Raw genomic sequence first — 60,948 nt, 5'->3', positions numbered from 1 at the left:
TTCTGTCAACATTTAAAACTTTAAATGCTTATAAAAAAAATTGTGCCCTTGTGTCTTTAATATTTCCCAATATTTCCAACTTACGAGGAACCTTTTATTAAATTTTCAAGCTTTTTTATCAAACAAAAAAAATATTATTCAAACTTATAGATTACATTTTGTATATTGACCAAGCCACCCAGCCGTTTACAGTTATTTCATATTATATTTAACTTTGTTAACGAAGAAACAGCTTAAACAAATATCTGAAAAGAGGAAAAACACATGCACCACAACTCTACTCTTAACGAAGAAATTAAAATTAAAATGTATAAACACTAGTTAGCACTAGTTAGAAAAAAATGATTCCGATGAGAATAACTGGTTCATACTGAATACAGTCTCGCTATTATAAATTATTATACTAGAACGATGAATACTGATTAAATATTTCGAATAAAACTAGTTATGCCTATAGGAGGTGGAAAATATTATTGCGTTGTACTGTTAGTTACTTAGTTGATAATCGGCGTGCGTGTATCTATACTAATAATTTATTGTAATTAAAATAATATTTTTTTTAAATACCTTCACAAGGAATACAATATAAGACTAATAAATATTAGATTCACATGATTATTCACTAAGTTTTCATCAGAAATCATAATACGAATTACAAAACCGTACTATATACATTATGTACAGGTAAGAAATGTATACAAATATTACATCTATATCAACTAATAAGTAATAAGTAATAACCACTTCAATTTCTTTTAATTTATTATTTTTATTTAAGAGAAATACCGAAAGCAGATCGTAAAGTAGAACGTCCTTGCAACCCGAGATGTAATGCAAATATTTTTGAAATTATCACATACCGGTAAATAAATTAAAATAATATATTTACTTGTACTTATATAAGTAGTTAAAATATACTTGTATATTAAAAATAAGTAAATTATTGCAGATACCAATAGACTGGAATTTAAAAAGTAATAATAAATATTTGTGATAGTGTTTCACTCATATTTATGTGGTTTCGATCATACAAAATTAGATATTGCTAAATTATATTATATCTGATACGAGTACAAATAGGTAGTAATATTGTTCACGCCCTTTCTCGTAAATTGTCCAACCCCGAAACAACCTTTACACAGACAATTACACATTTACAAAATATATTTAAAATTCACATATTTCTTCTCTATCACTTTATTTTACTACCAAACATATATTTTGTTTTAACAAAAACTATTTGACCTCTCAGGTAACGGGTTTTATATATCTAGTTTCATAATACCCACCCCCCTCACCACTACTACATTAAGATACTATCATATGCATTAATACACGATAGCGAGAAAGATCTAAAATCAATCTAAAATCAATTTAAATATATAATATTTTAAATGCTCTTTAAAATGTCCCCTTAAACTTGCTATTTATAATTTATAAGTGGAATCTGCTAAGAGAGGAAGTACAGGTGGTCTTATTAAATGTTGTCAAGAGATTAGTACTTATTAGCTTATTTACTAGGTTAGTATGAAAAATATTTAACTTTTACAAATTAATAATATATGTAAAGAATTGCAATTGCTGTGCAGCAGGTGTCGAGTATACCAAATTATAGAGTTTATCACTGTAATCTATGTGTTATATTTTAATTCAATAATAAATCATTACTCATTAGGTGCATACGAAAACGATTCTGAATAGTGAGCGAAGACGGTCTGTCAGTCTATATTAACAAGTATTAATTCATGATAGGTATATTTTTTGATATTGCTCTTAATTATTTTTTATTATTTCGATAATTATTATAATTATAATAATTATTATTTTTTTTTTCAAATAGAGCAATCTTAAAATAATAGAACACCTTAAATCTGGAATATTGAAGCCTTACTAATCAGCTTAATGTACCAATATTGAATATCAAATGTCTATAATTAGCTAAAAAAATTCGTTATTTCTACACTATCCTTATAAAATGGTATTAGCTCATATAAACAGTTTGAAAAATTCCAAGTGTGTAGGTACGGTTATTTGTTTTTGAATTTATTACTAATTTTTTATTTTTATTGATCTTAAGCATCAGAAACTATGGCAATTAGCATTTTTTAGGTGGGTTACGGTTGATTGAGGAACGCGTGAATGTAGGGAGGATTCGTCATTAAAAACCCGAGTGGTCATCTATTCGGGAACTATCGTCGCCGGCAAATTCTTGACCTCAGAACACGTTAGTGACTGAGGCTAACCACCAAGCTACATCAACTCCTAAAGGAATTGTTTGATCATAAATCGTTATTTTAAGCGTGAATATCTCCAATTTCATCAATTAATATTAAACTTCAAAGTTGAGACCTTCATATAAAAATATTTGTAGTATAACGCTAAATACATTATTATTTAATTCCAGTGTAACATAAACTAATGAGTTCCATTATATTTTAAAATCTTAGATATAAATATTAAAAAGCGGGTATGTGAGTATCATTCTGCTGTTCAGTAAGTTACAAGTGGGTTACTTAAACTGCCCTTGTAACAATATATCAAGAGCCTAATATTGCATTTTTACGCTTTTTAACCCAACTATAATTACATTTTATTGACATTTATAGAAAAAAAAAACTAAAATAATGTCCGTAAACAGTTCAAAACGAGTGAAATTATTATAAATACCAGTTCTTTTTACTTTGGTTTCTTGATAATTGGTGTTTGAGTAAATGTTTGTACATGATACGACTCATTACTAAACGTTTCAATTGAAATGTCGTAATACCGATATAACAAAATCAGACACAGTAACATGTAAATTATATTACTCATACGTTACGACGACATTGACTTATATATTATGTTCATTACTATCATAGGAATTTCATTATTTTACATAATTTTCTCAAATGTAAACTACCAATTTCAAAATTATATTATAATTTTAAGCTATTATTACCAATAGGCAATAAGGTCTTTATTCATATATAATATATATAATGTGATGCAATTAACTAGCTATCTTTATTTTCTAAATCAATAATTGTGGATTTTAAAAACATGTTTTTGTATAATTTGAATTATTTGTATATTACTAAGTAAACACATAATTATAAAAAAAAAATTAATTTATGATCATACTGATTTTTAGTTATTATATGATTTATTTAGTTGGATGTCAAACCTATTTAAAATAGGACGGCACAGGGATTTAATTGAAACAGATTTGTATACGACATTAGACGATCACACATCATCATCATTAGGCGACCAATTAGAAAAGTAAATCAACTATAATGTATAATACTATAGTATTTCTTATTAATACTTTGAAGTAAATTGGCATTTCTTTCGGCACATATTTAGGACATGGAGATCGGAGTTGGCCAATGCATATTTAGCGAATCGAAAGCCGAAATTTTTAAGAGTTTTGATCCGAATGTTTGGTGCCAAATATATGTTTCTCGGATTTATACTTTGCATACTTAACACTATATTCAAGTAAGATTTTTTTTTTAAATTTATTTTGTGGTTAGTGAGTGGTGATCGTGTGACTCGATCGCCACTGGACGTCAATGTTTAATAAGTGTTTATTATAATATAAAGTTCGTTTATTTGTGTATTTCTGTAATCGTCGTATACGACACATGATATTAGCATGGTGTATTTATCATAAATGAATAAATGATAAGTGATGAATACACCTTGGGTAGTGGGTACTAGTTATTTATATAGAGGGACTACGACAATAGAACAAAAGATGTTATAAAGAAATCAAAAGACAAAAATTAGGATTAAACATATAAAAAAAAATGTTATCGCAGGTAGATTGCTTACCTGTCAATATACTGCTTGCATAATCACAAGCTAATCTCACGGAAAACGCAGGTCGAGATGACTATATATTAAAATAATATAATATAATTTATACTTAAAAAGACATTGCTTCCACAACGTATAACCCAAAAGGATCAATCGGAATTTTTTTTCCTGGCTACGCCGAGTAATTCAGCTAGTTTCTTTATAAACTTTAAAAAAAAAAAAGTTTGTATGTTTGAGTCCAAATTTTTGTCTGCTTATTTTTATAACATCTTGAAATAATCTATAATCATTTGGTGTTGGTGACAAAAGCGCTAAAATTAGTTTTTTTTTATTTATCTTCATTTAATAAACTCCATAACTGAGAACATTTTTAAAAAATTAACTAACTTAATTTACACTATTATTACAGAATATCTGAACCTATATTAATTGGTGAACTATTGGAATATTTTAATCCTGATAATTCCAAAAACTCTGATATAAGATATGCATACATATGCACATCTGGTTTAGTAATCAGCTTATTTATAACAACAATCATAGAATATTTAACGTATCAGGAAGTCTTCAATGAATCGATGAAGGTGCGAGTTGCGTGCTCGTCTCTAATTTATAGAAAGGTAAACCTACAAAATATTCTTACAGATAATATTATTCTGCTATTACACAGTGGTTGCTAGCCATCGAACCATGGATAGTGTTTAGTGGATACATTTTTGCTGTATAATATTTAAAATTATTTTGATATTTTTGAACAAAAAAACACGCGTTATTCGACATACAGATAATTATTTTCGCATGCAATTTGAAAACGCTGGTTATAAATTATAACTTACAAGTGATGTATTGCATATTATACTTCATACTTTATGCTGCCGACTTAAGAGAATACTATATTCAATATTTATAAAATAGGTACCTAAATATTATAAAACATAAACTATCCTTAGAAAGTCTAAAATAGTTGCTAATCGGGTGGATCCAAGGCTTCACTCAGAATCAAGTTCATATGTGTATACGACCATTTATCATTAAATTTAATACAGTGCCTTACTTAGTTATAACTTATAAGGTACAATCAAAACGTACCTACTATAACTCTGAGACTTTTTCCCGATTTTTTTTATTTCAAATATTGAATAAATTGAAGCAAAACTTTCACACTCATATACATAAACATAATAGTAATATACGTGGTGGCTGGTGGAGAACTTATAAGTTTAAAAGTTTAAAAAAATTCAGATGGAGGTAAAAAATAGTTTTAAATACTTTAATTCGACATTACAGATCAATATAATAGCCAGTAGATAACCAGTAACTTGTTAGTCTAGTGTCTCATTTAAAAAAATACATAGACTTTTATTTAGGAGTTCAGGATGACTGCGTACATTGTGCTTTGTGTTATATTATGAATCACAAATATGTATTATCTAATAACTAACCATTAATTGTGTATAATATACCTAGTGGAAATTATGTAATTTTTACAATTTATTCGTTTCTATGGTGAATAAACCAAGAGTTAGAGACCAACATCGGTTAGAGAATAAAAATATCTGTACCCAGTCTGAAAACATATTTATATTAAAATAAAGTTGAGCATTCTAATTAATACAGTAGAATTTTTAGTTATTACTTTAATTAATTATACCTATTAATTATTGATTATTTATTTTATACAATGTTGGATGGTGTGGGTGAGGATCAGCTGACCTTAATAGCTATTTTAGTATGAAATTGTTGTTGTTGGGGTTTAAGCCCCATCACCAAACAATAAAATCATCTTGTTAGGCCTATGCAAATATATTAATAATAAATGTACATAATACATATAGGTAAACATTACACATACGAATATAAATAATAATTCTCAACTTTATTCGCAGCCGACGCGACGATAAAACAACATACCAATAAATTTGTCAAACGTTGTTCAACAAGATAGACCGGATTTATCGTCGACACTCGTATTATTATTTATTTCCATATTACATTATTACATAAAAGATCGTACATGAGCGTCAGGCAACGAATTTTATTTCGTCTTTTCAATTCTCCAAGTTGCATTCATGTTCATTTGTATTACGTTCAAAACCATATTAATAAAAAAAAACGTATTTCTAATCCCTAAACGTAATAGTTATATACTTAGGTGTATACAATATAAATATAATATAAAATATCCTAGGCTAACAAACAGTTTCTGCTCAGAATCGTTTTCCGTAAATAATGTAATATATCATTGAATTTGAATTTAATACCATCCATTACAGTGGTCCACTAGTAACCAACTGTACAGCAGAGCGACATCCACTTACCCGCTTTTTGTTTATCTTTATTTTACGATTAAAAAATAGTTTTATATAATTATATAACCGTTTTTACTTAGACATTATTTCTGAGCAATAAAGCTCTTGGTGAAACAACAGTTGGCCAAATGATAAATTTGATATCGAATGATGTAAATCATATCGACATTTCATTACAAAAATTACATAATTTATGGATTGGACCTTTGCAAACAATAGTGGTTACATATTTATTGTGGCAGGAAATTGGCGTGTCCTCGTTAATTGGAATATCAACCTTTTTTTTCTTTATCCCGTTACAAGGTTGGTTGACCATAAATTATTTGAAATCGGTGATATGAAATAATTTATTTGAAATCATTTCATTTAGCATGCTTAAATCGTGTATAACTTGTTTAATTTATTATCAGGTTGGATGGGGAAAAAAATGTCTGAAATCCATTTAAAAACGACAAAGAAGACCGATGAGAGAATACGTCTTATGAATGAAATCATTTTGGGAATACAGGTGATCAAAATGTACACTTGGGAAAAACCTTTTAGTAAACTTATAGAATATGTGAGAAAGTATGTTTTTTACAATTGTATAATAAGTAAAATATTTATATATAATAAATAATAAGTATTTAGTATTATATTGGTGTCATTATAAACTATAGAATGGAAGTTGAACAGATTAAAGGATCGACATTTATTGGATTCATTTCTATTTCGTTCAAAGTATTTCAAACAAGATTTCAATTATTCGTCAGTATTGTATTGTACATCTTACTAGGAAATCACATATCTGTGCACAAAGTAAATAATAAAGTATATAAAGTTAAGAAGAAAATGTACCCGCCGCATGTGTTGTCTCGTGTTCAGCACAACCAATATTGTGTTCTTAGTTTTTATTTATTTATTTATTATTAGAAAACAAGAATATTATACAATCTGTAATAAATGTATACAATAGATAATATGGGAGGGTTACAAGTATACAGGACTAGACAGCGTGATAGAAGGGGGGGTCCAATAATTTGTTTTAAATGTCAAGTAGGTCCCTGGGCCAATTTTGTTTAAGACGGTGGGAGTTTTTATTTCTTAGAATTTAATTATTGACCTATATACTTGAAATCTAATTACTGTAGTTAGTAACATCATTATTACTTTTTATGTAACTGATGAGTAGATTTTAGTTAATATGAATGATTGTTTTATCACTAATTATTGTAAAATCAAAATATAGTATGTGCTGTGTTATCAGAAATTTTTACTTCGCTCCACCACCCCCTCATCACTGGTTTATATTTCTGCGGCCTAATCTTTTAATATTTAAGATTTATTAGAGATTGAAACAATCTTATGTTCAAATTTAAAACTTACAATTGAAAACTAGTCCTGTTCAATACAAATTTGGTACGTTTAAAATATGGAGACAACACACGGGACTTATTAACAACTTACTGTAAATCGCTAGTGTTTAGGAATATGCTGACACTTGGGCGCAGGACAATAGGGCACGGAAAATTGGGTGCGGGACTTTTAGGCGCAATGAAAATTGGGAGCAAATAATATATATAATATAATAAATTCTAGATTTTATTGCAGTATATGTATACGTTTATAATACACGTTGATGTATATAGGACATAGGTTACTTTGTTATGCAGTAGATTATTATATTATTTAATACTACGTATTAAACGGACTAAGGTTTGAAAAATGATGATATTTTAATCTGGTTAGGTTCACAGTTGTTCAATACAATAAAACTTATCATTAGACCTTTTTTTTGCACATCCGGTTGATTGGCGTTCGGATAACCAGCGTACTTATCAATATTTCTTTCTATCGCCCAAATCCCCTATTATAATACATATAACATGGATAAGAATTTATAATCTACCAAGACAAAAACTTAACTATGCTTACAGTTTTTAATTTATGTAACAGCTTTAATATATCTAATCAAATATTTGTGTTAATTAAAAAAAATATATATTGATTATAAATTAAATTATTAAAAATTGTGTAGATTTAATATTCTTAAGAAGATATTGCATAATAGTATTATTATAATTTTAATTAATAAATAAATGTTCTTGCACTCAAATGTACGGCGCCCCATTGTCAAGCAACTCGACACTGCTTACTATACTATTTTAATTTTAATTATAATAAAATAATCTATATTTATTATTAACTTTAAGGTTTATGTTCTTACATCAATATACTCAGTGTTGCATGTGTCAATGGTAGTACTGTTTTCTTCTACTTTGTTGAAAATTGGTGAATTTATTGTATCCATTAAACGCATCGAGGTATATCCTAATATTTGTATATTTATTTATTTCAAAATATAAGTGATAAAACAATATACCATGTATCATAAGTAATTAACATGTAAAAAAGAAAATCTAAGTATACGTTTTTTGTTTAGAACTTCTTATTACTCGAGGAAAAGAATCAAATATCAAAATGTTGTTTGAAATCTGACACATCAGTGGAATATGATGTTATTAAATCACAAAATGCTGATGAGAAGATTAAAAATGACTATAAGGATTTTGAAAAAGAAACTGAACTTAATGATGATAATGGTATAGTCATTATAAATGCTACTGCAAAATGGACGGACGATCAAAATAGTAACACATTAGAAAAAATTAATTTAACCGTAAGACCTGGACGATTGCTTGCAGTTATTGGATCAGTAGGAGCTGGAAAGGTGAATATACTACATTATTAATATTTAATACCATATATATCAGAGGCTATCTCACTGTCGTTATCATAGGATATTTTAATCAAAATACAGATTTATTAAAATAATTATATTGGTTTATATATTTGAAAATGTTGATTTACAACGTTACTATTCAGCATTATTTACACATAATAACATGTGAAATATGAATCATAAAAACATCTAAATAAACTTATAGCATGACGGATGGAGGTTGCAGTCTGATCTCATTTATAAACCTAAAAAGTTACTATCAATATTGAGTTCAATAATGAATTAGAGCAGGAAAGCAAGTCAAAGTTTAAAAATGTTTCCAAAAATTCAACTACCTAGTTAAATTAATAAAAATGAATTGAAGGTGAACATGGGTACACACAGGAAATAATAAAAAAATATTTCTTTTAAGTAAAACATAACTTATGAGTATCATATTCTATACGCAGAGTTCATTAATACAAGCAATTTTACGGGAATTGCCAATTTCTGAAGGCAGAATTTCAGTGCATGGAGTAGTGTCTTATGCACCACAGGAACCGTGGATATTTTCTGGGTCTGTTCAACAAAATATCCTATTTGGATCACCGATGGATAAAGAACGATTCAAACAAGTATGAATTTATAAGTATGGTATTCCTAACGCTAATTTGTTTACTGTTGTCTCGGGAATCTACACATGTACATCATAAACACCGTGGCATTCAACGTGTTAAAACAACATTCGTAATTACATATGTCACAAGTCGCAGGGTTTGCAGACTGCATTAAATCACAGGTGGATAAATGGATTACCTGCATAAAAATATAGGTACTGCTCGCATATCACGAGCGTGTTAACGGTTAACGCCGGACAGGATGGCTATAATATAATATTATAATCAAACGTGTCCTGACTGACTCTCTGACTGACCAATGTAGAGCCTAAACAATGATAGCTTGATGCTTGCAATTATCACGCTACCTTCGTACTATACGATGTAAGTGTACACTAAGAAAGCATTTTCCAAAATTCGTGTTTTAAATTGGTGCTTGCAAAAATATTTTGAGATTCAAGATGATCGATGAACATTTTTAAAGTTTTGAAAACCATTACACCGAATTAAAAAAAAAATCACGAATTAAATACAGTTTGAATCATACAGAGTTGACATTTTTATTGGGCAACGGAATCGTGTGGATCAACTAGTTATTTACTATTATATACTTTAAATTTAGAATACAGTTAATTGAAATGATTTTTAAATAGGTTGTTGATGTATGCGCACTAAAAAGCGATTTTGAACAATTTCCACTTGGCGATGAGACGATAGTGGGAGAAAGAGGAATAACCTTAAGTGGAGGACAAAGAGCTAGAATTAATTTAGCGAGGCAAATATTAACTAGAAAACTAACCATGATTTACCATTTAATAATTCTAAAATATTTATTTCAGAGCGGTTTACAAACAAGCAGATATTTACTTACTGGATGATCCTCTTTCAGCTGTTGATGTTAAAGTTGGCAAGCATTTATTTGAAAAATGCATTTTAGGTACATATAAGAATTTTTAAATTGTGTAAACACATATATATATATATATATATATCTTATTGTTTTTGATTAATAGACTACCTAAAAGCAAAAACATGTGTTCTTATTACGCACCAAGTACAATATTTATCAGACATTGATCAAATTGTTCTAATGGATAATGTTAGTATAAGTCTATAATCTTTGGGCTACTGAATTATATATAGTTGTTCTAACCTTAAAGCTATATAGTTTATTATTATTTTCAGGGAAATATAGTAAGTGAAGGATCTTATCAAGACCTAAAAGCTTCCAGTTTTGACGTTGCAAAATTACTTGAATCTTCAGAGGATACTAATATTGAAAACGAAAATGAAACAACTAATATCAAAATCAATAGTGCCAAATCACGCTTGGTTTCTTCTCTGCATCATGGATCCAACAAGAGCATTATATCGTCTAAATATGAAAATCAAATTACTGATGACAAATATTCAAACCCCAATGCCATATCACCTCCCCAGTCATATGAATATAATTCCAAAAATATATTTATATCATACATTTTGGCTGGTGGAAGCACAATTAACATTTGGTTTTGTATTTTTATGTGCATTTTAACTCAAGTTCTAATTACCAGTGGAGATTTTTGGCTTAGTTTTTGGTACTTTTTCTACAGCTACTATATTATAATTTATAACTATTAAAATATAGAAATATAAATGTATTTTGTATATCCAATTTTCAGGGTTAATCAGGAAGTTTATGAATTTCATAAACTTTTAAATACATCTCACGATACTAATACATCAGTGTCTCGTGATTCATATAATAGTGCATCAGCGTCATTGTTGTTGTCAAATTTCCAGCAACATTTTGTTATTATTTATGTTTTATTAATTGTTTCCCTGATAATATCAGGTATCATCAGGTCTGCTATATTTGTTAAAATTACTACAAAAGCTTCAATAAATTTACACAATCAAATGTACGATTCCATTATAAGAACCAGTATGTTTTTTTTCAATACAAATTCATCAGGTAGGTAATTATTATTTTTAAATTCTGTGATTTACATAATAATATTATTATACATTTTGTATGCTATCATAAACAGGACAGATATTGAACCGTTTTTCTAAAGACATGGGAGAGATGGATAAAACTTTACCAAATATTTTTTTGGATTCTATTCAAGTAATAAATTAACTAAATGTTAATTATTTACTTTACTTTAATATTTGTTTTTGTATTTAAATAAAATGCTTTGGAATTATTTATTTATTTGTATTAGACTATTTTGTTTATTCTGGGAACTGTATTTATTGTTGCATCAACTAATATTCATCTTATTATACCAACAATTATCGTGGGAATTATAATTTACAAACTAAGATATTTGTGTTTTAATACATCTCAATGTGTCAAAAAATTAGAAGGAACTAGTAAGTATCATATTTAAATTGTAAATATATGTGTACTTACCTATTGTATGTATTTTATTTTCAATTAAAAACAATTGTTTATTTATAACTTTAAATAGCACGAAGTCCAGTATTAGCTCATATGAATGCATCATTACAAGGTTTAACAACAATAAGAGCATTTAAAGTAGAAGATATTTTATCTAGAGAATTTGATAAACATCAAGTAATTTAAAATTATTATTATAAAAGGATAAACCCACAATTATTTGAGTGGTTTTATATATTATTTGTATCGCAGTAATATAATAGATATTTGTTTTATATACATTTAGGATTTACATACCTGTGCTTCACATTTGTGTATCTGTTTAAATCAAGGATTTGGGTTTTGGTTGGATATAATCTGTATTATTTATATCAGTATTGTAATATCCAGCTTTTTACTAATCGACAACAGTAAGTCAAGAACTAAAATACATCAGATTCAATTATTAAAATGTTATTCAAATATATTTAATTTAATTTCAGATATGTATGGAGGAAGTGTTGGTCTAGCCCTTACACAAGTGATGGCATTACTCGGTAGGATTCAATGGGGGATAAAACAATCCACATCTTTAGAAATCCATATGGTACCAGTTGAAAGAATATTCGAATACACACATTTGCCATTAGAAGATACTCTTCAATCTACTACTAGTAACATTTAATAATTGTTATTTTAATAATTTATTCATGTCCAATAAATATTTAATATTAAAATGATTATTTTTTTTCTAGAAAAAACACGACCAAAAGGGTGGCCTTATGCTGGTAAAATTGTTTTCAAAGATTTTAATTTACGTTACAGTTCAGATTCACCATATGTATTAAAAAATCTAAATATTCAAATTCAGACAATGGAAAAAGTAGTTGATTGAGTGTCATTTTAAATGTTAAATAATTATAGTTTTACGTTTTTTTAGGTGGGTATTGTTGGTAGGACCGGCGCAGGTAAATCGTCCTTTATCGGAGCATTGTTTAGATTAACTCTGAATGAAGGCAAAATCATCATTGACGGTATAGATATACACGAATTAGAACTGAATGACCTCAGATCTAAGTTGTCCATTATTCCTCAAGAACCAGTATTATTTTCTGGGACAATGCGAACAAACATAGATCCATTTGACGAATACCCGGATCATGCTCTTTGGAATGCACTAGATGAAGTATATTTTTTAATTAATTTCACCTAACAACAAAAAATAATTTCTTTTCTTAATTGACTGAAAATATTTTTAATAATTAAAAAGGTAGAACTCAAAGAGTTCGTAGAAGATTTGCCCGACGGTCTAAACTCGAAAATTTCCGCGAGTGGATCAAATTTCAGTGTTGGTCAAAGGCAATTAGTTTGTTTGGCTAGAGCAATAGTACAAAAAAATAAAATCCTGATATTGGATGAGGCCACCGCCAATGTCGATCCAATGTAATAAAAGTGTTGATAACTGCTTTATTGTAATCCAATATTATTTAATCACATACATACTAATTTTTTTTACAGGACTGATAAGTTGATTCAAAATACAATTAGAAATAAATTTAGGTTTTGCACAGTACTAACAATTGCTCACCGTCTAAATACTATTATGGACTCCGATAAAGTACTAGTTATGGATTCTGGAAAAATAATTGAATTTGACCATCCATATACTTTGTTGAAAAACACTGATGGATTTTTCTACAAAATGGTAGAACAGGCAGGAAAGGATACTGCTTGTTTTTTACATGCTGTGGCATCTGAGGTACTTATCAAGAAATCCATATTTTCTCATTACATCAATATAAAATATGTGATCTTTTATAATATGAATCTTTTTACCATAATTTTTTTTAGAATTTTACAAAAGTCCGGTCTCCAGTTGATGAAAAAATCTGAGCAATCAAATTTTTGAATAAGTTTTTTTAAATAGAGTCTTCGTTTGTCAATCACAAATGTATCGTTATAGTCTATAGAATAATTACATTTTTGTTCCCTTCCTTGTATGTTTCTCAGCTATCTCTATTTCAACTAAAAAATAAATAAATAATTGTAATTATTTTTTGAAGTACCTATAAGCATGGTATATTATGGTAGTAATATATAATCTAATAGTATACAGTAAATATTTGATATTTTAGATTCTGAGCGGAGTGATAAATGCATTTATTTTACAATTATGTGTTTTTTAAAATTTTTTTTTATGTGCCTGACATCACCTCTTGTCATCTGAGGACAGTAAAAGTGCTCAGATTTTCTTCAACATTATCTTTTCTGATAGGAAAGTGAATCTTGTTGGTACTAACCTTTGGGGGGTCTTTAAATTGATTTCCAGTAATTTTCAAAAGCGCCGTGAAAAACAAAAGAAAAATTAATGAAAACGGGAATTTTTACGCAAAAATTTGGTTTTGGTTTTTGGTGTAACTCTAAAACAAATAACCGTAGATACCTTAAATTTTTTCTGAATGTTTATATAAGCATTTTCTATACACCATAACATTTTCAAAATATTTTGTCTTATTTTGAACTGTTTACGGGCATTTTAAGTTTCCGGTTTTTTTTATTTTTAGATTCTGGAACGATGAATGTATTGATTATACATTGATGTGTGTGTTTTTTTTTTATTTTTATTTATTTTTTTTTCTTTGCCGTAAAAGTGCTTGGTTTTTCTTCAACAGTATCTTTTTTGATAGGAAAGTGAATCTAGTTGGTACTTTGGGGGCTCAAAATTATTTGATTTTAAAATTTGTTTACATTTCTTGATAGATTCTGCATCGTTTTCATCAAGCATATCAATTACGCGTTCAATTATTTTAAAATGATTGCAATAGTATGAAGCCGCATCTATCCATGTACCCCACCTGGTCAAAATAGGCTGCGGAGGTAATAGAATATCAGGTGCAACAGATTTTAATATTTGAATACGTGACGGCGCCTTAAGAAATGATTTTTTTACATTGGATACGAGTTGATCGACGTTTTTATACTGGTTTCTTATTTCTTCAGCAACACGGTGAAGCCCGTGTGCTAGACAAGTAACATATATTACTTTAGTATACAAATTTTGAATTGCTTTACCGGTCTTCATCATGTAAGGCGCGGCGTTACTTACAAATAAAATCACTTCATCGTATTTTACACCCCGTGGCCAGAGCATGTTCAATGATTGGTCAAAAAGCTTAAAAATTGTGGAATGGTTTGCTTTTTGTATTTGGTATCATTATCGGGAATCACGCGTGTGGTGTACCGATAAGTAATAATACATTTATAATTTATAGTAATCGCCGATCGACTTATACTCCTCTTATAAATAATTGTCAAATATGCACTTATAAAATGAAAAATGGTCAAATATGGTCATTACTAATGACTAATGAATTATGATGTTTCTTTAGTGACGATATACCTATTATTACCATAGTCCATATATCCATAAGGTTATAGGTCTATGATTATTACTGTGTGCGTGCGTTAATTGGTTGCTCACAGTTCAGTCACTTAATCACGCCCTCTCAATGTAAGAGTGTAGGCTTACACTGTAAGTAACATAGGTAAGGCTGGTCAATAAGTATAATGTCTATAAGTATTATACAATCGATACTAAATGCTGTTGGAGATAGGACGTTTGTATACGATATTAACAATAATACATCATAGGTATTATCAATTTATATAATATACTACAGTTCGAGTTTTAATAACTGACAAACCTTTTTTTTTATTTATCCTCTAATATTCCTATACACTGAATGTTGAACATTTAAAATCGCTGTTTACGGCGAACATATCGTGTTTCGAAAACGCAGATGATACTATAAAAAATACAGAATCGAATTTTTAGGTTGGTAATCATGATGGTTCTTTAGTAGTTTAGTGACAATATATTTTTACTAGGGATCAACATTTCCGAAAAAAGACCCAGGTTTTGACGAAAAGAACTATGATTTACCGGAAAAATTGAAAAATTTTTAGAAAAAACATTTTTTTTCTTAAGAATTGAAAAAGTAATGTAAAGTGGAAACAATCCAATAAATAATGATACCTAGTCGATAATCATAAAACATACATTAATATACTATGAACTTACAATAACAGTTGAAAAATATTAAGAATTCAAAAGCACATATTTTATTTATGAGTATTTAAACTTCGAATTTTGACAAAATGTATCAAATTTAAAATTAAAAAATGATTTTTTAGTTAAAAATATATATAATGTTCAACTTTTATAGCTAAGAATTGAAGGTTTAAAACAAAGTTCCGCGTAGATTGATAAATAAATTACTTTATTCACAATAATATAATAAAATATATTTTTTAGTCAGATAGACTGGCCGTCTTCGCTCAGAATCGTTTCTCGTATACAATGATATTATATGTACATTGTACACCATTAATAATTTCATGAAATTGGGTTTTAAACCATAAATATAATATAATTTGATAAACAATTAAATTATACAATTTAGAAATATACAATTATACAATACCACTAATATTGCTCGTTTTATTATCTTAATACTTATTTATATCATAGTAAATATTTTATACTCATATATAGCTTCGAATTGCCTATACAGGGCGCCGCGTCATCATTATAGACGTGCTACGCATGAATACATATAAAATATAATATGATTTGATATTTTAAATTGAAAACGAATAGGCAGCATATAACTAAAAAGTGAATTTTCTAAAAAATAATAACTTTACAAATTCATATCATAATGACCTACACAATTTAAAATCAAATCAACAGATTTGTATTTATACAACAAAAGCCAAAAAACTACCTATATTATGTATAATATTATGTTGAGCACAATAATTGCGCATATTTGATGAAATTTAATAATTAATCCATAACATTTTCCATTTAATACATTTTATTTAATACTATCTGGTCTCGTGCAATTCGTTGTCCCGTTAAAAGTGCGAACTCTATATTATTCAAACTTTGTTAAATTCGTTATTTAATATTCGGTGTAATGGATAATGGTGTTCAAAACTTAAACATTTTCAACAATCATCTTGAACCTGAAAATGCTTGTGCGCCATTTTAAAATGCAAATTTTGGAAAATGCTTTCATAGTGCACACTTACATGGAATACGAAGGTACCATGAAAATTACAATCCTCATGCTATCATTGCTTAAGCTTTACGTTGATCAGTTAGTGAATCAGTCAAGAAACGTTCGATTATATTATAATTTATAATATAGTCATCCCGCACGGCTTGTGATATGCAAGCAGTATATTATCACTATGTAGACAATAGGGATATATAGATAGCATAGCCCATAAGTATATATACCCCGCTATGTGCGTACGTAAGTGTATATTATATATATATATATATATAATACAGAAGATAGCAGAAAGATTTATTTCGTACAAACCTTGTCCTAACAATTACGAAGAAAATTCAGACAAATCGGTCAAGCCTTCTTTTAGTTTTAGCCAGACTAACAAACAGCTTTTGATTTTTATTAATATAAGAGATAATAATTTGCTTTTAGAAATACTTGTACATTGATAAGAACTAAGACAATGTAACTGAAATATTGATTATGAAGAATTGTATTGGTAGGTAGAGATAATTTTGACATAGATGCTATTGAACCTATCTGAAATTTGAATTTTAACAAACTACTTTTTCCTATAATGTATAATAAATTATACACACGCTCATACAAGTAGCACTCATACAATTCCTGAAAGTTCTATTTTATGAGGAACATCTAGGAACACTCAAGACCCTCCCTCTCCACTCCATCCCCTTCATCAAACGTGAAGATGTCCCATTTTAATGTATGAAATGTGTTTAAAGAAACCATCTTTTACACCAAAAACCCATAAGTTGTTCACGTAATATAATGTCATCTGTGGGAGGGGGTGACTGCTGACCAAGAGCTTTTTGTTGTGATTTGCTTTTATATTTTCATATTTTCGTGCCTGATCATTACCTTACGTGTATTCCTATTAACCTTTAACAACGCTACTGCTGATAACACGTCTATGTGTTAGCCTGCCGTAGCTTTTCACTGCTCGCATGAGCACCTGCCAACAGTGGCGCAACTAGGGGGGTGCAAAAAGGTCTTTAGCACCCCCAAGTTAAAATTTAGCACCCCTTGTTTTTTATATCTAACTTTTATTATTTTATTGAAATACCATGAATGTTATGTTTTTAAATATTATGATAAATTTCCTGAAAAAATATTTAATTATTTGGTCGTAAGTCTTATAATATAATTCAATATAATTCATTCCATACACGGATATTCCCATAATATTGTTAGACAATTAACGATAAGGACGTTGCGGAGAAATATATTGCTTACGTGCTATTTTTAGCCAATAGGTCGTATCAAAAAGCACTATATCTCAATAGTATAATATTAAACTATATATTATAATATATATCATGTACACTGCGGTGGACTGCAATTATACTGGTAAACCCGCATGAGTTCTATTATAACGTTTTATTGGGTAAATCTTTATTAAACAATCTTTAATCTTACATTAATGATTAATATTCAGTCTTGTTTACCGTCAACTTTGAAGACGTGAAGTACTTATTCGAGTGTCTGTTGTGTTATTGCGTTAAGAAATTTACGATTTACTTGTTGGTTGTTAATATTTATTAAGATACTTTAAAATGTTCAGTTTATTTAAAAAACATACAAATGTAAACTTGCATGACCCAAGTGTGTCTTGTTCGTCGGGTACATCAAAAAATGACATAGGTGTTAATGATTTGGGAACTCTAAGTACTGGTCCTCGTCGTCCAGTTCTAGCAGTAAGTATCGCATAAATCTTAACCTAACTGTCCTAACTAAGTCGAAACACTAAATTCTAAACATATTATATTTATGTGCTATTTAGTCATATAAAAAAAGTCAATTTGGAAAACAATTAAGATCATTTCGTAGCCAATGGTTTAATGACTATGAGTGGTTAGAATATAGCATTGAGCGAAATGCTGCATTTTGTTATGTATGTCGGATTTTTAGTACAGGAAACTGTACCCAGGATGTATGGACTCATTCCGGATTTGATAATTGGCAAAAAGTAATATTATAAATAATTTACCAATGCAACTATTATTATTAAGATTAGCTTGGTCTATTTTAAATATTTAATATAATTTTTTTCAGTTTGGTACAAAAGTAAATGGTCATTTCTCTTCTAAAAACCATCTGACAAATGTAGAAAAAATGAATTCATATAAAAAAACAAAAGAAACGGGATCTGTAATAACTCAAATATCATCTTTCCATAAAGAAGAAGTGGCAAAAAATAGAAAATATATGTCTTACTTAATTGAAATTGTATTGTATTTAGCCAAGCAAGGTATTTCATACAGGGGACATGATGAAAAATGTGATTCTTTAAATCAAGGTAAAATTGTATAAAAAATTAAAAAATAATGATTTGTTCTGTGTGATTGATAACAATTAACTATGTATATTGTCTTAGGTAATTTTAAAGAATTATGCAATATTGTGTTTTCAAAATTTATACCAGATTTTGAAAATTTTTATAATAAAAAAAATAGTCAAACAAGTTGGAAAGTACAGGAAGAAATTATAGGAATCTGTGCAGATCTTGTTAGAGAGACAATTATTGACAATATTGTTAAGACTGGACATTTTGCTTTAATGGTGGATGAAGCCAGGTACAATAGTTTTTAATTTACTCATCTAAACAATCAGTATCATAATAAATATTTTATTTGTGTTCCGTATGTTAGTAGTTATTTTTGTTGTAATTGGTACTATATTTTTAACTTTATAGAAGCCATAAACAAGAGCAGTTATCTGTGTGTATTCGGTATGCAGTCGGTCTTGAATCTCATGAAAGGTTTTTACAGTTTGTTGATGTTTCCAGTGGACAAGACGCCAATAGTATTGTTGCTGCTATTTATCAATGTTTTGAAAATTTGAATATTAGTATGAACTCATTGCATATAGTAGCACAATCATATGATGGTGCTAGTGTGATGTCGGGTTGTCTCGGAGGTGTACAGGCCAAAATAAAAGAAAAATATCCAAATGCAATTTACACACATTGTATGGCACACAGGCTTAATTTAGTTGTAGTAGATATGTGTAAAGGAGTTAAGGTATAGAATGTTATAGAATGTTCAATTTTTAATAAATACTAATTATAACAATTATAACAAATTTAAATTATTTTAGTGTGCCCGAAATATATTTAATACACTGGAGATGCTGTATGTTCATTTTTCACGACCATCGAACTGTTCTAAGCTAATTTCAATACAGTCTAAATTAGAGTTAAGAAAAGGCAATGTACTTAGAATATGTGACACACGATGGGTATGCCGATTCAAAAATTGTGATGCAATGATTAAAAATTACCCTGCAATATTGAAGTTTTTAATAAATGAAGTTGAGGAACAAAATGATAAAGATGCAGTTGAGGCTATAGGTGAATTAATTACGATTAATTAATTAATTTAATTAAAAAATAATTCTATAAATTCATGTGTTGATAAATATAATATTATTGTTAATTCATATTTAAAATTGCTTACTATAGGTATTCATTTATATATTAAATATATATATTTTTTTTTTGCAGGTATTCTTAGCCAAATAAATAATTGTAACTTTTTGATTGGGGTAACATTATTGAAAGATGTTCTTTGTATAATTAACATGCTTAGTACTACACTGCAGTCAAAATCCGCTACTTTAGGAAAAGCAAAAGAAACCATTAATGGTGTTATAAAATCTTTTGAACAATTAAGATGTGAAGATGAGTTTTATAAATTTTGGAAAAAAATTGAATTGATGGCTGAAGAGTTTAATATAACTTTACAAATTAATCGATTAGGTATAGTTATTAGTTATAGTTATAATTTGTAAATAATTAGTAATTTATTTATTTATTGTTTTCATATATTTAAATGCTTCTAATTTATGCAAAAATAAAATTGATTTAGGATCAAAACGTAAAAGAACTCAACCTAAATATTTGAATAATTATCACCTACAAACTGTAACTGCAGATGAAGAAGTTGAACAAAATTTCTCATCAGTAAGCGATTTTTGGAAAATAACTGTATATTTTCCAATAATTGATACTGTGATTGCAAATCTAAAGTACAGATTTTCAGAAAAAAACTTATCAATGGCTTGTTCAGTTGATAACTTTATGAGTTTAAACTATGATGGGAGTCAAGAGTTCATCAATCATTATAAGGTAAGGTTAATATAAATTCAAAAGTAAATTTTAATCATTACTAAACACTAATTTATAATAATTGTATAGGATATTTTATGTGTAAAGATTGAAGTATTAAAAGCTGAAATGATGGTTATTAATAATTGCCTACCACCAAACTTTACACTAGAAGATTTGAAAGATAAAGTAAAAAAAGATTCCTTTCCAAATTTGTACAAACTTTTGCAAATTGCAATCACAATTCCAGTAAGCTCTGCTACTTGTGAGCGAAGTTTTTCGACAATGCGGCGGACAAAAAACTGGTTAAGATCAAGTATGCTTCAGCAAAGGTTTACCAATTTATCTTTGCTGAATATTGAAAAAGATTTATTAAATCAGCTTAACACTGAAACTATTTTAAATAAATATTGTATGAAACCTAGAAAAATTATGCTAATTTAAAATGTATTATATATATATATAAGTTATTTACTAACAAAATTATGAAATTATAATGTATCCTTATATTACTGAAATTTTAGTAAAAAAAAGTATTATAAATTTATTTTCTTTTATTTATGTGAAGTGTGTTAATATATGTTTTAAAATGTTGAGTTATCAAGCATTGCAGGCTTATGTGTAGGGGGTGTGGGGGGCGAAGCCCCCCACGGCTCTGTGGTGCATTCACATATTTAGCACCCCCTGTTTTAGAGGTCTAGTTGCGCCTATGCCTGCCAATGGTCATATACTCATATCTGACCAGATACCACACCAGCATTTATCGGATATACTACTTTAAAATTTAGAATGCAATTCACTGATAGGATTTTTAGATAGGTTATTGATGTATGTGCACTAAAAAGTGATCTTGAACAATTTCCACGAGGCGATTTGACGATAGTGGGAGAAAGAGGAATAACCTTAAGTGGAGGACAAAAAGCTAGAATTAATTTAGCGAGGCAAATATAAACTATAAGAAAGCTAACCATAATAATCTATTTAATAATTCTAAAAGATTTATTTCAGAGCTGTGTACAAACAAGCAGATATTTACTTACTTGATGATCCCCTTTCCGCTGTTGATGTTAAAGTTGGCAAGCATTTATTTAGTAAGTGCATTTTAGGTACCTACACTTAAGATTTTTCTAATTGTTTAAAGTTTAAACACATATAAGAATATTTTTTTTATTAATAGATTACCTTAAATCAAAAATATGTATTCTTATTACACACTACGTACAATATTAATCTGACGTTGATAAAATTGTTCTAATGGATAATGTATAATCTTTGGATAATTGGATAATATAATAACAACAATAGCGTATTAACATTAAATCTATATTGTTTATATTTATTTTTAGGGTAGTATAGAAACTGAAAGATCTTATCTTATCTTATCTTATCTAAAAATCTCCAATTATGACATTGCAAAATTACTTGGATTTTCAGAGGATACTAATATTGAAACAACTATATAATATACAAAATAATTAACACTATATATAGAATAAATGCATGCTAGGTATTATAATGACGACCTGGCGCCTTACATAAGCAATTTGAAAATTTAAAATATTATATACTTTAAAGAATATTATAGTTTATTATAATTTTATTTTATAAAAGAGTTATGATATAAATACTTATTAAGAGCATTTATTATACATTTTATACTTAAATAATTACCTAAAGGATGTTGTTCAAATTTTAAATGTAAAAATTTAATAAACATCATAATAACTGTTGTTTCTTGTACTACATTTCACATAAAAACGAATTTTAAATCATACATACATGATACATATTTATTTTATTATTTTAGTAGGTATACATTTGATGAAATTTTGATTATAACATTTTACTTATATATGTGATTAATCGTCGTTATTCATTAATATCATAATAATTTTCGAATAAAAAACATTGAGTTGTACAGTACCTATTGAATATATAGGAATATTCAAGGTTTGAGGTTAAGTTGCAGGTTATCGATTTATCGTACTGAAGTCTTTTTTTTCTTTAGAAGCACCCTGGCAATGATGGTTATATACTATTATATAGCACAGACGTATGACTATACTAAAAACCATGAGCATCATTCGCACCACGTTCAGTGTAAATAATTGTCCGTCTGTGTATTACAAATGTCGGGCGTGAATAAATTGACCAGTATCAATCGCATAACTGTATTTTGTGTCACATTTTCATGTTATATTATGTGATAAAAGTTTAGTTTGTGAATACTGCTCTGTTTATAGATTTATAGTTCTTATGTGTATGAATAAATATTATGATTTATAATCTCGTTTATAGAGCAAATGGGAATTTAGTTTAATATCAACTACCGTCCTACACACCTCTTATTTTTTGACCTGAATACCTGATAACGACTATTAAACAATATAATAATATAATATGTACGAAAAACATGTTACATTTAAAATATACAAAAATATATAAAAATGTATAAAATACGGTGAATATATTATAGGTGTATGTCGTTTTTAGTGTACCTGACTTTATGAACTAATTCGACTGAGATGAGCAATCAGCCTGTGGCACTTTGTACATTTTCGAACGTGGTTATAACTACTCTGTACACTTACCCGGTAGAACAATCTCTGAAATTTTAGTCTAAATCGGTTGAGCAATTTTTGACAATAATATTGTATAAGCTACAAACGTCAAACATGCATACATTTGTATTTAATACTATAGATTAATATTATAGGATGTACGCTTCACGTACCCTAGTCCCCTATATGTATACTATATTCTATATAATATACACGTTACAATATCGTATACGACGTTCGATCAAATTTGATCGAACTTTAATTACAAGTACCTAATACAGAAATTCTGGTTAGTCTTTATGACTATAGGACGTTCTATGATCATAGTAGGTATAGGTTATAATAATATATTATATAAATACTTTTTGCTTACAGCACATGATTATGATATTATATGCAGGAATGTGGAGTTGTTTAAATTATTAATTTTATTCAATGTCTATTAAATAAATACAATTTATACCTAGTATGTAAAATACATATAATTGTTAAACATATTTATAAAGACCTTTGGGTCGTTTAAATAATAAAGCCCCAGGGCATTTAAAAAAAAATGTCTATTTGAAGAATTACAATTTTTAAATCTGTTAATTAAAATGCATACAATTCGTATAAAAAAAGGTGGGAATGTGATTACCGCTCTGCTGTAAATTTAAGTGTCGTGTGGGTAACTGTAATAGATATTGTATTGAATTTGAACAATGATATAAAATAGAAGGAATCGTTTCCTAGTAAAACTGACGTATTTTAATTTTTTTTTTTTAAATGTTTATTTACGATTCTAAATTAGTTTTTAAATTCACTCGGAAATCCTTCCGCCGCAAACTTCAATTAAAGTAAAATATGTAATAAAAAAGCTTTCAATAAGTGTCGCCAGCACAAAAGTTCGAAAAAAGTAACATTTTCCTAATTTTTTTTACTAATGTAACAAATATCTAAGTAACAATAAAATCTAAATAAAAGCTGGCCCACATCGATTTAGCACCCCCTTCCTCACCCCACACTCACAAACCACCACTGAATGGGTACTTGCACTTAGTTCAGTAAATAATAAGCTTTGTACTGTATAACACGGTAAAAATTTCATATTTTCATTAGGCTATTAGTTATTACTAAATATTATAATTATTGTTGCTATTACCTATACTAATATAAGTAGTATAAGTCATAAACCCACAATGTTTTTAATTATAAAAGCAGTAAAAACAAATTTTTGAAAACGAAGTAAGGTAATAGATAGGTATAAATAATACATATTATTATTATAAAATATGTTATAAATGTGTAATGTGTATGCCTAATTTATGAGTCATATATCATACTATTATACTTCGAGCCCGATAGCGTAGCGTGGCGCGGTCTACGTGACGGTAAAGATTTTTCTAAACTGTTATCGCCGCGTGTATAAATTGTTACAGTGCAAACACAGACGAGGCGGGTCGTCTTAATAGAGTGACCTCTACCTCCACTATATTATATAGGACATAGGTTGTAGGTACATATTATTATATTAATATTATATACATCCTCAAATAATACGTTGTTCGACGGCGGCGGTCTAATCTACAGTGTAATAATAATTGAATACCTATAATAATATTATATAGGTACACAACAATTAATATATTATTTTATCGCGTTCGCGTTTTATCGGTTTTCACTTTTCAGTCGGCTGCCGAGTTCCGACGAGATTGAACGTTGTGGTTGTTCCTGCTGCAGTGGCGATAATAATAATAATAATTCACGTCTTTCGCCAAGCCGAATTCAGATCGCATAGTCAGATCATCCTATATTTTTATTATTAATATTATATAATATTGTATACAGCTTGTTCGCTTAAACGATACGTGTTTTTAATACCTTATAAATAGTTTCGTCTCTGGTCACGATGCGTTTAGTGGCGGCGATGTTAGCGTCACCGGTGCTGGCCGCGGTCCTCTGCTTGTTCGTCTGTAGTCGGACAATCGTGGCGGTGGCACCTGGTGGTGGCAGTAGCGATGGGGCTCTATACTTGACGCCCCTGATACAGGCAGGCCGGATCAAGGAGGCGCGGGCCGCGTGCAATGTGAAACCCCCGAAGGCGGCTGTCGAGAGCTACTCCGGTTACCTGACTGTGGACGAGAAGCACGGTTCCAACATGTTCTTCTGGTTCTTCCCGGCAATGAGCGGCGCCCCGGACGCACCCGTCATGCTGTGGCTGCAAGGCGGCCCGGGTGCGTCCAGCCTCTACGCCGTGTTCAACGAGCACGGCCCGTTCTCGGTGGCCAAGACCCATGGTCTCAAGCTGCGCAACCACACGTGGGTAGCCACACACTCAGTGATATACCTGGACAACCCGGTGGGCACAGGGTACAGCTTCACCGCCGATGACGAAGGTTACAGCGTCAACCAGGCATCCGTCGGTCGCAACGTGTACATTGCCTTGGTGCAGTTCTTCACGCTGTTCCACGAGTACCAGAACAATGATTTCTACGTGACCGGCGAGTCGTACGCGGGCAAGTACGTGCCAGCCGTGTCGTACTCCATCCACCTCAACAACCCCGGGGCCAAGGTCAAAATCAACCTCAAGGGGCTGGCCATCGGCAACGGTTTGGTTGACCCCATCAACCAGTTGATGTACAGCGAATACCTGTATCAGCACGGGTTCGTCGACGGTAACTATGTATATAACATATAGCCATTAGCCATATAGATAAGTCATTATTAGGGCTGAGAATTCGATGCACTGTAGAAAACTTTAAAAAATGCATTTAAGATGTTAAAGATATAAATCAAACTTTTAAAAATATAAAAAGTATCGAGGCTATTTGTAAAAGAAAAGGTGAGAAACCATATAACATATAATATGTTTTAATTAAAAACAAAAAATTTATATTTGTATTTATTTATAGGCAGAAACTTCTAAATAAATTTTTAAAAAACACAGCTATACGCCAATACAGACTGTAAAATATTAAATAATTTGTAAAATGTGGGAAAAAAAGGTTATTATTTTTAAAATGTTAAAAAAAAATAATGTAAAATGCGATAAAAAGAAAAAAATTCCCTTAATTATGTAAATAATTAAAGATTCATTAACATTAAGTTCATTGTTACATAATTCATACTTTGCGCTAGGAAAACTATGCCAATATATAAGGCATAAGTTTAAAAAAAACGTCTACAAATTCACAGCCCTACTCATTATCGTGACGTGACTATATGACGATAAGCATGGCGTTACTTGTAGTATAATATTATTTTATAATATGTTGTCGTAGAGTACGGTAAACAAGAGTTGGAAGAACTGGAGAGCACGGCCCGCGTCCAAATCCTCCGCAATGACTTCGAAGGCGCTTTCCGGTCTTTCGACAAACTACTGAACGGCGACATCTATCCATATCCGTCACTGTTCCAGAACCTGACTGGAATGCAGTACTACTTCAACATGCTGTGGGACCGGGACCCGACGCCGTACGGTGACTGGGAGAAGTACGTGCAAGAGCCGTTCATGCGGGAAGCACTGCACGTGGGCCAGCGACCGCTAAATAACGGCACACTGGTCGAACGCCACCTGTCCAATGACATGATGCAGTCGGTGGGCTCGTGGTTGGCCACCCTGCTGGACGCCGGCCAGTACCGAGTTCTGTTGTACTCCGGACAGCTGGACATCATCGTGCCTTACCGGGGCACGATGAACATGGCACAGTCACTGAAGTGGTCGGGCGCGGAGAGGTTCCATAACGCGACGCGAACCATTTGGCGGGTGGGCCACGAAAACGCGACCGTCGTGGCTGGTTACGCGACCACGGCCGGTCCGCTGACCGTGTTGCTGGTCAGGGACGCCGGTCACATGGTACCGGCAGACCAGCCAATCTGGGGCCTAGACCTGATCAACCGATTCACGACTGGCAAACCGTTTTGACCAAACAACAAGTTCGACGAGTTCATGACAATAATAATATTATAATATTTTATGTTGTTTCATGTTCCCACAATAATAATTATTGTTATGCATTTAACCGTCGAGGCTAGAATATTTTTATACCTATTTAAATTTTAATTGGCATTAGCTGCCGATAAATATATGTTATAATTTGTAACCTTCGGCGTCGGATTCATTAATTATAATAGTATTGTACGTATTTGTATTCGATCTATATATAATTATATAGTATAAACCTATCTAATGATATAATAATAATAATAAATTAATAACAATATTTTATACAGCTGTGTTTACGCCTGTTATTTAATTGAAAATTAATCGGTTTTTGTGTCGAATGGTATTCAATCCAAGTCATTGTACCATTATTATAGGTAAGTACATTGGTCCATAGTTATGTTCCCCGACCACTGCAATACCGTAATACGCCATTATTTGAGCCTCGGTCAAAAGTCAAAAGTTCATCACTGCAGTATAACATACTATGTTGATAATGATATGAGAACTATTGACTGTATTGACTATTTGACTCTATTCGTACAGTGCCTATTCTATTGTGGCGACTATTATAAATTATAATTTATACTATTATAAATTATAATAGTCGACACAATGATGATAATATGCAATGAGACAATATAATATAATATCTAACACGAGTAAACATCATAGTAATATAATATAATATGAGAACACCACACTCCCATATTCGCATGGGTTTTCTCCGACTTAAACGTACGCCATGACGGCATGACAAAATTGTGTTTAGCCATTCTAATTTTGTGTAGTAAATTATTATTACTACTATAGAGTGAATTTAACTATTAAGTAATAATAGTATATAACTTAGAGCTATTTAATCTGTCTCTTCGGTTTTTTACGATATTTTAGTTTTTATCGAGTTATGGAAATTTTTTAATTTTTATATTTTACATACTCATAAGTCATAATACTTGTTTAAAATTTTTAATATAGTAAAAAACTCATGAGTCAACACAACATGTCGGTACGTCGTCACTCTTGGAATTATGGTGAACACGTCGTATATATATTTTAGATATTGGATGTATAATGTAGGTATTCAATGAATTAAGAAGCTTGTTAGATGTTTACCTAGTCGTGCCAAAAGTGTTGTGCCTATATTTATTGATCATGGCTCATTAAATAAAAATCTCACCAAGACCAATGTCACGCATAATTAAAGACATTGGTGTTTATCGGAGAAGGAAGATAAGAGGACGATATATGACTATATGAGGACGTTACTCAACTGCATATTATCTGATAGCAGGGAGTGAAAGCACGTGCGTTTAATTACTAAAATGATATTTTAAAAAAGGTAATGGTATCTTGTTTGTAGGAAAGCACTCGATTCATTTCAGCAATATATTCAATGCCTGCACCGCTGCACATAAAGCAAAAACAATACAACAAATATTAATTCAACCTACCTATACTGTATTACTATTAGTAAAATATGTTACTTTAATAGCACTATAAATATTTCATAACATAACATATTAAGTAAAATAATAGCTAACATACCGACTTCACTCAGAATCGTTTTTCGTATGCCATTATATTATAATGTAATTAAATACAAATTTAACCAATTTCACGTTACAGTGAGCCCACACGTCACCTAATGTACCTAAAGCAGAGCGGTGAAGGTACCCACTAACCACTAACCCACCTTTTTTACTTTTGACACAAGGCCAAAAGTACCAACTATATTCACTTTCCAACCAGAAAAAAATATTGAAGTTGAAAATTTAAGCAGTTTCAGTGCTTCGAATTCCAAAAGGTGATGACAGACTCAAAATTTGGACGAACTTAGATAACTATTTCAACGTAAAAATTGATGTTTACTATTTTTTTGTAATTTAAAAATCTTTTTCGTCGTGTTCTAGGGTACTTGAACATTTTAACGTTTAGCTACCATTATATTTTATACACACAATGATATTTTCAAATGTTTTAGGTAAAAATAATTAATTTTTACCGATTTTAACCTTCCGTATTACTAATAGTAAAATAAATTACTTCGATAGCAATATAAATATATCATAATAATGATATCAGTATTCAGTAATAGGTAGGTACATATTTATATAGTTTAATACAACTTTGATCACATATTCATGTCTGAATGTCTAATAGGTAACTAATAAGTAATAAGTAGGTACCTCATAGGCAATAGCAAACGAACGACACGCCTTCATTCGTCGGTACGTTAGACATGAATTTATACGTATATTCATGGTTAAGACTTGGTACTGTGAAAAAATTAAATAATAATTATTATTATGTTCGTACATTTTTCAAAACTCATATAACATGAATTTTTCCAGAGATGAGACCTTGACCAATGATTTCGTTTTTCAAAAAAACCCCAGAAATTCTGACTAAATCGGTGGGGACACGAACGCGGCATTTACAATTATTGCTCTGTAGTCTGTACTAATAGCATTTTAATACCTACTTCATAAAAGTACAAATATTTCTTAAAAAAAATTGCTCTCATGTTTATAATATATTTAAAACCTTTTATTTTACTAGCCCTCCATATGAGCACTTCCGTAGAAATAATAATTCCTGATTGCCCCTGTTTATAAATCGTAATGAATAAATTAACTATTGTCATATAAAACAGTTGTGTTTTGATTATGATTTCAAATAATTTTGCCGCCGAAAAAATTTTTTTATACACAAGCGGTACCCCCGCCCCACATACTAACGCTTACACAATCACTGATTCAACGTCGAAACATAAAAGGAATATTATTATATTATAATCTATCAAGAAATTAAAAAACAAACACAACTCATATAATAATAATGATATTAATATGTTATATAAATATAATTAGCGATAGCTAAAAAAGTATTATTTATTTCATCTCCGCTTGAAAACAAATTATTTAAATTGTTTGTTTCCGTCCAAAAACGTCGCGTCACCGCCACTGACGGTTACGACTTACGAAATACGAACTTACGTGGGCATTATATTATAATAACTGCGACTGCGCCGGTGCGGCGGTGCCCGGCTATCGGTCGCCCACAATGCTGTACCATAGAGTTGACTCTATGCGCAGCTTATCACCCGTCATGAAAACAACTGAGCAACCTATCGGTCACCGGACTAAACATTGTCTAGTCACCGCGATCTGCGGTAGATTTAAATGGGCATAGCGCCATAGCGTCGCGGTCGGTGATTATCAGCTGCTGGTGTCCGGGTACCGTGGTGGTGGTAACCACGTAACGAGTAACGACACACCGGACCGGCGGTACAAGGTGTTACCAATCCACACGCGGGCCCACTGACTGCCGCGACTCGCGGGCGGGCCCGTCGGCCACTCGTCGTGGAATACCTTGGCCGCGGGGCCAGGGCCGGGGCGCGAAAACGACGACGACGACGACCGGCCGATTTCATGGCAGAAACGGCGGTCGGTCACATGACGCCGGCGGACCAATGGTGGGCGCGGGCCAGGAACAATCGTGCTCTATACGTGGCACGCATGTAGAAACCGCAGGAGCGGCGAGAGAGAGAAAAAGTAAATAAATGAAATACAAAAAAAAAGTAAAATAATAGAGAGAAATACCGAGTCGTCAAGAGAGGAACCCGTACGCCGCCGCCATCTTATCCTATAATCGGTTAAATATATATATATAATTATAATACATGTAATATATTATATATAACATATATATATATATATATATATAAAAGTGTGTATGTAGATACGCATACGTTTATATAGATAATTATTGTATTCGTTACTCGCGTCGTGATAATATTATTATATCGTTTTTCGATTTGATCCGGCCGTGTCAGTCTGTGTCGTCTTGCGTTTTTATCAAACTCTTTTACCGTCGACGCGCCCCGTTCCATACACACGCACATCTCGACCTGCCGTTCGTCGTCTTCGTCCATTCTCGTTCAACCGCTTTGACCTACGTCCGACATCGAGTAAGTACCTACCACACCGACACCGACAACGACCCACCAACACCCGTGTAACGAAAACGATATGCGGCTTGACCGTGTCTCGGAGTTTGCAGCCGGATTTTTCGGCTCGCCTGTAATGTCGCCGTGGCCGGCTGCCGTGTGCGTGCTCGACCGCGGCCGGCTGCTGCCTACGTGTGCGGTTTCCCGTCCGCCCTGACGCCCGAACCGTAAGTCGGACGGTGGTGTTTCGTGGGTTTTGACGGATATGACGTGTCGTCCTACACGACTCATTTTCTCCGGGTGTCTCACCGACACCCGTCTTCGAGTTCCCAAGTCGGCGATATAGTTTTGTGCGGTTTGTCCTATTTCTGTAGAGACTCGAAACCTGGATCATCGCCCTCGAGATCTATAGTGAAATACAGAGGTATTAAAGACCTATAATTATATGTGTACGTACTTGACCCCAAAACCCTTCTAGATAGTGGATGGGATATGTGGCAAAAATGTATTTGTTCGACAGAGTGAAATGTCTGTTTGTAGAGCGTTTTCATAATATGCAATCACCTGACAATATCGTCATTTTTGTAAGATTGGTTTGATCTTCAAATTATAGTAAAATTAATTACGCATTCAGTTCATAATCGTCACAAAAATCCTTCTGAAGATCAGTTGTTTTCATACTCTTTGTACCAAGTTCAAACATATTTATTAAACACCGTAGACACTTTCACTGTTTATACATTCTATACTTTTCCTAAAAATATATACCTATTGTTGATAATCAATAAATTGTTACATCCTGTATTTGATTATTTTGTTAGTCTATTTATGCTTTGTTCACCGTCAAATTGAATGAACGTTCTTATATCAGAATGTGGTGATATTTAAATTATTCTACATAGTAGAGAACTTGTCGAGAATAATTTAAATAGGTTTAGGTATGGTAGATACATTATGCTATTAAACTAAATTACTTAATCGATCATGTTTCTTGTTAATAAAAAATGTAAGTTCTATTATAGCCTGTACTAACAAATTTTATTGAATATAATTAGTACCTAGTTGCGGTTTATTCTTTGAGAATAAATACCCCGTTAGTATTAGAAAACTATTGATTTTCTATTAATAATTTAAAGAAGAAAATGTGTGCAACAGGTATTTATTATGATTCTTTGTGTTTCTTTTAATATTTTTAATTGGATACAATTTAATTGTTTTATCGTATTGATACCTAATATATTTTGTTTTTATTTAAGCTATGGCAAACTACTCCAACTTATCTATTTATTGATCAAAGTTCCTACCATATGGTATTTAGTTTTTTAATTTAATTATTAACATTTAATACTAATTGTTAACATCTGATTTGTTTACTATGAAGTTGATCTTTAAATATTTAGATGCTTCAAAACTCTTTATTTGAATCTAAATTATAACATTCTAATACGATAATAAGCATTATTAGAATTTATATAAAAACAAAAGAAACTTTAAAATTTCATATATTTATAATACCTAACCAACATACAACATTGCTTATCTTGTTAAACAACAATAATAATAACAATTAAGAAATTATTTTTTTTTGATAAAATATTTAAAAGAAAGTTTACTATAATAATTATAGTATAATGACATTCTTAATTATTTATTACTGACAGATAATTGTTATCAATTGATAAGATAATTCTGAATTTTGCATTTTTATGACTAGTATAAAACTTAATTTTTTTTTTAAATCATTGGTTTATTTTACATCAGTTGTATGTATTTATCTTCATTGTATAATAAATAGTTAATCAAATATTAGTTTAATAATTAAACTTTAATTTTATTAGAATTTTTTAATTTGTTAAAATAAGGTTAACCTTATAAATCAAAATTATGTTGGTGAATTCAGTTGTATTTTAATGGGAGTGGTCTGAAAAATTATCTTGCTTTGACCATCTGGGTACATACATTTTTACATATGTTTTACTGTTAAATTAAGAGTAATTCTCTAAAAATTAACTTTGTATATTGATTTTAATAAAAAAATTATTTTTTAGAATGGGGAATGTTTTTGCAAATCTGTTCAAAAATTTATTTGGCAAAAAGGAGATGAGAATACTTATGGTAGGATTAGATGCAGCTGGTAAAACAACAATTTTATACAAATTGAAATTAGGTGAAATTGTTACCACCATACCGACTATTGGTAAGATATTTTTCTATTAACTGACTTAATTTATTATTATTTATGAAATATTTTTATGCAATGACTGCTATTGTTTTAGGTTTCAACGTGGAAACTGTCGAGTACAAAAACATCAGTTTCACAGTGTGGGATGTTGGTGGACAGGATAAAATCCGACCACTTTGGAGGCATTATTTCCAAAACACACAGGCATGTATTTTAATTTTTTTGTATACCTAAATATATTATTATTAAAATATAGTATTGTGTAAACAGAACTGTTAAAACTATTTAAATCAGAAACTTATTTAGTGGAATAAATATATTCACACATTTGAAAAAATAAAAATTATGTTCACAAATAATATTGTAATTGTTGAATTTGATGCAGGGTTTGATTTTCGTAGTAGACAGTAATGATAAAGAACGTATTTTCGAAGCTAAAGAAGAGTTAATGAGAATGCTTGGTGAAGACGAGCTTAGAGACGCCGTATTATTGATATTCGCTAATAAACAAGTAAATATAAATATAATCATAATAAAAATTATATATTTTAATATTGCGTTATAATTTTAGGATTTGCCTAATGCCATGAATGCATCTGAAATTACTGATAAACTAAGCTTACACACGCTACGCAATCGTAACTGGTATATTCAAGCAACGTGCGCAACTAGTGGTGATGGTTTATATGAAGGTCTTGACTGGCTGTCAAATCAATTGAAAAATGCCAACCGTTAACCGACTCCAAACTACATTATTATTATTATAAATATTTAAATAATAAAAAATAAAACTTTATTTGTAATTCGTGAAAACAAACTTAAGCATAATATATTATATATATATATAGCAGACTAAAGAAATTTTTTTTACTCGCCATCAAAATTAATATTGTCAAATGTGTTCTTTTAGTTAAACCATTAGTTCTCTGTCCACAGTTGTAATTAATTCCTTAATAAGTTTTATCATCAAGTTCAATGATCAAAACTATTTTTATGAACCGTTTGACTAATATTAATTTTCAATATTAAAAACTTATATAAAATCATAAAAAAAACCACAAATACATAATTACTAATTACTATAATTGTATCTTTCCTCTAAACGAAATATTTTATAACTTATATTTTGTCTGAATTTTGTAATGCAGAAAAAATAATTGTTATGTTGATTTCCCCACATTTTTATTATTTTAGCTTTATTTTGAAATTTTATTATTAGCTTAAAAACACATTTTTTTTTAGTGTATACATTTTTTTATATAAAAGTTACATACCCAAACCGCTATATAAAAAATAAATATGTATAATTTTTTTTCTTTTTAAGTTATACAAAAGCTGAATTTTTTTGTAAATAAAATTTACTATTTATATTACTATTTAAAGTTTAAACAACACGTTTGAATTTGTTTTATAACTTCGGTTTAATATGCCCTGTTCATCTGGTTATAAATTGTACATTACCGATAAACGTAGTTATTCAATTGTTATAAAACTAAAAGTTCATAGTAAATTCAAAAACAAAGAGAAGTTTTATCCATATTCATTTAATTTTGGACTCTAAATATCTGATATTAAGTCAACCGTTAGTGTAATATTTTGTTTAATATTAAAATAAGTATATAACTAGACATTCCATTTATGTTAACGTTCAAAAAGTGAAAGTCTGTTGTTTCACTGACATTTTTCTTGTCTGCCCTTAACAAATGTGCAGTGTTTGTTGTATTTGGTGTTTGTGTCTTAATTTGTTTCTTTCACTTTATTAACTGGTTAGAAATGTTTTTATTTCTTAGTCATCTGATTGAGACTGAAAACCAAGACCTACACTCAGTTGTTGCTAATATTATTATTATTAATTTTAATTAATAATTTTTGCTATTCTTAATTCTTGTCCATCGGTTATTATATTAGCATAAATCTTGTGAAAGAAAAAAAACTCGTAATATTATTGTATTTCTAATAAATTTTAAAAATACATGTAAATATATACTTTTTTTTATATGTATATTATATACTGGATATCGTTTCATTTAATGACAACCAATTTTTTTATTAATGTCAGATAATCTTCACCAAACAGATCGAACGAATGTGTTTTAACTTTTCAATTCTTGTTATTATTTTATGTTTTATATTATTCATTATACACTGCTGCTATTGGTTATTATTATTGTGCTATATTAGTCAATCAATTAATGCAGTATTTTTAATTCTAGTTAATCCACTGATTTATTGAATATAGCATTCAAGTTTAATTGCCCAAAAATGTCAAACGATTATTATAAGACTATTAACAATCTTAAGAAATGTATGTGAACAAAGATGGCATTAAACAATGGGGAAAAAAATATTTTGTTTACAATGTACAAATATAAACATCTTTGACACACACACACACTTGTTTTGGCATGCTTTTAGACCATGAATCGCATTCAAACAGCATAAAGTATTAATTAGCATTTAAATATAAAGAACAAATATTTGTGTTTCAATTAATAGTCAAGACATCAAGAGAAAACAGCAGCAATGTCTTCATTTTAAATGTCTATAAATATCCAAAGCTCATTTATCCAATTGATAGTACATTCATAATTAAATATATCACGGAATTCGAACACAGTGACCTGCATCGTTGAAGTTCAATAGTTATAATAACAATTTAATGAATTTATACATATAGATAGAAGAATGAAATCTTACAGTTAAAATGTTGTCAAAAAGTACCCAACATTGTTTTTTGTGTACGATAAGAATGTATCTACTTCAACGTAAGTACAGATAGTTGGAATGTATCCAAATATAAAATGTTATCCCACCACGACGCAGATTTTACAAAAGATTTGTATCTTATAAAATTGTTTTATTCCATAAATTAGACTTGTGAACAAAAATTTATAAAATACGACATTATATATTTATTTAATTAATTGAAGGCAGCGTTTAATATTAATTTAATAAGTAATTTTTTAGTTGTTTCTCAAACATTAAATAACTGCATTTTAAATTGTCGTATAAACATAAGAAAAAAAGATACAATATGGAATATAATATAATTTGAAATTTATTTCCAGAGCTTCTTGATAGACATATTTTTTTCAGAGTCCTTTTGCATTACTTTAGCGACGGCCATTTCAAAATCATCTTGTGTTACGTGCACACGCCTTTCACGTAAAGCGTACATTCCTGCCTCTGTGCACACACCCTGCAATGTAAATAGTTCGATTAGAAAATTAAATAAAATTGTTCTCAAATTTAGTATAACAGACAATCACATAATGTAAATAACTTTCTTGAGGTTCATATAATGGTTGAAATGTATTAGTATGTTCAAAAACTTTGAATTTATAAAAAAAATATTGATGAAAATAAAATAAATATCTAAGGTTACTACTTACTAATATTAATATTAAATAGTCATACCACTAACCTATTATGTATTATTTTTAAATAATTAAAATGAAAAAATAAATATAGATTTCTAAGCTTAGCTTCCAGAGTAGATTGAATCAGTCGTTTAAGAAACCCGATTAGTCACAAACCATACATTTCGGAAAAATTAAAATAACTTAACTTATTATTAGGGTTTCTCTTGATTCCTAAAATATGAATTTGTACCGTTGTTAAAACTATAAGATGGACAAATCGAGATTCTCTTAAAATATGTAGATTTACATGTGAAAAATCCAAACCTCCAATGAAACGTGATATTTTTAGACAAGTAAGAATTCTCAAATGACCGAATCAATTATTTTATCATATTATATATTGTTTTATTTTTTATAAAGTATATTTATTATCATGTATATAATTTTTGAACATTGTTTAAAATGAGGTGAAAATAAATATAATTATTATTAAATGAATCTAATATTGTGTTTTAAAATAAAATTCATAAAAACATGAGGAATCACATTACCTTAACTTCAGCTCCAGACGCTCCAGGCATGAGTTCGGCAATTTTCTTTAGATTTATACCTCTTGTCAGGTTCATTTTTCTAGAATGAATACGCAAAATATCCCATCGGGCTTCTTCATTTGGTGGGGGGAACTCAATTTTACGATCAATACGTCCAGGTCGTAACAAAGCCGTATCCAAAATATCAATACGATTGGTTGCCATTATGACCTGGGAATAAAGAATGTATGTTAATTAAAAATGCCTCTTAAAACATTTTCACCATAACTGTTCCCACCTTAATGTTTTTAGTTGCTTCAAATCCATCAAGTTGGTTGAGCAGCTCCAACATAGTTCTTTGTACTTCAGAATCTCCACCACTACCAGATTCAATACGCGATGAACCAATAGAATCAATTTCATCCATGAAAATAATACTCGGTGCATGCTCTCTACAGTAACAATAACATTAAAGGTGATGAGTACAATAAATATTATTATTATTTATTATAAGAAAATCAATATTATACCTTGCCATAACGAAGAGTTCTCTGACCATTCTTGAACCTTCACCAATAAACTTTTGCACAAGTTCAGAACCAGATACTCTAATAAATGTACACTCTGTGTGATGAGCAACAGCTCTGGCCAGTAAAGTTTTACCTATGTGAAATGAAAGTAAATGATGAATGGGTATTTCGTATTTGTATAAGTTATTGAAAATTGGGTTAACTTACCAGTTCCAGGAGGTCCGTACAACAGTACACCTTTTGGTTGGGCAATACCAAGGGCGTCAAACAACTCGGGATGTTTGACAGGTAATTCGATGACCTCTTTAATTTCTTTGATTTGAGTGTCTAATCCACCAACCATTTCATAAGTGGAATCTGGTACTTTTTCGACCATCATAAGTGAAACCAAAGGATCCACCTAAAAAAATCATATAAAAAAGTAATAAATTACTTAAATAACAAAATTAAATTTTGAAAATAAATATTTACAGACCTTATTGGGCAGAATTTTGTGCAATGTATAGCTTTCGTTGCGCAATGCTACTCGACAATTTGGTGTGACATCATTGATATCAATGTTTTTATCAATGTCCACAACAAATTTTCCTTCTGGATGAACTTTAACAAGAACCTTTTTTTTGTCCATTGGTTTCACTACTTCGCCAACATAAGAACCTTGTTCTTGAAGTAATTGAAGTTCTTCTCTCAACAACCTCACTGTAAATGAAAAATGAAAACAATCAATAAATGGCTTGTATGATAATATTATTACAAAAATATTATTGAACTCCACACAAATTTATTAAAATACAAAAATAATTTTTTTACTTTTGAAATATATATTATAGCTAATTTATCATTAATCATTATTATTCAAATACCTTTAGCATTAAGTTCATTCCTCTGAGCCTGTAAACGTCTGAGGTTCATACTTTTTTCTGCTACGACTAATAAAAGTTCTTCGATTTTAGTGGTATAGTATGATTTGAAACCGTCTCCCCTAGAACCACTATTTTGATCCACCTCCATGAACTAAACACACATTTTTAACACAATTAATAAACAGTTATCATAAAATACTATTGGAACAGTCCAAATTATAGTAAACAAAATTTTTTTATTTCTTTTGTCCACTATACAACATAAATTATATATGTCTCAATAAATAATTACATATATATTTTTTTGGTCCAACTACCTACGTCCTACCTTACCAAACATATTTACCGTTTCAACAGTTAAAACTCAATCAAATTAGGTCTGCTGAAGTAGTTTTAGAAAACCCTAATAGTGTATGATTTGGTCAAACAATTAATACATAAGGATAAGTTATAATTTAACCATTTGGAGGCTTAATAGCAACAAAATATAAACATATACTATGAAATGTTTTTCTACCAGCACAACATAATTTCAAAACTATTAATAATTATTAAGTAACAAATTATTCATAGAATAAACATGATGAAAATATATTGAGGTAAAAACCTATGTAACTTAACCATTAGAACAAAAGAGCAAAAACAAATACAATTAATGAAAACAAGGACAGACATGAAATAGTATGTACTACCTCAATATAATTATTAAGCTTAAATCGATTATATCTTACTTCAGGAGGATTAGGCGTCATGGTTGTGATGATAATTCTACAGAAACAATTGGTAAAATTTTTTTAAATTTTTAACAAGAAAACCACAAAATCACTGCGAATACAGAATACTGAATAGTGAATAATAATAATTAGTGTTTCCTACGAAAACCTACTTGTAATGGTTTGATATCAATGCTCGCTTTATCATGGTCTGTGTGGTTTTTCACGGTATCATTTTTGTTCCATGGATTACTATAATCGATAGTTTTGCCGCGTGTTTTTAAATCCAATAATTGTTTTTTGTTGTTGAATGGCAGGTGTTTGCTACACTTTTGTTTGTGTACGCGGACGAAGAATGGTCAATTTACAATTGTACGTTGCGCCTTTGAATCTAGTCCATAGGGTATTAGGGTCCAAGGCAGGAGTCGCCAACCTTTTCCAACAAGTAATCTACTTTAAACATTTTTAAGTATCTGGTGGTCGTTATTCACGACCACTATTTGTTTAGGTATATTATTAATTATTATTTATTTATATTATTAGATGCAGTAATAAATTGTATAATAACTCTTTTATTATTTCTCCAACGGAAAATTGTAATTTTTCCTTCGATAATAAATACTTTACTTTCTATTTAAGGCGTAAAAGTATGTTTTGAATTAATTAATTTTTGTACAATCGACCAATATTTCTTTAAAGATCGACCAGTCAAACGAATTAAAAGTTCAAATATTTGTGTATAATGTCAAATATTTAGTGTTAATGGTCTCAACTGTGTATAATATATTAATATGTTTAAATGTCCTTAAAATCATGATTGTTATTGCAAGTTATACATTACTGTTTCATATCTATAAACGAAAAAGATTTCACACTATTTCTTAAATTTGTTGACAGGATATTTTTCGTAGAAATTAATATATAATATAGCAATATTAATAGTGTATACTGTATATTATTTTAAATTTTTAAAAGGTTCGCGATCACAGTCGGAAATGAGGAGGGCTTAAGTGGACCAATTCTCCTCCCAGCTCCTTAAAAAGTTGTAGGTACAGCCAGGTCTTACTGTCTTCGACTATCAACACCCCTAGGGCCAGCTGGGCCTTGGCGGCCTGGCCTTTATATTTATAAACCTTGTGTTCAATTTTTAAGCTTTTTGACCAAACAAATAATTATTTCTTGACATTTTTAGGAAAAAACTAAAATTAATCAAATACAATCCAAATGAAGGCGGTCTAATCAGGGTTCTGGGTTACCAAACAATTTTAACAAATTTTGATTTATTTTTATTTTTCTTATTTTTTTTTATAAATACTGAGAATTTTCAATTTCGACCTCCCAAAAGTACGAACAAGATCCAATTTGATTCCAAAAAGGCAAAAACCTCCATTGTCATTTATGATCAGAGCATTTTTTCTACTAGAAAAGTCGAAAAGTTGAAGTTGTACAAACATTCATTTAGTTGATCATTATTGGTACATTCAATGTTGACCATTATAAGCTCAGCCCCCCCCCCCTGCATTTTCACCAAAACCCCACTCATGTTAGCGAGCATTTTTTACGCGAGTGGCGAGTACAATATTACTGTACCGCTATCATTCAGCAATGATATGTCCCAATTGCGGTTCATCGAGATTTATTCTTTCGACGAAAGTGTGTCACTGTGTGATACTGTGATCCAACAATGGCCACTGAAAGGAATGTCGACTTTAATATCATAGATACCTAATACAAATTAATTATACTATCATAGTATCATAATTTATCGACCGATCGCGTCCATAATCTAATCATCGACGCGCTTTGATGCGGGCCTTTATATTATACTTTAGTACTTTACTGCTTTAGAAATATTTAGCGTCTTGGTTCTGTCGCCGAATACGCCATTATATAGCAGATTTTCAAGGCAGAAATATTGGAGACTGGACTACTGGAGTCTGGAGTTTATGTGTGAGTAGTGAGTGAGTGATACACTGATGACTGATACGTTCAAATGGTTCAATGAGTGTTCAAGAAGTCACATATTTTGTGGTATACCAGCGTAAAGTACTGACTACAGACCCCTATCAACTTCGTACATAATACATACAAATAAAAACGATGTATACAAAAAAAAATAATTATTGAATTTTTCTTCTTGAAAATCTTGAGTTTATTATTGTCAGTACCTATTAATAGTTATTATAGATCGATAGTCGACTGTCATTTGTCAATATTAGTCACATATACTCACTATGATAGTCACAACTCACATGACAGTATGACACATAGGTCTTATGCGACCGTTCAGAGTTTCAGACGTTCCGTAATAGGTATTAAGAGTTATGATACGATACATTCACAATTTTATAACAATAAAATATGTACCTCGGAATTTATAGGTAGGTACTCAAAAATACCCAACTGAACGAGATACTATGTTCTCCGTATAGCGTCATTTTATTTTTTGATTCAACTTGGAAGTGAATTTCTTTAATACTCATGTTTTCTTTTTTTTTTTCTCTCTTTAACGTAGTACCTCCAATGGGAGACTTCTACGATCTGTTGTATCTACTCTGTTACTTGTATTATTCCTCAATTGTTCTTATTGTTCTTTGTGTAACAGATTGAATAAAACATTCAAAAAATAAAAAAAAAAATAAAACTTGGAAATGAGAGTTTTTTTTCTCCCTGACGCTTTTGATAACTAATTGCCTATACCAAAAATGATCATTTTTGACGTCTCGAATGGCACCAACCAGATTCACTATCCCGCCAGAAAATTCACTGATGTTGAAAATCAAAACATAATTTCGAGTTTCGACATATTTTTTACTATCCACTCAAACCACTATACTTTTATCGTGTAAAAAAAACACACATCATTGTAAAACTAAAGTCAATGCATTCAACGCTCGATTGAGAATTTAGAAGATGTTCACAATTTAAAACTACACCAACAAAATATATGAAAAAATGCAAAAATATAAATTCTTGAGTAATTTAAGACAAATATTGGAAAATATGGGCCCTGTGCTCCGGTTTAATATAGACAATTTACCCACAAATATACATATTATGGCTGTTGGGTAATAATATCTACTAATGGTCAATAGGACCAGTCAAAGGACAGAATTTAAAAAAATATATATAATAATAGTTAATACTATAATAAGTACCTATATCTATGACAACGACTAATTACTTATAGTTATTCAATACCTATTATTTTATGTACTAAGTACTTGAAGTAAAGCCCCGCCCTTTTTTTTTCATTTCTAGATCCACGCCTGTACACTCTCCATTGTTTTCTTCCATCTACATTCTACATAATAAATAGGTACCTACCTAATATTAAATATCAAATAGAACTATGCGTACGACCACAACCGACTACATATTTTGCAATCTACCTATCGTACATTTATTTTTCGCGTGAATGTGATCGAGGGATTGGGGGCTAATACCTCCCCCGACGTCATTATAGCTGTTAATAATAGTCTACCGTGGCTGTTAATTATGTGGTTGTTCAAAATTTCATACGAATCGTCATGGAGTAAAATTAATCAATGATTTCTCTCGGCCACACAATTATATTATTATTATCTGCACCGTGCTCCGAGCCTCCCACGATTCATGGACTAAAAAGAAAACAACGTACACTGTAACAGTGATAAAGTCAAATTTGATATACTTTTTTAACACGATTACAAGAAGAACAATACATTTATTTGTAAAATTGAATGAGTTCAATCCTATTTTTTATAAGTTTTTATACAGTTTTGTTTTAAAAGAAATCATGGACACCTATGAGAGCATATTGTTGGTAAAAAACGAAGTGTTTGTTTTCAAAATACCGCCGAGAACCACCAACAGAGGATACAGGTGAATATAGTTTAATTCGGATTAGTTTGGTATTTGGCAATGGTCAGTACTAGCATAGACGATTGCGATTTGCAATTCAAAAAAAATTATGCAAAATCAACAATTCACATGTCTGTGCTGTACTATGCGGTTGTCTGTATGCTATGTTTAATTTATGATTAGGGCGGCCGATTGGAATCTCGCTGAACCAACTTGGACAGGCCGCTTGAGGATTGTCAGTGTGGGTGATGCATGCACTCTTAAACTCGAAGACCGCAACAATGGTGAATTATTTGCCAAATGTCCGATTGAACAGTACCCAGGTGTGGCGCTTGAGTCTGTATCTGATTCATCTAGATACTTTGTCGTACGCATCCAAGATGAAAATGGTATGTTTTTTATGACCTCATTTCAATATTTTATAAAATTACTTTATATTGTCCAAATCAGGTCGTGCTGCATTTATTGGTCTTGGATTTGGAGATCGTTCTGATAGTTTTGATTTAAATGTTGCCTTACAAGATCATTTTAAAAGAATTAAAGTCTGTGAAGAAATTGCTAAGGAAAAGAATGAACCCAAACAAGAATTGGATCTGAAATTCAAGGAAGGCGAAACAATTAAAATCAATATGAAAATTACAGTAAGCTTAAATTTTTTGATGGTATGAAATTATTAACAACTAAATTTAACTTCTTTGTATATTAAGAAAAAAGATGGCAGTGAAGGAGTTGCTAATAAGCAGGCGGCTAAACCTCGACCGACAATTTCGGGCGTTGGAGGACTGTTGCCACCACCTCCAGGCTCATCCAGTATAAAAACCATTCCGGCACCGCCTTCACAAACGTCATCTCCATCGCATCAATCTACAAATCCAAATAATTGGGGTGAATTTACTTCTGCAAATAATACTTCTCAACCAGGTGGAAATTCTAATCCTAATTGGGTGCAATTTTAAAACCAACATATTATGCCAGGTAAAACCAAATATTGGAGTTTATTATTATTATTATTATTATTATTATTATTATTATACTAAACATTTTTGTTATATTATAATTAATTTATTATTATATTCGTTCTAAATATTCAAAAATATTGTTACAATGAGTTATTTTTATTAGATTCTTTGACGATACATATTATTTAGCTAATTTAAATCCTATTATGTTTTTACTAAAATAAATTATCAAGTTTATTGTAAAAATAGTGATTGTGTAATTATTAGTCCATCTACATTAGTGTAAATGACTATACAAATGTTACTTTCTAGAATTTATAGTAGCATTCAAAAATTAAAAAAAAATGTTTGATTAATTTCATTTTTTAATAAGATTATTGTATTTTTATTATATTAAATATTAAATGATATGTGAATCATTCATTTGTTATTAAATTAACTATTGATATTTGTTTAATATTAATGTATTCAGTATTATGATATATAGAAATACTATAATAGTATTATTTATAAAAAAAAACAGTATTTACATTTTTAATAATTACAGTACTTATTTGTTAATTAAATATATAAACTTTTAATTTATCTTTAATATATATTGCTATTCATGGTCAAACATAAATTTTATTACAGTTCTCGTAACAACTATAAAATTAGAAATAATTGATTTCATATATCTTCTTATTATGCAATACAAATTGTAACATATTATAATCATTATTTTTATCCTCTTATTGTATCAATTTAAGTCATAAAAAATAATTTTTTCTAAGTTTACATTTTGTCGTTTACATACAGTTACTTCCAACTTTTAAGTATATAATTTTTACTTACATTTCTGATTTCACTTTATATGGAAATGGTTAAAAATAATTAGTATAAACATGGTTAATGAAGTTAATGTTTGTACTTGGTTATAGAAATGGTATTTGACAATATTGACTATAATGGTAGCATACTTTCAATTCTTATTCTTACAAGTTTAAATTAATGTGCTGTAATAGTGTTTATAATAATTGTAATAAATTGTCAAATTGCCTGTACAAATATTCTTGAATTTTATATGTATACAATAAAAAAGACTTTAATAAGTTAAGTTAAGAATATTTATCATAAACGTACATACCTAATACATGTTTTGAAGTAAAAAACCATTTTTAATTACATTACTTTATTGTTAAAGATAACTTTTTTATAATCCATAAAGGTTATGCTTTCATTTATTTATTTTAGAATAATTTAATTCAAAGTGTTAAGTTTAGTTCTGTTAAAGTATTAAATATTATGTTTGAGATGTACAAATATCGGTAAAATCTGGTTATGTATGAAAGCACGATTGATAATTTTATTTTTGTCACTCGTGTTTTTATACACACTTATTTAGTTAAAGTTTTACATATTAATTTTTAAGTCTACTATATATGATTCTAATGATACATCTATCTCATTATGTTTAGTGTGAATTTAATTACTCAAAATTAATAAACTGTTTAATTAGGCAAACTAAAATATCTCATTAAATACATATTATAATGTAAGGGATAGTCAAAAAACTATTATTTTCCTGTAATGATGAATTATTTAATATATAAGTTTATGTTTGAATATTATTATTATAAATATTATTGGGCTAATTGTTATTAACGATACATCATTTATTAATATTATTATAAACCTATGATTAAAAACAAACGCAGTAACCAAAATGTTGAATGCGCACATTTCACTAATTGTATATGTTTTAATTATCAATGAATACTACAAAAAATATAAGTTTTTGGGCCTAATTGTTTGTATAATTTAATTTTTGAACCATTCCATTTGTAAATTTTTTTTTTTTTTCATTTTTAATACATATATTATATATATTTTAATATTTAGAACTGTTGTCACCAGCACTGTAGCTCTCTCTGACTCTGAAACAATTACACAAACAATATGATAATATATGACTTACCTTCTATTATATGATCAGCGCTAATGAGGAAACTATTAGATAATATGCTCATTTTTCCTTTGAATTATATTTGATATTTTATGTGTTCAAATATCTACACCTAAACGATTGTCTGCTATGATAGCTTACAAACGTTCATTTATTTGTTTTGTAATTTTTTTTTTTTTACCTTTAACATTAGTTAAAATATCGATTGTTTCGATTACCTACTGTTCGTGTACAGTCCTGAACGGCGTGCCTTTTAATTATTATATACGTCATACGAGCAATAACGATAAACCACCAGACCACCTACCTAGGTACACAGTAACAACAATAATGACGTCAATTTTCGCACCGGAGAGCTGCAGCTTGTTTCGGTGAATAGTGTTGTGCACAGTGAATTTTTATTGTAACGTTTTGTTTTACGTTTAGACCAATATGTGATGTTGTATAGGTTAAGTATGTATATAATATTATATACCAGTTTGAAACGATTGTAATAACTAAATAACTAATAACGAATAATAAAACGACTATTGAAATGATAACGATTCGATCGATTGTCTTATTTATTTGAGATATACAAAAATAATCATCATTATCGTGGCGATACAATATTTACAATATGTCTTACGAACTAAAGTCTTGGAGAACAGGTACAGTTACGGCATACAATTATTAATAATTATTACATTACGATGGTGAATAACGTATGTCAAACAGGGGCGCGAAAACAGGTGTGATGTGGTCTGCGGTTGTCTACCAAGGCCTCCACATCAACTTTGCGGGGGTGGCGTCTCGGCGTAACTCCGTCGCGGTGCGGTCCTCCGTCGCCGCGCCACTATCATCTTCGTCGGACGAGCAAGACGATGATGACGACGACGAGCAAACGTTAATATTATTGCTCACGACGGTGACATTATTGGTGTTCGGCGGTTGGTCCGAAGGAGAAGACGAAGACGACAATCGGTTCGCCGGCGCGTTATTCAGCCTCCTCGCGCACGACTCCAAGTGCTCGATCATCCTTTGACCGGACATTAGTCGCCGCTCGTCCGTCCACTGTTCGGCCAACAGCTCTTGGACCTGTCCTATGCACCGCCTGTATCCGGCAGCGTATACTTCCGGTCCGGGCGGTGGCGGTGACGGCGCCGAGGCCGTCGACTTCCGTTTCAGGTACCTGACCGTCATCTCCAGGATATCGGCTTTTTCCAGTTTGTTCACTCTGGAGAGGTCTTGTCCGGCCTGCAATCAATCAAAAACGATTGTAGATAAATAAACGGTTCTCCTTAAAATTGACAATAGACTAAAGTCGATGATCGATGATTATGTACCTGATACCTATATTATTATTATATTTAACTATTAAAACGTTTCCCTTCTCCTACCACAATATTATAAATGTACTAACATTTTTTTTTTTAACTCCGCACTCGTGTACAAATCTATATTTAGGTACATCACACGACTACACGTGATATTGAGGTATATCTTGATACCTATAAATAGGGGCGTTACCAGTTTCCCTCTGGATAAAGTACCTTTTTATACGAATCCTCAACCAAATAAAGGTACCTACAACCTACATGTTTTATTTAAATTAAAATATCGTCCAATCTCAAATCGAACCTTATCATTATATTTCGACTACTATAAGCACTGCAGGGATAGTATATAGAAATTAACAGCAGACAAGTCTGTCCAACAAACTATAAATAATACTAGGTAATTGGTCGATGTGACAATGTAAGGTGTTTTTTGAAATTAAATTTTTATCTAATAATAGTACCTTCACGATATTATAATATTTACAATAATCTGACTATAACATTTTTTTACTCGCTTAAAATCTTACTAGCAGAATTTGTGAAATTCGATTATTCGATCTATTATAGCTAAATTATTTCATTCAAATAATATGTACACGTGAACGTACCTGGTTTAACAATAAACTTTTTATTAATAGATATGTTAAACACGACCATGACCAACCATACTAATTACTAATTAGTAATTATCACAAATCATGCATGTTGTATAAGCCATTAAAGTAAAATTTGTAATGCCTTAAAGTTGTCATTGTCGGTTGTTATTGTCCCTTTAAGATCAAAAATGAGCAAAATCTGGCAAAAAATAGTTGGTATATACGCAGCCGCTATATAGTATACAACCTTTATATCGAATATCGATCATAAATTGTTATTGAATATTATATGATAAAATATATAAAATTAAAACATATCACTATATAGGTGCCAAGGTTCAGTTGAGGTCACAGAAAGTGCTAATATTTTAATAGGTAACTCGTTAAATGTATGAAATACGTTTTCCCGTTATGTATACTAACTTATATTATATAATACACTCTTGGACACGTATAATATAAACACCCCCTTAATGTTAAGTGGACTTTGGTCGATTCTGAGCACCCTTCTATACCCCCATCCCCCGAACTGAAAAATCCTTATCTACATAATATTTATGCCTAGTCTTGTAGATTATCCTATGTGGAGGGTGTGAGTCGAGAAAGGGTTCGGTGTAATAAAAGATAAAATAAAACTTCGAGTAATACCTAATCTAGCGGGGTCCGTTATGTTGATTTTTTACGAGCGTATTTACTAACCCATATCGGGATTTTTTAATATGATTTTCTCGTATTAATTTGTATAAAATAATATGTACTAATGTTGTATATTGTATTAAAAATACTCGCGTCATATACCAATGTGCACATGGCGACACGTAAAATATAATATGAGGTGCATAATAGTATGTGTAAGTGATACACTAATACGTTTGATAGGATTATGTAGGTACCCGTGCTCACTGTCGTATAATCCGGCTATTTCCGTTTCCCGCTTTTATACGAACGCGCGTAAGAGTATAAATAATTTGACGTACAAGAATGCGGATTTTTACGATATTTTGAGTCGACCGCTACAACAATAATATTGAATTATTTAATGCCATCTGCGTGTATGTATATAATAAAAACTAATTTATAACGTTAACGTGTCGCGGTATAGGTATACCTATTATACAATATTATAATATAATGATGTATTTACTATTTAGGTATACTTACGAATTTCTCGGCGTCCACTACGATTCGTTTAAGTTCGTCCAGGCTCTGATTTATTCTTGCCCGTCGCTTTTTCTCCATCAACGGCTTTCGGATCTATATATAGGAATGGAGCATTATTAAAAAAAAAGTTCCCGTTGAGTATTTAATAATAATATAGCCTATGGTGGATGTACAGCGTGGCGCGGCTAATTTTAAACCGTACCTATAGGCTATAATAAGTCATCGCAGCGCTGCAGGTCGGGCGGCGCGATACGAATATAATAATAAAACAAAAATCATTTTTCCATACCTTCCGGGGCTCGATGTGTAGTTTTCCGGGTTTCTTGGAGTTTGTCGGCGGTGGAGATGTCGAAGAGATCTCGTCCATGTTTTCGTCGTCGTCGGTACCGGAAATCGTCGTATGACACATTTCGTCTCAAACGGACTAAAACGTAAACAATTTTTTTATTAATTATTATGAAACTGTTTGGCAAAAGTATTAATATTATTATGTCAAGTCCGATGATGAATGCGCAGTGCAGGTATTCCAGAACACTTTATACGGAAACATCTATAGGTGAAGTACCTATAATATGATTTTCAAAAAAAATAAATTATACAACTCACCCGAAAATAGAGATAAAAGAAACAAAAAAACAATCGATCCACGGAGACGAACGATGAAGTAGGTATTTATAAAAAAATAAAATAAATGTGTATAATAATTAGATGTACTATATTATTGATACGATAGTAATATTATGTCGTATGCGGTATACAGCGGACAACGTTCCCAAAAAAACAATCGTAATTTATTATTAAATATTTATTTGTTTATTTATTATAAATTATTAATATTATTGTTCGAGTAATGTTATAATAGTGGCGCGGACCGTGATCGACGAGGGTGTATTTAGCACTGGACGTGCGCGTGCTGCGGCAGTGGCGACCGACCCTTAAGAACGACTGTGCACTACAGACGCCCGTGACATCGAATAAAACGGACGTCTTATAATATTATTATTATTACGCGTTTAGGTACGTACGCGTGTTTTTCCCTCTTCTTTTCGCCGTAAGACGTCGGCCGATGGTGGTGGTGGTGGTAAAGAGAACATCGTTGCTGGTTTGGGCGTGCGAGTATATACATATATATATATATATAATATAGGTACACGGTCGGCGCCGCCACTGGGGGTTGTGTGGTATATTAGTGCGTGTGCGTATAATATATGTGTCGGCGGGGGAGGAGAAAGACAGAGTGAGAGGGACCAAGACCGGACGGACACCACCGCAGCTACTATATAATATATTTATATATACATATATCATTGTACGTGTATAATATTGTGTTGGCGTAATAGTGTTATATATTTTATTAGTTTATTGACTATACAATATTATATATAATTTTATTATGTTCATTGTTATCCGTTGTGCGAGTACACGCGGTACACGCGCGCAATAAAATGTTCCGTCGTTCGTCGTGATGCGCGTTCTTTTTATTTTATTTTTCTAATAATTCTGCAGTGGTCCCATTATTAGCTTATGTTTGTTTGTTATACAACTCGACTGCAGTTTTTGACGGCGTACTGCTAACCACGCACCTACCACACGACATAGCGCGTACAATACTTAATATTTTTATAGATTCAAAATAATCAAATGGCGTTCGTTTAATATGCAGACGCCTAGCAAAAATAATGCGTTATAGGAGCAGGCAACGCCATGTCCCGCATTTTTTCTATGAAAGAGGGAGAGTTCAAAAGTTGCTATAATTTTTATTTAATTATGTAAAAAAAATATTAATGAAAAAGTTTAATTATTATTATCTAGGTATAACTTTTGAGTTTTAAGTAATATTATATATATGACTACAATACTTATGCTATTATATTTATAATTTTTAAAATCATTACGATAAATTGATTTCTTAGTTACAGGTAATTAATAATTAGGGCCCGGATTTTAATGCACACTGAATTTTTATGGTGTAGCTCTATAGTCTGGAGTTAGGACTAAGCATTCCAAGTACTTAATTCGTTTCATGTACGATGTACCTAACGATTCTAAGACGTTTTCTCCCCCATGATTCATTGAACGTTTCCCCCGGACAAAAATTAAAAGTCAAAATATTAAGCAATAAAGACATTATACTACACCAATGAAGTACAGGTAGGGTAGGGTAGGTAGCATATACACGAGTACCATCAATAATATATAATGCAAATCAATAAATGTATAAATTATTAAATTAATACCTACCCTAATTAATATATAAATATACAATTCAATAATACTTTCACATAACTTTGGTCTATTAATCATTGATAAATGATAATAGTCGATAAATGCCCACATTATAATGATCATATATTTCAGGTAAAACATAAGAACCTTTTTTCCAACCTATGTTATAACGTGTATAAAAATATATATTGATTCTGAGGGAAACGTCCAAATACCATGCCTAACAGATACATGGAAGGTGAAACTTTTATTTTGCATATTTAAGCGTTTTCAGCTGGCCATTTCATTAATTTTTAGTACATATTATTAACACATTGTAGCTTTTAGTGTAAATTATGAAATTATAAATATTAAATCAAGAAATATTTTCATAATATCGGCATTAATAGATTTGAGGTAAGTACCTAAGGTAGTACCTATACCTAATTTTCATTCCGTACCAAATGTCAATATTGTTCTACTTATGAATGCGACAGCGTATTTATCTATCTACCGCGGTTATCGGACGTGGTATCACAGAATTTTATTCCGTGGTGGTATCTTATACAGGGTAACTCAAACAAATTACAGCTAATTGAGGTCAAACAGTCGTGAGCGGGCTGCCATGGTGAGTTATGGATACGGCCGATACGGGTACGTTGCGGTCCGGTTGTATTATCTTACAGAGACCGAGCCCGCTTTCTGTTTGAATGTGTGTTTGATAATATTTATCATTTGGAATTATACCTTGATTCCTGATCGCGTTTATTTCGAATATAGGTACTTTTTATATTTATGGTGCGTGCCTAATTCCGGTATTTTGTTTTTGTGTTATTGTTAGTTTAGTTAAGATAAAGAAGTGTAAAAACTAAAAATGTTGAATGTTAGACCACCGTTTTCTTCTCACTTGCGTGCTCTTATCAAAAATATTTGGGTAATTGTATGATAGTTTTAAGAAATAAGAGCATTTATTTCCTGGGTTTAGTTACAACTTTTAAAGTAAATATACCATTATATTATATTTATATGAACTCTTGTTCCCACAATTATTATAAGCTTGGTTTTCGATGTCAAACATTTCACCACTCTATTACCTATATTGCTAAATATATTATTATAAAATGTATTAATATTTAGGGAAAATTGTGTAAAATTAATCAAAATTATTAATATTGGTCGCTATTTATTGTCTATAGATTTAAATGAAAACAAACCCCATGCGTTTGTCCTTGGTAGTTGATTGTATAGGTATACTGGTACCATTTGTATACTAGAGGTATATGGTATTTGTATACCATATGTATCGTAATTATATAATATTACAAGACAACTTTAAAATAATTTAAAATATTTAATATATCTTAATATTAATGTCATAATTGTTATTCGATGTAAACATGTGAATATATTATTATTTTAAGACACGCGTTTCGTAAAAGAAAAACCTACAGGGATTGTTTTATGCGGCGGGTAATAAAAGAATAAATATGTACGACCCGTACAGGAAATTACATTATATAATAAGCATAATATTATGATATGTCTTGAAAAATAAAAATAAAATGGTAATAGGTAAATAATATATTACCTAGATAGTGTGTTATATATATTATTACAATAATTATTTTTTCCCGGTCGTCGGAGTTGCGGAGGTATATATACCCAATACCTGCCTATACTATATGTATTATTGCGGCAATCGTACAGTTTTTCAATTCCAGGCACATCATTAACAAAACATAACAACTAACAAGTATCTGCGTACCTATATATATATACCGTATGCGTATGATATATACCCCCTTGCACGAGCGGACTCATTAAAATATATTACACGGTGTGCGCGTTTACATAGGTATATATACCTGCAATTGTCTCTGCACACCATTAACTCCGAATCGAATGCGCGGTGTACGTGATTATTATCCGAAATCGATACATAGAATGGTGTAATATAATATACCTAATAATACCTGTACCGACGTATTCCCCGGCGTATATATATATAGGTACACGTAGTATCAATAGTAGGTTTAAATGTAAAAAGGTTTAAACATAATGGGTATATACAGAGGATACATACGAGAAAAACAAACATAAATTAGTTTTAACAAGGCATGAGATACACGCGCCGATGAGACTGGGTCCGTCATCCGGTTGCACGCTGGGCCGTCGTCTCGCTCCGCTTACTTCGACACTGTTGTATCACTTTTTTTGGGGTATATTTTATTTTTTATATTATTGAGACTGATTTTTCAAACCAAATAGACACATCTGAGCCGAGTTCATTTTACGCATTTTTCGTCGATATATAGGTACAATAAACGGATATGACTGGTTTATTTGCTATGGTAAATTAATACAGCAGCTGCAATAGTAATTGACTGCATAATGTTACAACATCATTGATTATAAATAGTAAATACTATTTAATGCGTTACGACTTATGGACGATTATTTTTCACATCATTTTTAAAAACAACAATATTAACAAATTTTCGCTTTTACGTGTAATTTATGTTGATTTTTTTAAGTTGTTTATTTGGGACGTTTAATTATTTTCGTATAGTTTTAAAAAAATTGATCATTTAATGATGTTTTTCAAACAATCCAATATACCTAAGCTACAACTAATAATATTAAATATTTTAAACGCATTTTACTTTTAGAGTCTTATGAAATTGAATTTCCTTTGGTATATATTCATTTATGATATGTACCTATGAATATTTAATTAAACAACAATTGCTTAAAAATATCACATTATATCAGTTAAATCATACCTACATTTTGTTCACATTGACCATTGGGTGGAAGACTTGAATGCCCGGCCTGGAGTAAGATTTGTATCTATATAAGATTATATAAAAAATACAAATGTGGTTACAGTATTCTTATGATTTATAATTTTACCATTTTGAACTCATTGCGTGCCGTTTCAGTCTTTTATACATTATACCGTACAGTCCACAGGGCACAGACGTACAATTGAAATGAACCAATCATTTCTAACATATGTATACAGATATAGTGCAATATAATTAGTTTTATATGGTTTTGAGTTTTAAAAATATGACAATAAACGAGCATATAGTTCAGTAGTAGATAGGTATATATAGGTACTTATGAGATATGATAATTATTTTAAAATACAAACAATGGTAAATATACAAATGTATATGCAAATAACCAAAACCATTCTTACAGTATAATTATAAATTATAATAGTTATTATTCATAGTTTATTGATGCTTAATGTCGTTAACCTAACAGTATATACATTATACCTGTATACAATAAGACGTATATTATATAGGTATATAGACCATAAATTATAGGAATGTATTAAGAGGACGTACATGTTCGCTTTTTAAGGGGTTTGATACAGGCAATTTTTAAGAAAAATCAACATTTTAATCACACGTCATATTTAAATGCTAATTCAAAGTAACTTATAAATTATCTAATAATACACTATAGTACCATTGATAATTGTTATGTAATTATAAAATTGAAAAAGATTTATGCGGAAAGAACTGAGAACTGACTATATAGGTATACAGACATAATAATTATGTACAGTGTTATACATAAGAAACCAAATTTACACTATAAAAATAAAGAACTTTTACGTGCAATATCGTTTTTATTTTTTCGATATCACTTTTGCGAAAAAATTTAGTCAAATTTAAATGATAACGGATTTTAAAACAATGCAACAACTTTTTTGTATTAGTGGTCAGAAAAAAATATAAACAACATTGCATGGTAACGTTTTTTTTTTATGATATCAATTCGTTTTTTCATAACAGGACTATAGCTAGGGACCTGAGTGGTTTTTGTTCGCTCGAAGCGGTTTTTTAACAAATAATTTATGGACGTCCAGTTAATGATAGAATATGAACTAATATTATAGCATATAGGTGCACATTGAAATATAATCTTGTCAAAATCATAAACATCTCAGTTTATCTTAACACTTGCATTACACTCATTAGTATTCTAATTCCAAACCGTTACTAAAATGTCTGTAATCAATAATACGTATTCATAACGCTTATAGAGATCATCATGTATCAAATATCATCGTCGTTGTATCATGTCATGAGATTATTATGAAACGCGCTTTTCAAATATTTGTATAGGAAGCTACAATAACGACGTTACTGCAGGACCGTTAAGAGTGAAAATTATATTATTATATATGATGGGCGTTGTAGTTAAGTATTCAAATTTTTCTGTTATACATATAGAGACGTCATCGTCGCGTCGCCGGCATTGTATTTAGTATACCTATTCCATATAATATACTCCGTCGTACTTCGGGAGTCCGTTAAAAAACTCATCGCAATGACACACACAATATATATATATATATATATATATATGGGTTTATTATTTCGACAACGTCTGAAGACGGTGGGCGTGACGCACTTGCGTACTATATATAATAATATATGCCAAACGCACATAATATATATATGCTGACGACGGTTTGGAAACGAAATACTTGTGTGCTATATGCCCATAGTGTGAGCGCTCGCGATTAACGGTCGATTTTCTCTTTTTTATCTTTTTCACCATACAATGTGTATAATAATATATGATAATATACACGCACACACAAAACACACACACACACACACACACACACACGTGTAAGAAGTACACGCATCGCATGAAATCGGAACCTGTTTCGAAATGAAAATCTGGAGGGTCTCTCGGGAGAGCCGCAGCACGCACATAATATACACTGTGAAAACGGTGAATGAAACGGCCGGAAATGCCGATCCATTCATTTGCTGGGCGGTCCACCGCAACCTATATATAATATATTTACTATACATGTATGTGTGTGTGTGTGTGTGCGTGTGTACATACTTGTGCGTACGTATATAACATTCTGTCCTTTTCGACTCGTTCACCTGCTTTTTTTTTTTCGGGCATGCATCGTGCATATAGTATAATCGATACGCGAGTTATCGCATTTATCGGCTACACGTGTATTTCCATTGTTGTCGCCTCACTTTCCTCCGGAACTATTATACGTCCTGGGTACACGGGTACGCGCGTGTATACCTATATACAATATAATATAATAATATTATACTGTAGAGAAGTTCCGCCGACCGTCGTCGACATTTGCGACGGTCAATCTTAGAAGACTCCGAGGACCGGAGCCAAAAGAATACACTATATCGTCCTTGTTCACTTATATGATATATAAGGTGTAGGTAGTATATTATATTGTATCGGCTGGACAATGCCGGTTTTTTCCTTGCTTTTTTTAATTTCGTATATGTGCGACGTTCGGGTTTGCACATCCTGTGCGGCTGTGCACAAGTTTTGTTGCGGACACGTTTCCGAACACGCGTTTGTTGGAATGCTGACTCACGTCGTAATTTTCCGAAAACGTTATTCTGTTGCATTTCGTTTAATCGTTTTATTATAGATACCTACCTAAGGCTATATATACATACACCTAAGGTCTACAAAAGATACATCCTGTCCGCTGGCGGGAATGGATCAGTTACGCATGAAAATTTGTATTATTAGGACCAGTGAGTAGCCATATTGAGCTCCTTTTTTCAACAGTCAATATACCAATACTATTGCGATTAACTTTTACTTTTATCATAAGGTATGCTAAACAGGGATGCAGACAGGTACATTGGACACTTTTATATGCTCAATAATTTTCATTTATTTTCATGATGTTTAGAATAAGCGCGTTTATTATTGTATGGCTTTGATTTATTTATAAGAAAAGTAACTTGAAAGTTGTACTGAACTCCTTAATATGATAATTGATAAGTATTATTTTTTACATTGCTTAAATGTAAACTATCGACGGCTATTATTCAGCGCAACTTGTCTATCGACCCTAAAACGAGCGCTGCAATTGGTATAGTGTGGAAAGATAATTTTAAGCGCAATTGGTATACACTTCCGTCTCGAAATGTTGACCGTTTTTGAACGCTAAATATTGGGAAAAAAATTATATTTGTGTTTTTTTTAACGCTCGCCGCGCTGGCAGGTGGTTGCTGCAGCTTTACTGTCTAAGGCGCCGCGTCATAATGTTTACCGTATAAATAATATATTTTGTGCTATACATCAAAGAACATTCTGTACCTAGGGGTTTTCTGCAAATTTCCGAACGGAGTATTATGCTCGGTATTGTACCTGTAGGATATGTGCAGACGTGCAGTATATATATGTGTAGATAGTTCACAACCGTAAACACAAGGACTCTCTCTCTATGTATATAGTTTATATATGTGTGTATGTGTATATATATATATATAAAGTATATAGTATATATAATGTATATTTATTATGTAGATATATATAAAAGGAGGACGTATCTCGTCACCTATTCCGCCGGTTTGTGTCGCCCTCGGTACAAAGGAGTAAGGACACCGCATATAATATAATATATACGTATATTACAGAGAACGTCGCCCGCGAGATGCAAAATCGAGATAACGTCATTCACACTGGCCGCGGCGGAGCACTGCACGAGGACACGCGGAATGACACATATTGAATTTGCACTCTGCGTTTCATTTTTTCCTTCAAATCCGAAAAAACTTACACGTCCAAAGAATACATTCTTCGACTCTGTACAATTGGAGTTTGTATACCCCATTGAAAGTAATAACTATAAGTAAACATACAACATCTGCTGCTTTTTCACTTTGCCATAATAAACCGCGGCGAGTAAATATGACAAAGTGTACCTATATACCCTAACCTGCCGGCTACCTATTTTGTGCGAAAAAAAATGGAGTCTTTATTTCGGAAACAGTAAGTATATTATAATATATATTTATATATAGGAGTTTAACGAAACTGAATTCCTTTGTCGTACAACTCCTACGTGTTATACAGCTGGATTTGAAGTAATAGTTATAGTAAATAGTAATAATAATAATAGTACATTAATGTGCATTTTGATTTAAGATCACTATAAGTACCTATAAGTAAAATCGAAGACCCTGCAGTACAAATATTTTACAACGAAAAAAACACGATTATCATAATATAATACATAGTTACAAATAATGATGTTACTGCTCCGCAATAATATTCAAAAAGTAATTCTAAAAGTACCTAAAGCAAATTGTTAAAACGTATACAATATAATATAAAATGTTATAATATTATATACCTATTGTTTTTGATGTTTTATACTTTTATGTACCATATGTCCATATACCTATGTGGTTAATGAAAAATTATTAATAAAAAAAATCGTAATATCGAAATCGGTAATAACCTACCTACTAGAAGAAATATTAGCACTTATAGAAAAAAAGGTATAACTAGGTATCTGTGTGGTAGGTACATAATATGATATGGATATTGGATATTAACTATAAGTTTCTAACGTAATAATAATAGGTACAAATGATTACCAACCTCATACAAATAAAGTCAATGGACGCCCATTTTCAATCAGTATTAAAGTGGACTTAAGCCCCCTCCCCCTCCTAAAAAAAAACTTAGGCTATAGGTTAAACTATTGTAGTTATTGACAAAAGGATCGCAGAGATACAAATTTAAAATTATAAAACCGTTTTATATTATATATCATATACATAAAATATGTTGAACATCAACAGAATAATCCTGTCCAGGTGTGGCCAATACATTTAAAATGTTATATAGTTTCTACGTTTTCTCAAAGTACCTAATAAAATTTTATGACCATATTCGTTTATCAAATTTATTATGTGGTATTAAATAATAAAACCGGCGATTTAAGTGTTTGATAACCAACTGGTGCGTTCTCTGAAGTCAAAACGATCGATCGAAAGGGAGAAAAAGTCCGACAATATTAAGTAACCATCAAGAACACACCGAAAAGGATTCAGGTTGACAAAATAAAAAATAACGTAAATTTGTTACCCTGCAACGTGCCACGCGCCAAGTGGTCCACATACGCGTTCAAGGACTCTTGTGTAGTTGTTTGGGTTCTACATAAATAACTACCAATGATGTACTTACAATTTTCCGTGTACATATTCAAGTAGGGTTCAGAATACTTTCAAGGATTGCCGCCAATTGTCATATTACTTGACATAATATTTATAAAACTTTTGTTACCATTGTAATATTATTTTTAGTGGTTATAACAACAAATTATACACCTACCGCGCGTGTACGCATTTGGTATAATATAATATTGTATATTAATGAAATAATACAGTATTATAAATATATATACGATATACCTATTAGGTATAAATTATAATATTGTATTGTTGTATCATAATTGTTTTATAAACTGCGATAGAGGAATGTAATGTTTTTAGTTGTACGCTGCCTAATGAAAAACGCATTGAATAAAATCTGTATACATTTATTTTGAATATAACAACTATATTAAAAAAAAAAAATGTATTATTCATTTTGATAATATATTTATTTAGTATTTTGTAAGAAGTTAGTAAATGTTGGAATTTGAAAATGTAAGCTTGGATAGCTGAAAATATATTATAAAAACTATAAACAAAAAAAATGTCTCGATTATAAATATTTATTGGTCCCGATCAAATTACGTACCTACTTAGTTAATACGGCCGGATTTAATCTGCGGGCAAAAAAAAAATGTAGGTATCATAATCATCTGCAAAATCAACAATTGCAGAAAAACACGGATCTTATATAATTAATGAATATCTACGTACAATGAATATGTTGTCTTAAATAGTTTTATAATTACGTAAATATGAAAGAAAATATATAATTTATCGGATATTGAAAAATAATTATCTAAATTCTCATAAACTCAAGTATTTAAAGAAATTAAAAAAACTAAAACTTTTTTGAAGGTATAATAGGAATTTTGTCCCTTTGCGGCACATCGTGGTGTCCTCTGGATAATTTCAAATAATTCTTAAAAATCAAAACCAATTAGACCCAGCTAACATATAATCAGTGCTCGAAGTGTGGGGGGGGGGTGATGGCATCCCTCTACTTTTTTTGTTAGATGAGGAATAGAAGAATGTTATGATGATATCAGGAAATCTGAATTGTAAGGCATCCCTCCACTTATCTTGAGCCACTTCGACCTCTGAACATAATATATGACGAAACGCTGAAATAATTACTTTATTGCAGCAAACCCTAAAAGATTATAATATAAGCCTGGCTAGAATTAAAGGTACGTACTAAATTTACAAAACGGCGCCCTGCGGCTTACATATCATATTTTTACTAACCGATAATCTCTCATAATCACATAATTTTAGTGCCCATTTCATTTCTATATAGTTGTGCCAATCGATTTGCAA

General features: G+C 30.5%; 7 protein-coding genes across 8 annotated transcripts; 5 read left to right on the top strand and 2 right to left on the bottom strand.

Annotated features, from left to right (window-relative positions):
• The first annotated feature begins 506 nt into the window (after positions 1-506).
• Positions 507-15,602, top strand: LOC132946191 (ATP-binding cassette sub-family C member 4-like). Its single transcript, XM_061016059.1, has 26 exons — positions 507-684; positions 779-862; positions 3,154-3,264; positions 3,349-3,483; positions 4,214-4,424; positions 6,194-6,416; positions 6,524-6,680; positions 6,773-6,911; positions 8,306-8,416; positions 8,536-8,823; positions 9,285-9,449; positions 10,085-10,206; positions 10,271-10,368; positions 10,445-10,530; positions 10,617-11,011; positions 11,096-11,388; positions 11,465-11,544; positions 11,642-11,792; positions 11,891-11,997; positions 12,107-12,230; positions 12,303-12,473; positions 12,555-12,682; positions 12,740-12,985; positions 13,070-13,242; positions 13,318-13,558; positions 13,651-15,602. The coding sequence occupies exons 1-26, from the start codon at positions 677-679 to the stop codon at positions 13,690-13,692; spliced, it is 4,089 nt and encodes a 1,362-aa protein (XP_060872042.1). The 5' UTR covers positions 507-676; the 3' UTR covers positions 13,693-15,602.
• Positions 15,603-17,972: 2,370 nt separating this feature from the next.
• On the top strand, positions 17,973-21,472 carry LOC132946848 (zinc finger MYM-type protein 1-like). 2 transcript variants are annotated; one of them, XM_061016947.1, is made up of 10 exons: positions 17,973-18,595; positions 18,682-18,867; positions 18,954-19,197; positions 19,276-19,474; positions 19,594-19,629; positions 19,687-19,921; positions 19,998-20,250; positions 20,404-20,658; positions 20,768-21,027; positions 21,097-21,472. In XM_061016947.1, the coding sequence occupies exons 1-10, from the start codon at positions 18,455-18,457 to the stop codon at positions 21,448-21,450; spliced, it is 2,163 nt and encodes a 720-aa protein (XP_060872930.1). In that variant the 5' UTR covers positions 17,973-18,454; the 3' UTR covers positions 21,451-21,472. The 2 variants fall into 2 exon arrangements, with proteins under 2 accessions (XP_060872930.1, XP_060872929.1); XM_061016946.1 differs by having other exon boundaries at positions 19,594-19,921.
• Positions 21,473-25,152: 3,680 nt separating this feature from the next.
• Positions 25,153-27,776, top strand: LOC132947063 (venom serine carboxypeptidase-like). Its single transcript, XM_061017241.1, has 2 exons — positions 25,153-26,221; positions 26,828-27,776. Exons 1-2 carry the CDS (start codon positions 25,456-25,458, stop codon positions 27,469-27,471), a joined length of 1,410 nt encoding a protein of 469 aa, XP_060873224.1. The 5' UTR covers positions 25,153-25,455; the 3' UTR covers positions 27,472-27,776.
• A 3,270-nt stretch (positions 27,777-31,046) lies between these two features.
• Positions 31,047-35,790, top strand: LOC132947822 (ADP-ribosylation factor 1). Its single transcript, XM_061018050.1, has 5 exons — positions 31,047-31,462; positions 33,490-33,638; positions 33,718-33,827; positions 34,009-34,134; positions 34,195-35,790. The coding sequence occupies exons 2-5, from the start codon at positions 33,491-33,493 to the stop codon at positions 34,357-34,359; spliced, it is 549 nt and encodes a 182-aa protein (XP_060874033.1). The 5' UTR covers positions 31,047-31,462; position 33,490; the 3' UTR covers positions 34,360-35,790.
• Positions 35,791-36,663: 873 nt separating this feature from the next.
• On the bottom strand, positions 36,664-39,794 carry LOC132947819 (26S proteasome regulatory subunit 8). Its single transcript, XM_061018047.1, has 8 exons — positions 39,640-39,794; positions 38,909-39,059; positions 38,521-38,744; positions 38,253-38,445; positions 38,046-38,178; positions 37,814-37,967; positions 37,537-37,746; positions 36,664-36,822 (listed from the first exon to the last, which is right to left on the bottom strand). Exons 1-8 carry the CDS (start codon positions 39,658-39,660, stop codon positions 36,682-36,684), a joined length of 1,227 nt encoding a protein of 408 aa, XP_060874030.1. The 5' UTR covers positions 39,661-39,794; the 3' UTR covers positions 36,664-36,681.
• A 3,469-nt stretch (positions 39,795-43,263) lies between these two features.
• Positions 43,264-46,916, top strand: LOC132947820 (NECAP-like protein CG9132). Its single transcript, XM_061018048.1, has 4 exons — positions 43,264-43,485; positions 43,648-43,853; positions 43,915-44,105; positions 44,172-46,916. The coding sequence occupies exons 1-4, from the start codon at positions 43,400-43,402 to the stop codon at positions 44,418-44,420; spliced, it is 732 nt and encodes a 243-aa protein (XP_060874031.1). The 5' UTR covers positions 43,264-43,399; the 3' UTR covers positions 44,421-46,916.
• LOC132947821 (transcription factor HES-2-like) lies at positions 46,899-50,419 on the bottom strand. The gene is made up of 4 exons (XM_061018049.1): positions 50,051-50,419; positions 49,734-49,868; positions 49,445-49,537; positions 46,899-47,604 (listed from the first exon to the last, which is right to left on the bottom strand). The coding sequence occupies exons 2-4, from the start codon at positions 49,851-49,853 to the stop codon at positions 47,122-47,124; spliced, it is 696 nt and encodes a 231-aa protein (XP_060874032.1). The 5' UTR covers positions 49,854-49,868; positions 50,051-50,419; the 3' UTR covers positions 46,899-47,121.
• Between the last annotated feature and the right edge of the window lie 10,529 nt (positions 50,420-60,948).

This window comes from Metopolophium dirhodum, chromosome 6 (assembly GCF_019925205.1).
Source record: "Metopolophium dirhodum isolate CAU chromosome 6, ASM1992520v1, whole genome shotgun sequence".
NCBI lineage: Eukaryota > Metazoa > Arthropoda > Insecta > Hemiptera > Aphididae > Metopolophium > Metopolophium dirhodum.
This window is presented reverse-complemented; position numbering and strand designations above follow the sequence as displayed.

Excerpts from the sequence above, each read along its gene's own strand:
- LOC132947063 (XM_061017241.1), top strand. The coding sequence starts at position 25,456 with ATGCGTTTAGTGGCGGCGATGTTAGCGTCACCGGTGCTGGCCGCGGTC. Across the intron at positions 26,222-26,827 it reads TCAGCACGGGTTCGTCGACG|AGTACGGTAAACAAGAGTTG; the intron begins GTAACTATGTAT and ends ATGTTGTCGTAG.
- LOC132946191 (XM_061016059.1), top strand. Across the intron at positions 10,369-10,444 it reads ATTTGAAAAATGCATTTTAG|ACTACCTAAAAGCAAAAACA; the intron begins GTACATATAAGA and ends TTTGATTAATAG. Across the intron at positions 12,231-12,302 it reads CTTTTTACTAATCGACAACA|ATATGTATGGAGGAAGTGTT; the intron begins GTAAGTCAAGAA and ends ATTTAATTTCAG.
- LOC132947821 (XM_061018049.1), bottom strand. The coding sequence starts at position 49,853 with ATGTGTCATACGACGATTTCCGGTACCGACGACGACGAAAACATGGAC. Across the intron at positions 49,538-49,733 it reads TACACATCGAGCCCCGGAAG|ATCCGAAAGCCGTTGATGGA; the intron begins GTATGGAAAAAT and ends TCCTATATATAG. Across the intron at positions 47,605-49,444 it reads TAGTGGACGCCGAGAAATTC|GCCGGACAAGACCTCTCCAG; the intron begins GTAAGTATACCT and ends GATTGATTGCAG.
- LOC132947822 (XM_061018050.1), top strand. The coding sequence starts at position 33,491 with ATGGGGAATGTTTTTGCAAATCTGTTCAAAAATTTATTTGGCAAAAAG. Across the intron at positions 33,828-34,008 it reads ATTATTTCCAAAACACACAG|GGTTTGATTTTCGTAGTAGA; the intron begins GCATGTATTTTA and ends AATTTGATGCAG. Across the intron at positions 34,135-34,194 it reads TGATATTCGCTAATAAACAA|GATTTGCCTAATGCCATGAA; the intron begins GTAAATATAAAT and ends TTATAATTTTAG.
- LOC132947820 (XM_061018048.1), top strand. The coding sequence starts at position 43,400 with ATGGACACCTATGAGAGCATATTGTTGGTAAAAAACGAAGTGTTTGTT. Across the intron at positions 43,486-43,647 it reads ACCACCAACAGAGGATACAG|GGCGGCCGATTGGAATCTCG; the intron begins GTGAATATAGTT and ends ATTTATGATTAG. Across the intron at positions 44,106-44,171 it reads AAATCAATATGAAAATTACA|AAAAAAGATGGCAGTGAAGG; the intron begins GTAAGCTTAAAT and ends TTGTATATTAAG.
- LOC132946848 (XM_061016946.1), top strand. The coding sequence starts at position 18,455 with ATGTTCAGTTTATTTAAAAAACATACAAATGTAAACTTGCATGACCCA. Across the intron at positions 18,596-18,681 it reads CTCGTCGTCCAGTTCTAGCA|TCATATAAAAAAAGTCAATT; the intron begins GTAAGTATCGCA and ends TGTGCTATTTAG. Across the intron at positions 20,251-20,403 it reads AGATGCAGTTGAGGCTATAG|GTATTCTTAGCCAAATAAAT; the intron begins GTGAATTAATTA and ends TTTTTTTTGCAG.
- LOC132947819 (XM_061018047.1), bottom strand. The coding sequence starts at position 39,660 with ATGACGCCTAATCCTCCTGAA. Across the intron at positions 39,060-39,639 it reads TGACGCCTAATCCTCCTGAA|TTCATGGAGGTGGATCAAAA; the intron begins GTAAGATATAAT and ends ATGTGTGTTTAG. Across the intron at positions 37,747-37,813 it reads AAGCAACTAAAAACATTAAG|GTCATAATGGCAACCAATCG; the intron begins GTGGGAACAGTT and ends CTTTATTCCCAG.